At 47.2% G+C, this 71,083-nt stretch overlaps 2 protein-coding genes across 2 annotated transcripts in view; one reads left to right on the forward strand and one right to left on the reverse strand.

The window, feature by feature from the left end:
- Hmgb1 (high mobility group box 1) overlaps positions 1-2,239 on the forward strand; it is a gene marked incomplete at its 5' end in the record, with an annotated part of 4,133 nt that extends 1,894 nt beyond the window's left edge. The window contains 1 exon segment of the mRNA XM_005387745.2: positions 625-2,239. Within this exon segment, the coding sequence (XP_005387802.1) occupies positions 625-801 (177 nt within the window). The 3' untranslated portion in view covers positions 802-2,239.
- A 33,306-nt stretch (positions 2,240-35,545) lies between these two features.
- On the reverse strand, positions 35,546-42,551 carry LOC102016506 (translation initiation factor IF-2-like). The gene is made up of 5 exons (XM_005387901.2): positions 42,501-42,551; positions 39,686-39,838; positions 38,719-39,144; positions 38,278-38,657; positions 35,546-36,790 (listed from the first exon to the last, which is right to left on the reverse strand). The coding sequence occupies exons 1-5, from the start codon at positions 42,549-42,551 to the stop codon at positions 36,709-36,711; spliced, it is 1,092 nt and encodes a 363-aa protein (XP_005387958.1). The 3' UTR covers positions 35,546-36,708.
- Between the last annotated feature and the right edge of the window lie 28,532 nt (positions 42,552-71,083).

Raw genomic sequence — 71,083 nt, forward strand, 5'->3', positions numbered from 1 at the left:
GAAATAATTTATTTTAAAATGGTCAGGCATACGGTATAAAAATAAGCCGAGCAAAGCATACGAGTACTTTTCATAACTATTCCCTGAAGCATTTAGATTCCATTCCCAAAATCTCTAGCCTCACTGTTTTAAGTTTGCCCAAACAGTAAGTTCATAAGATGAAGGAAAGCTGTAAGTCCTATTATTGAAATAGAGATATTAACTACTTAAATTTTAGCTTGGTTAGTCATTCTGATAAGTACCCATTTTTAAATATTTCTTCCCCTTCCTGCAAGTTTATTGGCAAGTTGCCTGTCTTTTAAGACAGTTTTCTACCATGGATCAGAGTCTGACAATATAAACCTGTAGAATGTTTCTTGCGTTCAGAAGGTGGCAGTGTCTACCCTTTAATCAAAGTTTCTGTATTGTCGTTTTAGTGAAATAGTTAGATGTGGTATGTAATTGCACCTCAGCGGGGCACACAGCATTGCAAATACTAGCCCATGGCATTTCATGAGTCAGGGGTTGCTCCTAATTATCGCAGTTTTGTGTGCCTTTTTTCCAAGTTCTGGTTGCTCGTGAAGGTGCGTTTTGCTGTGTTCCCTTCCTTGACTGTTGCTGCCGTTTTCTCTCCCCCTTTGAAAGGACATCGCTGCCTACCGAGCTAAAGGAAAACCTGATGCCGCGAAAAAGGGAGTCGTCAAGGCTGAGAAGAGCAAGAAAAAGAAGGAAGAGGAGGAGGATGAGGAAGATGAAGAGGATGAGGAGGAGGAAGAAGACGAAGAGGATGAAGAGGAAGAGGAAGATGATGATGATGAATAAGTTGGTTCTAGCGCAGTTTTTTTTTCTTGTCTATAAAGCATTTAACCCCCCTGTACACAACTCACTCCTTTTGAAGAAAAAAATTGAAATGTAAGGCTGTGTAAGATTTGTTTTTAAACTGTACAGTGTCTTTTTTTTGTATAGTTAACACACTACCGAATGTGTCTTTAGATAGCCCTGTCCTGGTGGTATTTTCAATAGCCACTAACCTTGCCTGGTACAGTATGGGGGTTGTAAATTGGCATGGAAATTTAAAGCAGGTTCTTGTTGGTGCACAGCACAAATTAGTTATCTATGGGGACGGTAGTTTTTCATCTTCAGTTGTCTCTGATGCAGCTTCTACGAAATAATTGTTGTTCTGTTAACTGAATACCACTCTGTAATTGCAAAAAAAGTTGCAGCTGTTTTGTTGACATTCTGAATGCTTCTAAGTAAATACAATTTTTTTTATTAGTATTGTTGTCCTTTTCATAGGTCTGAAATTTTTCTTGAAGGGAAGCTAGTCTTTTGCTTTTGCCCATTTTGGATCACGTGAATTATTAGTGTTTATCTTTTCATATAGTTAGTGGATGCAAAGCTTCTGTCTACACACCCTGCATATCGTGATGGGGGTAATAAAAGTCAAATTGAGAACATTTTCATCCATCAAACTTCAAAATCTCACTCGGTTGATAGCGAGTTTCACATAGCCCTTAGGAAAGAGTAACCAGTTCTGTTCATAGCATGGGATTATTAGAATCAAGCAATCTGGAAGTCTGTCCTTGAAGGACTAATAGAAAAAATATGTTCTGATCTTTACATGAGGACTTTTTAACTCCCATTACCGTGTAATGGCAGTTATATTGTGCAGTTCCCACATTAGAGGAGGCCCGAGAATGTATTCCCAAAAGCGTGAGTTTAACATACAAGACTCAGATTTTTTTGTTGACATTATTTACCGTGAAGGCAGTGAAAGTGCTGGCTATATCTGCCTTTACCCGTTTATCAAAGTACGGACTGCTCAGGAAACTTGACTCCGGTAAAAGTATTTTTAATTAATTGGGTCAACTTTTAAAATTACGCCACAAATTAGAAAAGGTTAGATCGTCTATATTGGGGTTTCCCCTTTAGACATGAGCAAAAAATAAGAGCGTCACATCTTGGTATGAATTACCCAGTTTGAGTTTTTCTTTACAAAACTCAGAGTCACGTTTATCTGCTTAGCAGTTTAGGGAAAATTTGGCAGTTTTACGGGCTTTGAGATTATCACTCTTAAAGTGCCAGTGTTTTAAAATAGGGTTCTTGTAATTCTACACGCTTTTGTGATGGAGTGCTGTTTTGTTATATAATTTTGACTTGGATTCTTTCCATTTGCATTTGTTTATGTAATTTCAGGAGGAATACTGAACATCTGAGTCCTGGATGATACTAATAAACTAATAATTGCAGAGGTTTTAAATATCAGTTAAATGGCTTTCACTTAAGAATTTTAAGATTTTGTTCAATCGCTTCCAATAATACAGTACCTCTTAGCAACGCCTTTTAAATAAGTATAAGAGCTGACAAAGTTTTTCCCTTTAAAAATACTCCATGCTTATAAATAGGTTAATGGGCTGATAAAAACAGGTTTTGTCAAAAACATTCCAAGTGTGTGCAGAGGATGCTATATATATAATTGAAAAGACTAGTTTTGCTTTCAGGATGTTATAAATTTTTAAGGTAAGACACATGTAAGTGATCTGTAAGTAATCCCAGCCCTTGGGAGGCTGAGGCAGGGGAGCTACCATGGTTCAAGGCCAGCCTGAACTGCATAGTGAGACAGTCTTCAAAAAAAAAAAACCGAAGACATATAAGTGAAAATAGGGGATTGGTGATCATAAATGAAAGATCTGGGGTTTATTTTTCTTTGTCTTTTTGAGATGTTCTTGAACTTAGTTTGTAACCTAGGCTAGTCTTTTTTTTTTTTTTTTTTTTTGTCTTTTTGAGACAGGGCCTTGCTCTGCAGTTCAGGCTAGCCCAGGCTGGTCTCGAACTTGCAGTGATCCTCCTGCCTCAGCCTCCCGACTGTTGGGATTGTAGGTGTGTGCCACCACACCCGGCAGAGATCTGTTTTCTAAACCAAATGAGAACCTCAACTGAATGGCTGCAGTTTCAAAAATTACCAGATTTTTAGTGAGGGAAATGAAAAATCATTTGTTCATCTAAATGGATGAATTTACAATCAGAAGCACCTTGTCAAACATATTGCTAAGTCTAAACCAGTTAAAAATGAATTCTGCCTCAAGGAAACTTCTTTATAACTTAAGTGGGTGTGTCATGGCAACTCTGTAAGATGTTGATAATGGGAACAATTGCTTTGGGTTAATTGTATAACTGGCTTCAGATCCTGGCAGAACTGGACAAAAATCCTTTCAGATCTGAAAACTGATGAGTTCTGTGTAGTATCCAGACAGTGTCCCCTGGAACTTGGATACTTCTGAGGCCAAAATTCAAGTCAGGCAGTAATGCAGATAATTTAGTGTAAAACTGTTAAAAAAGTTGAAATAATTTTCTGTTTTTTAGGTTTATTGGTACTTTTTAGGTCAACAGTGATCCCATTCATTATAGGGAATTGTACCTGTACATGGTATAATTGATTCTTTTTTTCCCCCCACTCGCCTACTCTGAAGTGACTTAAATTATTTTATTTTGCAGTACTGTGGGTCAAACGCAGTTTTTTTTATAAGTTTCAGACAGGGCCTTGCCAAGTTTCCCAGGCTGGGCTTGAATTTGTGATCCTTCTGCTTCGGCCCCCCAATTGCTGGAAATACAGGCACGTATCACCACAACTGGCTGAAAATGACTGTTCTAATGCCTAGAGAGGGTTACAACGCTGTAGTTTTGAGGGTTCTTGCTTGGGTAAACCAACTTTCAGTATTAGGTTCTTTGTTTTTAAAACCATGCCATGCAGTTAATCCCATCCTGATTTGCTGTGTAAAGGTTGGAAACCTGCTGATTAGTTGCTGTAATTCTGATCGTCCATCAAAATGTTGGCGGTGTGTGTTGTGTGTGCCACACGTTAAGGATTGAAAGGCAAAGGTAGAAAAGTACCTGTGTGATAGCCATGCAGCAGATCATCTCAGCACCGAGGCAATCAACAGTTGCTGGTGTTTTGGCAGTAGCAATGTTAAAAACTACCAGAGAGGCAAGGTAATGATTTTTGAATGAAAAATGTGGCCATGACATTGTTATGCATCACAGGGCTTATGACAGAAGCTTAAATCTGGGTCTGCTTGGTACAGTGGACCTGGACATGCTTTTTTTTGCAGTATGGTATTACTGCAAATTTGCATACATCAAACCCAGCTTAAATATTAAGCCCTAAGTGTGAACCACTAGCAAGTAATCTTTTTGGTGACTGTGATAATAGATTTATACTTGAAATACTCTAATACTAGATGAAAGCCAAAAAGGGGTTTGGATTGCTAGCCAACAAGATGCAAGGTAGTTCATATTTTTGTCCTCTTCCAATAGCAAAGCAGTGCTAACATTTGCCACAGCTTGGGAAATTCCCTGGGTCTCGGCCAACTTGCTCCCTGGAGTAATGAGGCAAAATGTTGGTCTAGGAATGCTGCTGTTTGGTGATCCGCAGTGGCAGAGAAATACATAACCGCACAGCACAGACTGGCACGGGAATAACTTGATATGCTCCACTTCCGGGAGGTTTCAGTCTAAAATAGATGCTCTCTGCCAGAAGGAAGCGGATTCGCTGGAGCCTTTGCGTACGTGCACTGGTTTGGACCTTCTGTAGCTGAGTTTATGGGCATCCACCGAAGAGAAAGTGATACAGATCTGGAGTGATAGGAGGAGAAACTGGTGAGTGAACCCTGAAGTTCAGTGCTGGGGAATCAGTGAAGGTTTGGTCATGGATGTACCTCAGTGGTAGGGCTGGTGCTTAGCATACCTGAGGTCCTGGACTGACCTCAGCACACCAAAAAAAGTGAAAAGTAGCCTAGTGAGATCCTTACCAATTTCATGATGGATTTCTTTCTCTAACTGGGTGATATAGTCATAAATAGCATTCAGTGTGATGCTTTGTAATTCATTCATTCCCTTTTCCTTCTGCTTTTTATGGTTTTTTTTTTTTTTTTCCTTTGGCTTCTTGAGACAGGGTCTTGCTCTGCAGTTCTGGCTGGCCTTGAGCTCACTTTGTAGCCCAGGCTGGTCTCAAACTCGCAACAGTAATCCTGCACCTGGCCTAAAAGATCCAGGTAGCCAACATAATAGATACATATATATTTTTTGGTAACGGGAATCAAACACAAGATCTTGCGCTTGCCAGGCAGATGCTTGTGCTGCTGAGCTATAGCGCAGGCCCTTTTTTAAAAATCTTTTTGAGACAGGGTCTTGCTATATAGTTCAGGTTGGCCTTGAGCTCGCTTTCTAGCCCAGGCTGGTCTCAAACTGCCTCAGCCTCCTGAGTGCTGGGATTGTAGGCGTGCGCCACCAGGCCCAGCGTTCTTGCTATTTCTAACAATACCTCTGAATATATCTGCATGTTGCTCTCAGGCACATGCAGGTCTTTAGGATAAAACCTTGAAAGTCAAAAGATACTTGCATTTCATGTTCTGGAAGTTTCTGGTCATTTTTCTGTCTGGGGAGGACCTTTTCTAGCAAAGATTATGTGTCACTCTGACAAGCTGTAGCCACATTCTGAAAAACGAGATTTGGTGACAAGGTGTAGGCAAAACATGAGAAATCACAAGCTGTGTGTGTGTGTGTGTGTGTGTGTGTGTACACATGCATGCCAAAGTCTAGGAGGTACTTTATTTGGAAAGCTGAACTGGACCCTGAGCTGTGGCCCTAAACATGGTGAAGTTCACCAGTGCCTCAGATCTTTGCTGGGCACAGTACTTTAGGGTAAAAAATACTCCATGTGTGTTTATGGGCATGATTGTATTTATAGGTTTAAAGAGGAATTAGGCGTACTTCCTTAGAATTACATAGAAGCTCTCATTAGAAGCTTTACCATATTTTTGTTTATTGGGTTTCATTAGAGATCATCCTGTGAAGTGTTCCGAGTATACCTAGGTAAGAGAATAAAGTAGCCTGTGAGATGTGAGAGACTGCCCCTGAAGACGAAGAAAAGATGGGTATTTCCCACACCGGAAACCAGGACCGTTCAAAGAGTCAGGATTTGGGGGCCCCCAGAGCAGACTTCAGTTCTGCCCCTCAGACCTGCCCGCTCTCCCGACGCCATCCCTGTTCTTGAAATTCAGGGGCGCCTGGGCTTGCTTTCCCACTTGACTACTCAGCCTACTTGGAGCTGGGGTTTACTGAGCAGTATTCGGGCTCAGGAGCAGCAAGACCAACTGATAGGCTCTTCTCACAAGCCGAGCAGGAGTTCCAAGCACATTGGAGGTCAGCAGCAGGATAATGCGTGACCCCAGGCTGGCGTCCTAGCACGCGTGTTAGAGGGAAGACTGGGGGGCCGTTGCGTGCTAATCTGCCCCTTTCTACAAAGCAGCAGAGAACCATCACAGGCGGAAGGTTGCTACCGGACAAAGCGCATATCGAAATAATGTGGCAGAGTCCGGCTCTTAAGGTGCAAAAGAATACGAGCCTTTCCCTCCCTCTCGGTCTTCCTCCTTGCCCTCCCTCCGCACCCCGTTCTGGACGACAGCGGGCACTGGGCGTCTCCGGGGCGCCGGCGCCTCCTGTGTGTCTTAAAACTGCAGCGTGGGCTTCCAGAAGATCACGAAGAAAGGGGGACAGTATAGGACGTGACTGGCTGCTTTTAGGATGAATGAAATTTACATTCATTGATACAAAAAAAGCAAGAGAACAAAATGGTACATTTCTAGCCATCAGAAATGTGTCCTTCCGGCTTATTTACATACATATATTTTATATGTACCTATATGGGCATATTTACATATGTGTATGTTTTTGCAATATAGGTTAGAATTACATATGAAATTAATTTTTTCCCCCTTTTTGCCATGCTGGGGATTGAATCTGAGGTCTTGCACTTGTTAGGCAAGGACTCTACCAGTGAGCTACATCCTCAGCCCCTAACCATTTTATTGTGAGCAATTCAGTGGCATTTACTACATTTACAAAGTTCTGAAACCTCCACCTCTAGTTCCAAAGTATTTATCACACACCCCCAGACAAAAAAAAAGCCCTGTACCTATTCCTTGATCTAGTCTGGAAATTTCATGTAAACAATTTTACCTATAATAAGTAATGTTTGCAACCACCTTCTTTCATTTAGCAACTTTTCATAGTTCCACTATATTGTAGAGGACTCCTTTCCTTAAGCCTGAATAATATTCCATTTTATGTATGTAGCATGCTTCCTTTATCCATTCATCCACTGATGAACGCAGGTTATTCCCACCTTTTGGCTGTTGTGAATAGTACTACGATGTATGTGTATTCGTCTGAGTCTCTGCTTCCAGTTCTTTGGGTGTAATTAAGAATGGACCTCCTGGATCATGTTAATTCTTTGTTTAGCTTCTTGAGGAACCATCAAACTGTTTTTTGTTTGTTTTGAGACCTTGGCTCACTATGTAGTTCAGGCTGCACTTGAACTTGCTGTGTAGCCCAAGCTGGCCTCAAACTCACAGCGATCTGCCTGCCTCAGCACTCCTGAGTACTGGGCCATCAAACTGTTTCTGACGCAGCTTTATTACTTTATGTTCCCACGAGTAATGTACAAGGGTTCCAGCTACTTGACTACCTTACCAATTTTCCTTTTTTCTTTTTAGAGACAGGGTCTTGCTATGTATTTCCAGCCAGCCTTGAACTCACTCTGTAGCCCAGACTGGCCTTGAATTTGTAGCAGTCCTCCTGCCTCTCCCTCCCAAGTGCTAGGATTACAGGCGTGTGCCAACGCACCTGACTTATCTTCCAGTTTTTTAATGTAGCCATCCCAGTGTGTGTAAGGTGCATCTGGTGGAGGTTTTGATTTATATTTCCCTAATGACCACTGACATGAGCACAGTATCTTTTCATGCGTTTGTTGGCTGTTTGTAAAGTTTCTTTGAAGAACTAATTCCAGTCCACCCACATTTGCGCTGGGTTGCTTGTCTGTTCAGTGTGCACGTGTGTGTATGGGTATGTGTGTGTATCCATATAAGTGTGCCGAAATTTTTTTTTACCAAAAAGGCAGTATAATTATTTGTTTTACAAAAGTGGCAATATGTTTACAAACACTGTTTTTGCAAACTGCCTTTCTGCTTCACACTCAATCTTTTTTATTTCTTCTCAATGCTGGGGATAAAACCCATGGCCTCAGGTGTACTGGCCAAATGCTCTACCATTGAGCCACACCCCCAGCCTCACGGTGCACACTGAACGCCGGTTTATGTCATTATATTGTACTGACTCATTTTTAAACTCTTCGTGATATCACATTAAATAAACGTAGATGCCGGGTGTGGTGGCGCATGCCTGTAATCCCAGCACTTAGGAGGCTGAGGCAGGAGGATTGTTGCGAGTTTGAGGCCAGCCTGGGCTACAAAATGAGCTTGAGGCCAACCTGAACTGTATAGGCAGACCCTGTCTTAAAAAGGCAAAAAGAAAAAGAAGTAGAACACCACATATTACTTACTCAGTCCTGTATTATTAGACATTTGAGTAGTTTTTAATTTTTTTTAGTTATAAGTAAAGCAAGGATTAGTATACTTTCCTCATACCCAAACCTTTGTATCCAAGACCATTCTCCTTGGATGTAAAAATCTTCCTCAAAGTGAAAATGGTGAATCAAAAGAGTCAAATTTGGTGAGTTTTACCAAACTACCTACAGAGGGTTTTTGCCCAAGTATTTTAACTTTTTGGAAATCCATTTAGACAACTTTACAGGGTAGAATCACGGGTTCTAAGATCGTATAAAGGTTCACACCAGCAGCAGTGGAAGAAGTCTTCAAAAGCAAGCAGATAAAAAGCCTGAAAACCTGGGAAATTCATTGGGCTGAAATATCCATTCCCCTTTATACTTCTGCTCCTTTCCTACTTTTCAAGTTGAAGATTAACAGAAAGCTTTTCTATTCCAATAATTGCTGGACTGAAAACGGAGAATGAAGATCAGTCGGGAATTGGTCCCTTGGAATGGATGGAAAACTTTGAAAATCCTGCAAAGCATTCGAGCTTTCTTGCTTTTCATCTCATTATGTCATCATTCTTTACAATAACCTACATATTTCTGAAACTTACTAACCAGTCATTATATCAGAATTTTTTTTTTTTTGCTTTAAGCATGAGGTTTAAGAGTAAAAAGAAAATCCACGATTTGGGAAAAAATTTTAGCCAACTGTCTGTCAGACAAAGGACTTCATTCTGGAACATATAAAGAATTTTTAAAAATCAGGCTGCCTAAATTCAAAGACCCAATCCAGAAATGAGCATCTGAGATGAATACACACTTCTCAGATGAAGAAATACAAATGGCAAATAAATATATGAAAAAATGTTCGTCAATGTTTATTCAAAAAGTACAGATTAAAATAATATTGAGATTCCCTCTCACTCCCAAAAGAATAGCTATCACCAAGAAACCACCCAGTTATAAAATGTGGGAGAGGCTGTGGGAAGAAAGGAGCCCTTCTCCACTGCTGGTGGGAGTGTAGACTGGTGGAACCACTGTGGAAATCAGTGTGGAGAGTCCTCAAATAACTAGGTTTAGAGGTCCCATTTAACCCAGCTATTCCCCTGCTGGGTATTTTTCAGAGCAACTGCAAACATCATACCACAGTGATACATGTGCACCCGTGTTTATAGCAGCACAATATATCATAGCTAAATCGTGGAAACAAGTCCAATGCCCAACAACTGAGGAATGGGTGAAAAAGATGTATTTTTATACAATGGAGTATTAACTATAAAGAAAGATAAACTTTTATAGGTAAATGGATGTAACTAGAGACCATACTCATAAGTGAAATAAATCAGACTTTGCATGTTTAAACAACATATTGTCTCCTTCGTGTAAGAAATTGAAAGAGTAAATAAAATGCAAAAGGTACAGTAAATATTCTGAAAGGGAAAGAAACTGCTTAAAAGGAAAGAACAACTGGGACAAGGGAAAGGAGGAAAGAAGTGAAAAAATATATATATATATATGCACAAGATAGCTAACATAATTGCACTACTAATTTTTATTGGTTTACTGAAAGGAACAATTAATGCTTAATTTTTTTGAACAATTTTGCATGCCTATATCTGAACAACTACTTTGAAGATAACAATATGCAATGTAACATCATCCACTGTTGAATTCCTATCATCTTGTTTTGAAATTCTGTATCATTTTGATTTTTTTATTGTTTATTCTCTTTAAAACAAAAAAAAATGTGGTTTAAATAAGATTAAACCAGGAGTGGTAGCACATGCCTGGAATCCCAGTACTCGGGTGACTGAGGCAGGAAGATTGTTGGGAGTTCAAGACCAGCCCAGAATACAAAGTGAGCTCAAGGCCAGCCTGAATTGTATAGTGAGACCCTGTCTCAAAAAGACAAAAAAATAGAAAAAAAAAGAAAAAGTAGCCAGGCGTAGTGACAGATGTCTGTAATCCCAGCACTTGGGAGGCTGAGGCAGGAGGATTTCCACAAGTCTGAGGCCAACCTGGGCTACAGAATGAGCTCAAGGCTGGCCTAAACTACATAGCAAGACCCTATCTAAAAAAACACACAAAAAAATTAGATCAAGATATGTTATTATATAATCAATATCAGTACAACTCATAAAACTTGAAGTTTTTAAAAAATTAATTTTGAAAAAATTATAGTGAAGATTCAACTGAGTGGAGCATTCCTGTAATCCCAGCACTCGGGAGGCTGAGGCAGGAGGATCGTTGTGAGTTTGAGGCCATCCTGGGCTACAAAGTGAGCTCAAGGCCAGCCTGAACTGCATAGTGAGATTCTGTCTCAAAAAGACCAAAAAAAAAAAAGATTCAACTGAGAGCCAGGCGTGGCAGCACACACCTATAGTCCCAGTGCTCAGGGCGCTGAGGAAGGAGGATCACCAGGAGTTCAAGGCCCGCCTGGGCTGCATAGTCAGACCCTGTCTCAAAAAGCGAAACAAAACCAACTAAACAAAAAAATGACCATGAAAGGGAAATTTAGCAGCCTGGGCCACGTAGTGAGCTCAAGGCCAGCCTGAACTACACAGAGAAACCCTGTCTCAAAAAACCAAAACCAAAACAAAACAAAAATATTGATCTGGGGACAAAAACCAAATACAATTTTTTTTCTTGCTTGTTATCTTTTCCTCTGTTGTCATTTTTAAGCCACATCTACTTTTTTTTTTTTTTTTTACATCTGTAAGGCCAAGCAGTCTTACTGTGCTCTTATTAATGAAAATGCTTAAAACACCATTTTAAAAATCACAAAAATAGTTCCACATTGTTTGATTATGAATATCCTTTCTTAGAAGAAGATTATGGGCTGTGGTTATAATTCAGCAGTTGGCCAGCATAAGCAAAGTCCTAGGTTTGATCCCCAGTAGAAAAAGAAAGGGAGGGGTGTAATTAAGAAGCCACTGGATTGAACAGAAATTAATTAACCTCAAAATATGTCATGATTAGCTTTACTCTACAATCAAGTAAAGTGTTTATGGAAAGGATAAAAAACAAAGACAGAGCCAGGCCTGGTGGTGCACGCTTGTAATCCCAGCACTCAGGAGGCTGAGGCAGGAGGATTGTTGCAAGTTCAATATCAGCCTGGGCTACAAAGTGAGCTCAAGGCCAGCCTGAACTATATGGCAAAACCTTGTCTAAAAAAAAAAAAATGAATAAGTGAATCCCGAAGCTCCTGTCCGAGAGTGATATCGTACTTCCGTTTTATTTCAGTTCCTAGAGCAAGAGAAAGGCCGTGATCAATACCCTTAGTTGATCGGAAACTTGGTGTTGAGTTTGGCTGCGTACTCCAGTCACACTGCGGCAAGTCCGTGGGCAAAATTTGGCCGGGAAGGGCGGCAGGAGGCCTAGGCGGCCAGCTGCGGGGGTGGGGGATGCTCCCGGGTAACTGCTTCTTGGGGAACGATTTTTGCGACTTCACGTTTCCCTGATTGCCAGGACCTCCTGAGCACGCACTCCTCTGCCGCTTGCCAGCGAAAGGCTCCTGCTGGAGCTCTGCTCCAGGGAAAGGCAGCGGCTGCTTAATCGCACGGTAACAGACTTAGAAAGACTGGCTTCTCCTAATTTGCATAGATCCAGAGGCGTTTCTGAACCGTATTCTTCAACCCAGCTGCTCTGGAATGTGGGTATCCACAGTTTCTTGTCTCTGCAATCCAGAAAGGAAGGCTGTTGGGTGAGCGACGGAAATTATCAGATGGTAATCGTCTTCTTATCATCCACTCTGGATTCTTCCCTAGATTTTGGCTCAGAACGAAATAAAACTCCTCTGGCAGCATTTCAGAGAGTTAAGGGGAGAAAGTTGGAAGAAGATTGTTAAAGAAAAACTAGAGAGATACAGTCATGATAGAGCTGATCAAAATTATTATGTATAAAGCAATATAGGAAAAATGCCACCTGGTATGAAGGAAGCTTTAAACTTTTAAAAAGAGATTATTTATATATTTATTTGTTTGTCTTTTTTTTTTTTTTTTTGAGACAGGGTTTCATCATGAAGTTCAGGCTGGCCTTGAGCTCTCTTTGTAGCACAGGCTGGCCTTGAACTCACAGCGATCCTCCTGCCTCAGCCTCCCTGGTGCTGGCATTACAGGTGTGCACCACAAAGCCCTGCTTAAAAAGAGATTTTAAAAGAAACTGTTCATTGAAATATGTCTGCTTGAAACACATGATATAGGGGCTGGGGATTTAGCTCAGCGGCAAAAGCGCCTGCCTGGCAAGCACAAGGTTGTGAGTTTGGTTCCCGGTACTGGAGAAAAACCAAAAAAAAAAAAAAAGAAACACAGGATATTGTACTGTTTGAAGTCTGGCACGGTTCACTGTATGTACATGTCTTCTCACTAATGTGAAATGTGTCTCACGGGACTTCTAAAACACACACACACACCACGGTAAAATCAAAACAATAGTAACAAAGCAACCAGGGGGAGCGAATGCTTAGCTGTCTTTTCCTGGCGAGAGGGGTCAAGGCATGAAAAAACTTCTCAGGTCACCAGTTTGTCTTCTGGGCTTATTTTCACTTTCTTCTGAGATAGGGTCTAGGCTCCGGCCAGATCCTTCCCCCTGCACTGCCCCGGACTCCTCCTGGCCACAGCCAGGGCCAGGCGCCGGTGCCAGCGAGGAAGATGGTAGAGGCTCCTCAGGGCCGTGGCTGCTCTGCCGGTCTGTGGATCCCCTCTGGCCTCATCACCAGGGACAATGCTTGTGACAAGCTTTTCCTCCCCGCTGAATTTTTAGTTCCTAAAACTCCGTAAGCGGCAGAGCTGGACTCCCTGTGCCCGGGGCACATTGCCTTTGCACTTAAAAAAATACCCCATAACCAAAAACCCAGCGGGGCGGGAGTTACGGTGCAATTCAAATAGCACAGCTGTTGACCACTTGTTCTAATAAGTGCCAGTTCTGGAGGGCAGGGACTAAGTAAGGTCCTACCTTCGTTCTCTGTGACACACTACGGGTCCAACATGTGGCCCAACATCTAATGAGGTGTGAGCAATATATAATCTAGACACTGAAGTCAGCGCGCCGTCCTACCCAGCTCGCCTGGAGGGATGTGGTATAACGCTAGCAAGTAATGAGGACATTTTACTATAATTATAGGAGAATAAGTTATGAACTCTGAGACCTTCGCAGAACAAAATCTATGTCCAGTGAATGGAATTGTCGTACTATTTGCATGGTGGACGTCAGTATCAGAAATGACTGCCACTTTTGACGAGTTTGTTCTTTTCAGCTGATTTTCTCCCTGAGTGTAAAATATTTAGGTTTAGAGAATGCTGCCTCCCTCTTTTCTCTCTCTCCTCTTTGCTTCACCTCTTCCCTCCTCCTCCTCCTCTTTTTGTTTGTTTGTTTTTTGTCTCTTTTGAGATAGGGTCTCTGCAGTTCAGGCTGGCCTTGAACTCACTTTGTAGCCCAGGCTGGCCTAGAACTCACAAGGATCCTCCTGCCTCAGCCTCCCGATTGCGGGGATTACAGGCATGCGCCCCCACGCTTGGGTTCCTCCTCTTTTTGGAAGTTTTGGGGATGGCAAGCACTCTCCCACTGATCCACAACCCGCAAATCTTGTGGATCCGGTGACCTGCAAGATTTATAGTGAACGTCTGTCAGTTGCCCTAGCACATAAAGGTAATTTCATTAATGTCGTGAAATCTTTATATACATATGAATTCTTGTTTGCTCTTTGTTTTATTTTTTGTGCTGCTGGGGATGGAACCCAGGACTTGGGGCGTGTGAGATAATGTGTTACTTCTGCGCCACACCTGCACCCTCTGAAAGTCCTACCAAACACCACAGACCACACTGCACCTGTGAGCAAGTGAAATTTGTTGAACTGAACTGAGTCACACATTCTTTTGTTGGTTTGTTGTTCAGTACTGGGGATTGAGCCCAGGGGAGCTCTACTGCTGAGCTAAATATCCTTTCTTTCTTTGCTTGCTTTCTTTCTTTTCTTTCTTTCTTTCTTTCTTTCTTTCTTTCTTTCTTTTTCTTTTTTGTCTTTTTGAGACAGGGTCTCGCCCTGCAGTTCAGGCTGGCCTTGAGCTCACTTTGTACCCCAGGATGGCTTCAAACTCACAAGGATCCTCCTGTCTCAGCCTCCTGAGTGCTGGGATTACAGGCGTGCACCCATTTGCCCAGCATATATCCAATTTTATTTTTTTTTTTCAATTTTTAAATTTTGAGACACAGTCTTGCTCAGTTGCCCAGGTCAGCCTCAGACTCGTACCCCTCCTGCCTCAGCCTCCCAAATAGCTGAAATTACAGGCACGTGCCACCACACCCACCTTCAATTTTTTGTTTTAACCAAGTTTTAGGTGAAAGACTTCTAAATTATGACTCTTATGTGTATACTACTGTAATTTTCTAGTTACCCTATAATTTTATCTTTTTTCCATGACATGAGAGTTCATTAAACAGTGACAAGTGACATATATATGAAAAGAATCCATAAATGACCACTAATATTTTGCTAGAGCCTACATTATTTTATTTGCTTTGTGTTTTGAGACAGGGTCTTATTATATAGGTCAGGCTGACTTTGTGAGCTAATATTTTTTTGGCACCTAGACTCGAACTCAGGACCTAGTGCTTGCCAGGCAGGTACTTGTGCCACTGAGCTATATTTCAGGCCCTAGATCCTACATTATGAGTCGGAAAAGATATAAACCCTGGAAGAATGAGATTCCTTACCTACAAATGAATCCAGTTTCTCTCTGAAGGTGGATGACACCAGCTTCTCCAAAGAGAGCTGAAAAATTCAATTACTTGATGGATTCGCGGGCGGTCTGCTGGTTACTGCGCTCATCCATTTATTTACGGACGAGCCAGGCCCTGCGCAAGGCCCTGGAGACTCAGAGGTAAACAAAACGGATCCACTGTCTCGTCTACAAGTTCCCACGAGTCTGCTTACTGACTCTTAACATCCATCACGTACCTATCACCTATCTATCATCTACCTACCTATCCTCTAGCTAGCTCACTAGCTAGCGGTACTGGAAGTGAACTCTGAGCCTTAACACTGAGCTATATCTCAGGTCTTTTTATTTTTTATTTTGAGAATACATGGGTTTTTTTTTTTTTTGGTACTGGGAATTGAACTCAGGACCTTGCACTTGCGAAGCAGGCACTTGTGCCGCTGAGCTACAGCCCCTGCTTATTTTTTATTTTGAAATAGGGTCTCCCTAAATTACCCAATTGCCCAGGATGCCCTTGAACTCATGTGATCCTCCTGCCTCAGCTCCCCAGCAGCTAAAATTGCTGTGTGCACCACCGCCCCTCCTGAGTTCACATGTTAATGGAGAAGATAGTAAACAAAGACCTCAGAAAAGATTTCAGAGTGGGGTGTGGTGGTGCACGCCTGTAATCCCAGCCCTGGGGAGGCTGAGGCAGGAGCATTGCCATGAGTTAAGGACTACATAAACGAGTTGAAGGCCAGCCTGAATTATATAGCAAGACCCTGTCTCAAACAAAACAAAACAAAACAAAAAAACCCACAGGACTTCAACTGCTCCAAAGGCCCTAGGGATGATAAAGCAGGGGAAGCAGGATATCTGACTGGGGATGTGGTCAGGCAGAGCCTCCAGAGGCCTTAGGGAAGACATACCAGGAGGAAGTCGATTCATTTTTGAGACGGGCATCTCACTATGCAGTTCAGGCTGACCTTGAACTTTGTTGCCCAGTCTGGCCTTGAATTTACAGCGATAGCGACCCTCCTGCCTCAGCCTCTCAAGAGCTGGAATTACAGGCGTAGACCACCACACCTGGCCTGTTTTTTGTTATGTTGAGACAGGGTCTCCCTATGTAGTCCAGGCTGACCTTGAATTCACAGCAATCCTCCTGCCTCAGCCTCCCAAGTGCTGGGATTATAGGAGTACACCACCACCACACCTGGCCTCTTTTCAACACTGTTAGCAGTGCCACTTGCTCACTCTGTTTCTGAACGTGGCTGGCTCCTGTTCCATGACCCTCTGGGCAGCCCAGCTGTCGGCCGTTCAGACCCTGCAGTCAGTGTCTCGTGATGCCCCAGGTCCTCTTGCTGCCCCAGAACAAGCTGCCCTTATCCGGTTCCCAGCAGGCTCTCTGCACCCCTGGGCTGTGGAGCTCTGTCGCACCCTCCAGGGAGCAGGTGCTGGAGCGGCTCTCAGGATGTGGAGGGCCACAAAAAGCGCAACAGTGGCAGCTGGTGTGGGCGCCTGCGCTCCTCGCAGCCCTGGGAAGCCAGCCGGTCCTCCTACCAAGGCCGAGCGCTGCTGGGATAGATGGAGGGCAGTGAGGAGGAAGGAGTGTGTCCAGAGATTTCTCTACTCCTCCGAGACTGTGGTGGCTTGGTGACCTTTTCCGTACAAACGGGGACACTGAGGCAAAGGGCTGACAGGACAGAGAAGAGTGGGTTAGGGGGAACCAGGGACCAGCGCCAGTCCTCTGCGTCCAAGGGGCTGGCTGTGGCTGTCTTTTCCAGGAGTTGCTTCACACCTTTTTTCCCTTCCTGCGTCTTCAGCCAATGAGAGGACTCACATTCTCCTAGACCGCACTCCTAACTGGCAGGGCAGAAGTACAGCTGTCCCTCCCTCAGGACCCCTGCAGGTACCCGAACCCAGGGCTGCTCCAGTCCCTTAGAGGAAGCCTGAGATATTCCCAAGCACCTAGCGTATTCTGCCATAGACTTTAAATCATCTCCAGCTGACTTGTAATCCTCAACAAAATGCAAACGTTCTGGAAATGGGTATCACACTGTATTCTTCAGAGAACAGTGAGAAGAGATTAAAAAGTCTGTACATGTTCAGTACAGGCAAACAGTTGTTTTTCTAATATTTTTAATCTATGAGTGAGGAGACAGAGGGCCTGTGGCATTCTTTGTAAATCACTGTGGAAAATGTGTCCCTAAGCTAGGAAGTATAAGTCAGTAGTGGTGTCACAAGCCTGTAATCCCATCACTCAGTTAGCTGAGGCACGACGATTTTGAGTTCAAGTCCAGCCCGGACTAATAGTGAGGCCTTACCTCAAAATATCAAATAAATAATAAATAAACACTATCTGAAGAGAAACCAGAGTTCAGAAAGGATGTGTAAACAGACACTAAACCTCGCCTGGACAGGGACAAGGCCCAGGCCGTCCAGCCGCAGGCCGCTTTCCTGGGAAGAAGGGCAGTGACCCTGGAGTGGAGCCTCAGCATGCAGGGCCGTACCTGCTGTGGGGCAGGAGCGGGCCTGCCTGAGCCAGAGTGGATTCTTGGCCTTTCTGTGCAGATTTGCTTCCTGGGGGCCTTGGCTAGGTGGCTGCCACTTTCCTGGGGGTGACAGGAAAGTGCTTGAGGACAGGCCGGCCGAAGGGAAACTCTGAGTGGCTCTGACCAGCTCTAAGCAGCCTCTTGGGTCCTGGAGGAGCTGCTAGGGCCTTCCTCCGTGTTTATGAGGAGAGGGGAGAGGAGGCACAACTGAGAAATGACCGCCGGGCCGTCACCACACACAGGAAGTGCCAATGACCACGATATTCTGTTGTATCTGCCTCTTTCCCTCTTCTTTTTTGTTCTGTGACCGAAAAATGTTCATGTGTGTCATTTAAATGCTAAGAATTCAGCTGGTCTTCAGTAACACGGTTATTGACGGGACCTACCTCACAAATACAGCACACAAAACTTTTAACTGAATTCGTGCAAGTCAACAGGTTGGCCCCGGAGATTTTGTGAAATAATACAATTTGCAGTGAGTGGGAAGCACAATTACCTTCTTACCCCTTTTCCACTATTTTTTGTTGTTGTTGTTGTTGCTGTTGTTTTTTTGTGTTTTGAGACAAGGTCTCACTATGCAGTTTAAGCTGGCCGCAAGCTCACTTTGTAACCCAGGCTGGTCTCAAACCCACAATGATCCTCCTGCCTCAGCCTCCCGAGTACTGGGATTACAGGCATTCGCCACTATGCCCAGCTTTCCCACTAAATTTTAAACATGCTTCCAAATGTGTATATATATATATATACACACATATCTCCAGGTGGGTGTTATGATTCAGGCTTTTTGTTCTTGTTGTCTAAGAGTAATTCCGTTGGCCATAAACCCTCCAGACAGAAAGAGATCTTAGTGTGGAGTTTTAAACCCTCTGCCCAGGATATCCATAAAGCCAGGCCTCCCCGTGTCTCTAGGGCCATCAGAAATTGCTTTCATGTGTTCTTTGTTTTTGTTTTTGTTTTTTTATCTGGTACCTGGAATCGAACTCACGACCTTGCGCTTGCCAGGCAGGCACTGTGCCGCTGAGCTAAATCCCCAGCCCCCTCATGTGTTCTTTGGAGAAGCCTTGGCATCCAGCAACAGTGAATTAAACAGTGCCCCCGAGAGATAAGATAATGAAGTCCACAGACCTGAAGAGACACTGAATTGCAAGTCATTGTTTATAAAAATAATCCAAGAACGGGCTTTGTGGTCACAGTCCCGTCCTGTTCACCTGGACACATGCTCGCTGGGTGCCCTTGAGCACATCCTCAACCTCTGCAGCTCCAGCTCTCCCATTAGTAAACCGGGTACCCCAATCGTGACTCCTGAAAGCTTTACCAGCACCCGTGAGGAGTTAGTAAGAGAAGCCTTCAGGAGCCAGGCATGGCGGCACACACCTGTAATTGCAGCACTCGGGAGACTGAGGCAGGAGGATCGCTGCAAGTTCGAGACCAGCCTGGGCTACAAAGTGAGCCAAGGCCAGCCTGCACTGCATAGTGAGACCCTGTCTCAAAAAGACACACACAAAAATTATGAGCTTATACTGAATGTATATGACTTCCGTGTCCTCGTAAAGTAGAACTGTCTCTGAGTTTGGAGACGTCTGCTGTTGGCGGTGTCCTAGCCCAAAGGGCATATCAACTTTTCAGAGTTTAGATCAAATAAGGCAATGTTGTAGACTGAGCTAAGAATCCGACTCACTTTCCTGTTGGCCACTCAAACCAGCCAGTCTATTTTTTCTCTGTAAGTTTTGACTGACTTGATCAATTTACTCAGTAAAAAGTTTGATTCCTTAAAATTATACGGCTACAGCCTCAATTACACTGAATTTATGGAGCAGGCATGTATGGAGCAGGGTGTAGGTATTTTGAAACTTTTAGACGCTACATTACTGTAGAAACACAGATTATTTAATAATATCCCATACCATTATTAAGGAACCATATACTAAATTAAAATGCTGAGGATTTTAGACGAATTTGAGTCATTCACCTAGTAAAAATTTGATTCCTCAATTTCATAGGCCAAAGGGACTAAGAAGTTTTGGAACAAGCTAGTTTTGCTTTGGTTTATTTATTTATTTTTTGCCTTTTTGAGACAGGGTCTCGATATGCAGCTCAGGCTGGCCTTGAGCTCACTTTGTAGCCCAGGCTGGTCTCAAACTCGCAACAATTCTCCTGCCTCAGCCGCCCGAGTGCTGGGATTACAGGCGTGTGTTACCACGCCTGGCAATTTATTTATTTATTTATTTTTGTCTTTTTGGGACAGGGTCCCACTATGCAGTTTAGGCTGGCCTCAAGCTCACTTTGTAGCCCAGGCTGGCCTCGAACTTGCAGCGATCCTCCTGCCACAGCCTCCCAAGTGCTGGGATTACAAGTGTGCGCCACCATGCCCAGCAACAAGCTGGTATTTAAGCATGATTTACAATATGTACTTTGACAAGACTTGAGAGTACACGTATCATTCCCTCCTGCAGATTTGCTCACAAACTGGATGCTAGATTAGAACGCTGCTGCCGGAAGAGATGGAGGCTGCCTCGTGCCTGTGGTTTCATCCCAGGGATCTCTGAAGGCATGTAGGCTGTTACTGGATCTGAACACCACTGTGTATCACTAACCTCTCTAAAACATTAATGAGCACCGTGGTCTACTTAGCGCTGCGGGCCATACTGCATTTGGTGAATCACGGGTGATGTAGCACTCTCCGAAGCTATCCACCTCCTGTCCACGTTTTCTGTCACCGGCATGAAATGCTAGATTAGTGAAAGCCCCTATCTTAGAACAAGAAGCCCCTTCTTCTCTAGATGTTCAGTATCTGACCATCATCCCGGGCCATCGTAATCTACTCTCACTAGCCGGGCAGGCAAACCTTTCTGTACTGAATCCGTAGATAGACAAAATTAAACAAGCCATAAAAGCATAAAGCAGTAAGTACGTTGAAAATCAGGCAATTGTATGTGTCTGGGCTACTTTCCTCACTGCAGAATAAGTTATTTATTAGGGTATATATTTATAAGGAACAAAGAAATTACATTAGAAGCCAGGGGTGGTGGCACACACCTGTAATCCCAGCACTCGGGAGGCTGAGGCAGGAGGATCTCTGTGAGTTCGAGACGAGCCGGGGCTTCAAAGTGAGCCCAAGTCTAGCCTGAACTGCAAAGCGAGACCCTGTCTCAAAAAGACAAATAATAATAATAATAATAACAGTAGAAAGTAGAGGGTATAAGAAAAGTAATTTAAACATTTCCACCTGAGAGTGTCATGAAAAAAGGAGTTTTGACTAAAGATTGGATTCAAAAACTAAATCAGCTCATGGTAACTCAAAAGATAGGAAGAGAATCAATATTAAATGCCTGCTGTGTGCTGGATCCTTTCTGTGCATAATTTCCTTTACTTCTTACAATAACCCCTCAGATAGAATCAGTCCTGTCTTACAGACAGGTTAACGGAGATTCAGAGACATGAAGTAACCTGCCCGAAGCTGCACAGCGTCAGGTCGCAAACGTGGGACTTGCACCTGTTAATCTGCCTCTACTGCCATGTTCTACCTGTTTCATCTCAGGGTTGTCATCGGTCCTGATTTGCCCAAGACTGAAGGATTTCCCTCACATCAGATTTTCTGTTTTATTTACATATGTATAAATCTATCTACTTATTTGTAGTACTGGGGATTGAAGGCATGGCCTGCACATTGAGCTACATCCCCCACCCTTTTTAAATTTTGAGACAAAGTCTTACTCGGTCGACGAGTTTCTCAGTGGAATTTGCAATCCTCCTGCCTCAGCCTCCTGGAATGCTGGGATTACAGATGTGTGCTCCCACGCCTGGCTGAGCCTTCAGTTTTAAAATCATGGCAATCAGGGGAAATTGGGAGGAGCTGGTCACTCTGCTTGGTGAGCAGAGGCGATGTAGCTTGGATCTAGAATGTCCTCCGGAGACTGACCTGTCAAGGACTTGGTTCCAGCCCATGGTGGTTTTGGTGGGGTTCAGTGGCAGAAAGTTGGTGACTGGGAGTGTGCTCCAGGAGGGGACGCTGAGATCCAGCCCCTCTTAGCTTTCTGTTTTGACTCTCATCGACCATGAAGCAAGCAGCTTCCCCCCACCCCCATGCTCCCTGCTCTGCTGCCTCACCACAGTCCCAAAGACAACGCAACCAAGCAACCATGGACTGAGACCTTGAAGCCATGAGCCAACATAAACCTTTCCTTTCTAAACATTTAATGTTTTTTCTTTTTTTTTTTTACGGTGCTGGGGATCAAACCTGGGCCTCAGTTCTGCTAGGCAAGCATTCTACCACTGACTCACACCCAGTCCTGACCTTTCTTCCTTCTAACTGATTATTCCAGGTGTTTTGTCACAGCAATGGAAAGGTGACTGACATGCATTGTCAGTGTTTCCTAAGCCCGATTTCAAGCCATGCGTCTGCCCCTGCTGGAAAGAACACATGGGAATCTCAGCTCTCTCTTATTTCACAGAGCATATCCTGCCTTAGTAATTCCCGCTGGAGAACGCAGTGGCACTTCCAGCCAAATCACTATATCCTCAGCTCATGTAGGTCAAGATCAGCACATTTTTTCCATAAAGGGCCATTTTCAGTTTTCAATTTGTGCGCCATGGATCTCTGGCACAAGTACCTCACCCTGTCATTGCAGTGAGAATCAGCCACAGAAAACACAAAGTTAAATGGGTGTGGCTGGGTTCCAAAAAAATTTAGTTACCAAAACTGGAGGCAGATCGTTTGGCAAACTCTGATGTAGGTTATTCATAAAGAATCCTTTGCATAGATAATACTTTTTTTCTTTTGTCTTTTTGAGACAGGGTCTCGCTATGCAGTTCAGGCTGGCCTTGAGTTCACTTTATAGCCCAAGCTGGTCTCAAACTCGCAACGATCCTCCTGCCTCAGCCTCCCGAGTGCTGGGATTACAGGCATGCACCACCACACCCGGGTAGATAATACTTTTTTTTTTGGTACTGGGACTCAAACTCAGGACTTTGCGCTTGCCAGGCAGGTGCTTATGCTGCTGAGCTACATCCCCAGCCCCGATAATACATTTTTAAAGAACTATTTCTGGAAGTTACTTTAACTGGGGGCAGGGCCAATGGGCAGTTAGGAGCCCTCTTTTGAATTAACCTATTCGTCAATCATCCATTCCTACTATTTTAGGCCTATGGAATTTGGGACTATGGAATTTGACTTTCCTAATCCAACTCCCACATCACGCCGTGTGTGGGTGTGTGAAGGCACAGTATGTGATTTCTCACTACAAACTTGTTTCCTCTGTTTTGTCTATTGGGAGCTATTAGACGTAGTCATCTGTCCATTGTTCTTTTTGGCCACTTGTTTTAGTTCCAAAGTATTTAAAAAATAATTCTCACTGCACTTTGCATAAACTTGTTAAGAATATTTATCTGCGTCCAGATAGCATTTTCCTTTAATGCGGGCTGGAAAGAGGTGGCGTAGTTTTTCTGCCCTGAAAAGCAAATACCATTTGTTCACTAGAACAGACGCAGGCATCCTGTCGCCTCTCCCGTGTGCTGCCTTCCTTCCCTCGCTGGGTACTTCCGGGTGGTCACTCCTCAGCATGGAGGGGCGGGAGGGGCCGCACAGGGCCTTGTGCCCCAGTCACAGGGAGGGCCCACGGAGAGGTGTGCAAGGGAACATGTCCTCAAATGCAAAAGCAGCCGTGGGCTTGCTAGGGCTTGGGTTTGAAGTATCCCCTGAAACTTCCTGTGGGAGGACTTGGTTGGCTGTTGATGGTCTTCGCGGAAGTGACAAGGTCACGAGGGCTCCAACTTCCCCAAGTGGATGGATCCTTTGAGGAGACCGCAGCTTGAGGGCGCAATGGGAGCTGATGGGAACAGGCTGTGCCCAGTGGAAGGAAGTAGGTCGCGAGGAGGTGACCTTGGGGGCTTTACCTAGTCCCAGCCCCTCCTCTCTGGCTCCTTCCTCCGCGTGTTTTCTTCCCAGCTGCTATGAGGGTGCACAGAGTTTAAGTGACTTAGTAGCTGCCGTAGGTTCTCAAGCAGGAAATCCAGGAAATGGTGTTGTGGGCAGCACGTTCTACCGTGTCCTGGGCGCTGGAGCTCGGAGACTCCGGGGCAGGAGCTGGGTCAGAGCATCAAAGGCAAAATACACGGTAAGGGGCAGGGCCCGGGAAAACTCACAGGAACGGGAGGACGAAGTAGCGTCGCTTCTTCCAGGTCACTTGCGAGGAGGTGGCGCACCTTTGGGGAAATGACTTTCCCTCTGGGCTTCTTGGACAGGCGGCTTCTCTGGGAAGGCAGGTGGGAGACTGGGGCTCTCTGCAGACTTTATGGAGGTTCCTTATAGTGGCGACAGCAGGGCCAGGCAAGGAGGTACCTTTCCTGACATCTGCTTACGAAATGATCTCTGCCCACACTCCGGCATATTGGGCTGCAGAGCAACATACTAGACTGCCTTCCTCCCTCCCTCCGTCCTTCTCTTCCTCCCTCCCTTCCTCCTTTCTTCCTCCCTCTTTTTCTCCCTCCCCCCTCCTTCCCTCTTTCTCTCCCCATCTTTTTTGTAGTACTGAACCCAGGGCCTGAAAATTTTAGGCAAGTGCCTCCCCCACCTTTTTTTCTACTTTTAATCTTTATTAGTACATGTTTGCAGTACATAATTATTATATTCATCATGTTGACAAATTTTTGACACAGGGTTTCATTAAATTGCCCAGGCTGGCCTTGAACTTGTGACCTTCCTGCCTCACGCTGTCAAGTAGCTGGGGTTACAGGTGTGTGCCCTGTGAGCAGCCTCCTGGCTCTTCTGATGTACTCTGGCCATACATGCACAAGCTCCCTGATGATCTCTATTCTGATACTTCACAACTGATTCAAGACTCCTAAATCAGGATTGCGGAGTTGCCGGGCGTGGTGGTGCACACCTGTAATCCCAGCACTTGGGAGGCTGAGGCAGGAGGATCGTTGCGAGTTCGAGGCCAGCCTGGGCTACAAAGTGAGCTCAAGGCCAGCATGAACTGCATAGAGAGGCCCTGTTGCAAAAAGACAAAAAAAAAAGATTGCTCAGTTAACCTGTAAAGGGCTTGAGCTGCCCGGCCTGCCCTGGCCAGCTCCTAGCAAGGGTTTTTATGTCTGAGGGTGTGGCTCGGTCCCGGCTGGGCTTTGCGCATAATGTACTTACAGCTGAACTGTTGATTGATACGCCTGCACTTGACTTGTAAGAACTGACTTGAACTGCTTGTGACCCTAGGAGAAAATCCTTCCAAGAAGTTATCACAATGACAAAGAACAAAACACACTGCGATATTTAGATCGAGCCTGCTTTAATCAAGACACTACGATGGTCTCATGATACAATCAGGATCAGCTCCATTTCCCAACTGTTTATCAGTTTAATCCATTGACTGCAATTTCCCAACCTTGCACTTGTAAGAAAGACATTAATGTTGAAGATTATAATGATATCCAGAAGGAGAGAATACTGTAATAAACAATTTAGCTTCTTTATGCTTCATCCTAAATTACTTATGAAACAGCAACAAATACTACTGGTGATACTGGGAAGGTGACACCTACTTCTTATTTAACAATGGAGTTGTGAAGCCAAGAGGAAGGGACACACACAGGGGAAGCTGGAGGTAGAAACTCGTGTTCAGAGAGGATTCTGGTGTCTGGAGAAGCTGTGTGTTTGGTTTGGCTGAAGAATATCCAAAGAAAATGATATTTGTTGTAGCCAACGTAAACAACTTCTAATTTCTGTTTTCCGTGCGCAGGCATATGAGTAAAACATAGCACGTTTTATATTGGAACATTTCGGGAAAATACGTAGCACTGTAATCATCGCAATGTAAAACACACCCCTTGTGCTACTAGTGGTTCATCAGCAGGGAGCTCCATGTGAGCCCAGAAGAGGGAAAGTCCTGGTGTAAGAAATTTCATTACTCCTATGTGTTTGGTGCAGTTCACACCAAAAGACCTGCACCGGAACTGTCTCAGGGAGGTGAACATTTATGTTATAACCAGAGCACATGGTCCAGGCGTCATCATAACTTATTAAAAAGAACCTTCATGGCCAAGAACATTTTTCTTGACCTTATTGAGACTTCCTTTCGGATTTCACTAGAGATGGAAATACCTCCCCTTCGCCATCCATGCCAAGATTTTTCCTCTCTAGGCAGAAGAGGTGAGTTCTTTGTGGAGGCAGGATCTCTAACTCCGGAGAAAAACGGGACCAAATGCATGCACTTCCAGGAGGCCTTCGCCATGCATTCAGATAAACTGAGCAGACTTTTTACGAATTCTCATGTCCCTATTTTGAGAAGTCTGCTTTATACATTAAGACTAGGAAATAGAAGAAATCAATAAAAATAAGAAATCACGGATAATGTAAATAAAGCTTCCAACTTGGTACAGATTATGTACTCAATAAATATTATAAATGTCACAGCACTCGGGAGGCTGAGGCAGGAGGATCACCGCAAGTTCAAGGCCAGCCTAGGATACGTAGTGAGATTCTGTCTCCAGAAAAAAAAAAGGTGATTTTAATTTTATTATGTGGAAATACTAATATTTAATGACAAGTGCTATGTATACACATATTTATGTGTGTGCACATATTTATGTATATGATAGGTATGTATAGAGATTCAGATGTGTCGTGTGCATGTACCAGCTCTCAATGGTATAACCATTATATACTGCAAACATGTACTAATAAAATATAAAAATTTGGGCCGGGTGTGGTGGCACATGCCTATAATCCCAGCACTTGGGAGGCTGAGGCAGGAGGATCGTTGTGAGTGCAAGACCAGCCTGGGCTACAAAGTGAGCTAAAGGCCAGCCTGAATTGCACAGGGAGACCTTGTCTCAAAACACACACACACACACACACACACACACACACACACACACACAAACTGCCCCCAAATTAAAAAATAGAATAGATAAAAAATTTTTAAAAAATGTTCAATTTTCCTAATTGCCAAAAATTATCTTTGCTTATAAATTAATCATGGTGTTTGTCTGCTCTCCTGCTTGGAGAGTTGGAAGGGCAAGCACTAGCTGAGGAGCAAAACGGCTCATTTATTTTCATTGATTATTAACCTCAAGCCTCTCCGACAGTGTTCTAATCTTGGCATTGAAGCAACTTTGGCCATTGACGAAACACCTCAAAACGGGGAGTTAGAATCCAGGGACCTGCGGTACAGTGCCACCTCCATCTCAGAAGGCTGGGATGGCAGAGCTGGAAGAGCTTCGGCAGCCCCGACACGACGCCCTCATTTCCCCAGTGAGATGAAGGAGAGGGCGCTGAGCTGTGCTGGCGCCCGCAGGGGTCATTCCCAGGGACTTTGCCCCTGTGTCCAGGCTCGGTCCAAGCCCGTTATCTGTAGGGCTTTTCCTCCTCCAAAAGCCAGTTCCATCTGATCACGTGGGCCTGGTCTCATGCATACCATGGCCTTGGCAGCCTCTCACATACGCAGAACAAGAGGTTATGATTCTGAGACTGAGTGGGCCGCAGCAAATGTCACACCTTAACCTCACCTTTTCACCCGGTGTGGTGGTGCATGCCTGTAATCCCAGCACTTGGGAGGCTGAGGCAGGAGGATCACCCCAAGTTCGAGGAGAACCATGGGCTACATAGTAAGTTGGAGGCCAGCCTGAACTGCATAGTGAGGCCCTGTCTCAAATCAAACCAAACCAAACCTCACCCTTTCTACTGTGCTGTTGTGGCTATCCAAAAACATGAGTGCTCAGTAATGTCACATCATTTTAAAATTAAAAGGTTCATAGTTTTACTTTGATTATCCAAGAAATGAATGAATGAATGAACGAATGAATTTATGTTTGTGGTGCTGGGGATTGAACTCAAGTCCTGCACGATAGCCAAGTGCTCTACCACTGAACTATACCCCCAGCCTTTTGAGGGGTGTTTTTATTTTTTTTGTTTGTTTGTTTTTCCGGTACGAGTAATCGAACTCACAAACTTGCGCTTGCCAGGCAGGTGCTGTGCTGCTGAGCTAAATCCCCAGCCCCTTGAGGGGTGTTTTTTTGTTTTTGCTTTTTGTTTGTTTGTTCGCTCTCTCTCTTTTTTTTTTTTTTCTGAGACAGGGTCTCACTACGTAGTTCAGGCTGACCTCGAACTCACAACGATCCTCTTGCCTCAGCCTCCCGAGTGCTGGGATTACAGGCGTGTGCCACCACTCCCAGTTTGAGGGATGTTTTAAAATGAAGTATTTAGGTCATGGGAATGCTCTTTTACATGCAGCATGTTGAATGAGAATTGGTTATTGATGAATTTTTTAAAAAATCATTTGAATAAGATTTTGAGGTTTTAAAAAAAAAATTAAATTAAAAAAAAAGAAAAAGATTTTGAGGTTTAGAGCAGATAGTCCAGTTTTGCAAATTAGCCTAAAGCCACAGTTGCAGAAACTAAAGGAGGCCAGGCGTGGTGGCGCATGCCTCTAATCCCAACCCTCGGAGGATGAGGCAGGAGGATCATTGCGAGTTCAAGGCTAGCCTCGGCTACAAAGTGAACTCAAGTCCAGCCTGAACTGCATAGTGAGACCCTGTCTCAATAAGACAACAAAACAAAACAAAAAACCAGGACTAGGCATAATGTTTCATACATCATAGGCACTAAGGAAGTTTTTTGGCCAAATTAATGAAAGACTAAGCGCTGCAGTTCGGATTCCAAAGTCCCTGGTGGTAAGGGCTAGTTTTCAGCTTGGTGCTCTGAGGAGGTGCTGTGGGACGTGTAAGAGGTGAGGCCTAGTGGGAGACCTCAGGCAACTGGTGGGGGGCCCAGCTCTCTCCCACCTCTCGTTGGTGTCCTGGCCGTGAGGGGAAAGGTTCTGTCATGTGCTCCTACTCTGATGTGCTGCTTTGCCACAGGCCCAACTACCAGACAGCCCTCCAAAACCGTGAGCCACAATAAACCTTTCCTCCTTTTTTTCCCCCTTTTTCTTGGTGTTAAAGATTGAATTTAGGGCCTTACATACGCACAGTCTACCAACGAGCCACATCCCTAACTCTACCTTTGTCTTCTCGAGCTGATTATTTTAGGTATCTTCTCAAGTAACGGGAAGCTGACAAACACACTAAGTAAATTAGGTGTTTGATTTTCCAAGCTTTCCTAGGAATAGAATCTCAATATGAGGACAGACATTTGTGTTTGCTAAGGTTGCCTCAGAATTGATGGCCTGGTGAATCCAAAAGCCCAACTAACCAAAACAACTTTTTAGCCGGGTGTGGTGGCACACGCCTGTAATCCCAGCACTTGGGAGGCTGAGGCAGGAGGAACCTTGTGAGTTCGGGGCCAGCCTGGGCTACAAAGTGAGCTCAAGGCCAGCCTGAACTGCATATAGAGACCCTGTCTCAAAAAGACAAAAAAAAAAAAGCAAACCAACTTTTTCAAACTTTTCTTCTCTTTGGGTAGCCACCACAACGCATGTTCCCATGTATGAAGGGGTATCTTTTGAACTTTAGTGGGTGATTTAGGGCTGAATCTTGGTCCCTCACTAATTCCTTCAGAGCTGTGCTGTTCAGGAATATGGGCCCATTTCTCCTGGTTACTGCTACGAGCGCCAGTTTGCTAGCTACCTGTCTCACCTCACCCCGCTTGGACAGATCTGTAACAAAGACCGTTTCCAAATAGCTTTAGTGGAGTTGTGTGCTGTATGTGTTTCCCTCCAAGAAAAAATGAGCACCTATGTTTGCTTGCTGTAATTTTAGACAATTTCCTACCTCTTATTAGGACCTTGCCCTGTGACTCAATATGCCCATAGGCAGTAGGACATGTAAACCCCGAATATGCCGATGAAGAAGCAGCTGCTGAGGGCAACCACGCACTGTGAAAGAAGTGTTGTACACATAGATTGTGAACAGGAGAAAGTGTTCTGGTCCCCACATGTGCATGTCAAGAGATCACAGGGAGGCATGATATATGTATGTTTTAAGAAAGGGATGCTGGACATGGTGGCATGCACCTGTAATCCCAGCACTCAGGAGGCTGAGGCAGGAGGATCGTTATGAGTTTGAGACCAGCCTGGGCTACAAAGTGAGCTCAAGGCTGGCTTGAACTGCATAGCCAGATCCTGTCTCAAAAAAAAAAAAAAAAGAAAGGGCCGACAACTAGGAATGAACAAAAAGCAGTCAAGCCAGCGTGGTGGTGCACGCCTGTAATCCCAGCACTCGGGAGGCTGAGGCAGGAGGATCGTGTGGAGTTCGAGACCAGCCTGGACTACAAAGTGAGATCAGGGCCAGCCTGAACTGCATAGTGAGACCCTATCTCAAAAAGACAAAGCAAACCCATAAACCAAAACCAAAACAAAAAACTAGGAATGAACAAAAAGTAATCAAGAAACCTTCTACAACCTGATAATTATGCTAGCAGCCAAAGCAGCCTGTAGGAACACTTGGTGCTGCCCTCGACTGCAGAGAGGCAAAGCCACATCAGCAGGCTTGCGTCTGCGATTTGAACCCTCGAATCTCTTCACGGAGGCATCCGCAATAAAACATTTTTATGCTGGCCACGTTTTCTTCTCTGCAGACGTCAGAAAAGAACGCTGCCTTGCAAGTCTAAAAAGGACACTCGACTTCCTTTCTTAAAATCTTCCACGCTGTTGCTCCACCTTTGGTTCTGAATCACAGAGAAATGGATATTTTTGTCCCTGAGCCAAGAAGACTGTGTACCGTGTGTCTCTCACACAGCAGCCGTAATTCACAAAAGAGAAGAGATTTATACCTGATTTTTCCTGCAGCATTTAAAAAACTTGCACTGGGCTTTTGCAACATTAGTTTTTTCCATCCCCAAGGAGCCATCCTGAGTTAGTGGAAGGAAAAACATTAACTGCCCATCAGCCTGGGGAGAGGTCAAGGGACACATTCAGAATCACATGGTGACTCAGAATACCTGCAGGGGCAGTTTCTCAATGGGCTTGGAGGTTAGCTATTTAAACAGCAGGAGGTATTTGTTCCTCTGGAAGCCCCTGGCTGTTCTGAAGTGGCTGACATCCATGTTAAGGGGGAGTATCACTTCATTTTCACTCGCTACCCCCGTCACAGCAGTAAAAATAAAAATATAAGCTGGGCGTGGTGGCGCACGCCTGTAATCCCAGCACTCAGGAGGCTGAGGCAGGAGGATCGTTTCGAGTTCAAGGCCAGCCTGGGCTACAAAATGAGCTCAAGGCCAGCCTGAACTGCATAGCGAGACCTTGTCTCAAAAATAAAAATAAAAATAAAAATAAAAATAAAAATAAAAATATATCCAAAAAAAGCTTGCAGAAAATTCCTCTCATGACATCCAGAGTTGGCTATGGTTCATTCGGAAAAGGGTGTCTGGGAGTCCCCTCGAGCGTCTGAAGTTGATTTTAAGGAGCAGGGCTGTGACTTCATGGCCATCCTCCTCCCTGCCACAAGAGTGTCTCTCGTGAAACAAGACGGTCCCGAGGCACCAAGACCAACACCCAGCCTGACTCGATATTTTCATGTTCCTGATTAACGCGACTTTCCATATGTCTTTTCCAATCTTTGCTCAAATGTTTGTACCGCTGAAAAGCGTTAGGCAATGAAGGAAAGACGGCAGGCCACCTAATACCCTCTGCCACAGTGAAGCAGTTCTAACCCTAGCCCAGGGTACACGTTCAAGCCGCTTTAGGTGGTTCCTCAACTCATGGGAACTCTTGGTTCTAAGAGAAAAGCTTCCCCTTCTTATCTTCGGCTGTGTTAAAACTTTGTATTTTCTCTGAATCAGTAAAATGATCTTAGAAGTTGGTGAAAACCTCCTCAGGTTCTTCTACTGCTGTTCTTCTCCTTGCCCTGACTTTCTCACCGGCCTAATGAGCAGCTCTGCTTTCTCTCACTCTCCTGGTCTCTTCCTAGTTCCTCTTCAGCCAGCTGGAGGGTCCCTCTCTGAGCCTGCTGTTGTTCCTGATTTTGTTCTCTGGGTACATTAGAAATCTGCCTTCATCCGCAGCTCTGTCTGCCCTTTAAAACAAAAACCAAACAGCCCCCAGCCAGCCCGTGTCATTTATGTCTTCCGTATTAGTACACATGTGTAGGTTTCCGCAGCTGCCTTATAGAGTGAACGAAATTCTAAAACAGCGGTAAGTCTCGTCATCAAAATTGACCATTAGCTGGTGCACGCCTGTAATCCCAGCAGTCGGGAGGCTGAGGCAGCAGGATCGCCATGAGTTCAAGGCCAGCCTGGGTTATATAATGAGTTCAGGGCCACACTGAAGTATATAGTGAGACTGTGTCTCAATAAAAAAACAAAAACAAAAACAACTGATCATTAAGTTTTGAGGTACCTAATAATGTAATGAAATCTGTCTTAAGCAAACACTGGCCTTGGTGAGGATGGAAAGAAAATCCCTAGAACTCTTGGCGACCTGGTGATTTACCATCGCTCACCAGAATGTGTGGGTTTCCTCTGACTGATAATAACCTTGAGAGCTGTTTCCACTTGAAATGAAACACAGAATTTGGGGCTGAGAGGCCTGGGGGTGTAGCTTAGTGCTTAGTATTTGCCTAGTGTGTGTGAAGGCCTGGACTGAACTGCATAGCGAACTTAATTTATTCCTGCACCCCAGTGCAGCAAAAAATAAATTTAAAAAAGAGCAAAAACTTTCTTTACAGATTGAAGGAAGCCACCCTGGTAACACTGTAGATTTCATTTTGTGGTGCCAAAAGATCAAAAGTCAGGCCCCGTGAATGCTAAACAAGTACTGTATCACTGGGCTACAGTCACAGCCTATTTGTGTAAGTTTTAGATATGAAAAATTACAGATACTGGTTTGAGTTATTAGAACACACAGACAAATGGGGTTTTTGACTCCTTTCTTAATAAAATTTCTTGTTCAAAAAAAAACAGGTTAAAACACAAACTTTAACAGCTCAATTTCTGAAATAATTTCATCAAAGCAGGAAAATGAACAAATCTATATGTATATGCACAACAGGAGAGATTTTATTACCAATTACTACAGTGGGAAAGTGCAATAACCCCAAGTGCTTGCAAGATCTTACTGGACAGCAAGGTGTGGTGGCGCACGCCTGTAATCCCAGCACTCAGGAGGCTGAGGCAGGAGGATTATTGCGAGTTTGAGGCCAGCCTGGGCTACAAAGTGAGCTCAAGGCCAGCCTGAACTGCCTAGTGAGACCCTGTCTCAAAAAGACACACACACACACACACATAAAGATCTTACTGGAGCAATGTGGGGAGGGGAGTGAAAATGTCTGTTAGGAGGAGTACCCAGGGAAATCCAGCAAAAACTAGAATCTGACCAAGTATGGTGGTGGACACCTATGATCCTAGTACTTGGGAGGCTGAGGCAGGAGGATTACTGTGAGTCTGAGGTCAGCCTGGACTACATAGCAAGACCATGTCTCAAAACAAAAACAAAAAGCACAACAACTAGAATTGCTGATACTGTTATTTGTCTGTGAAAGTTACCTTTCTTTTTGTTCCCTTTTACCAATGCCATATGCGCCTCTCCGGGCAGCTCATCTTTCATTGTATCTGCCTCCAGCCTAAAAAGAAGACACCCCCCTTATGTTGTGCATTCAGGTTACAGCAGTGCCTCTGTTCACGAAGGCATTTGTTTGTGAACAATTTGGTTCACAAACGGAAGCGCTTGGCAAAAATTTTGTTTTTGTTAGCAAACTCTGCATTGCGTGATGGACATGACCGCGGCCATCTTTCCTGCACAAACACGAAGGTGGTCATCTTTTCTAGACTCGCGGAATAAATGAAGTTCGTGAACCAAGGCACCACCGTATTTTGATCTCTAAATGTCAGCTCAGTGGGTGTGTAGGGAAGGCATCAGCTAAAGGAAAAGTGGGTTTCCCACAAGTCCTCTTCAACTAATTTCTTTGTTGTTGTTTTTTTTTGTGTGTGGTACCAGGAATCGATCTCACAACCCTGCGGTTGCCAGGCAGGTGCTGTGCCACTGAGCTATGTCTCTGGCCCTCTTCAACGAATTTCAGTGGTTTTATTATATAGGCCCAGGTTCAGATTTTTACCCTCAGCCCACCTTCTTTCTTCATCTTTAGAAAGAGAAAGGTATAGCCAGGAAAGGAGAATGTAATTTCTGAATTCTTATCCTGTCAAGGTAGCCAGATTGTACAGTATTAAAGCTCCAGCTGGCTAGATAGACAGCTTGATCTAGTAATTGTCACACCCGGGTGTTGTACATGCGCAGACTCCAGTGAAGTCCTGATGCAGCAGTCTGGACTTGTGCTGCTGGCGAGAGAGACCATCCATAACCCAACACATTTAACTCTAGCTGCGTATTCACGTGCTGCCTCGTCGGAAGACCCAAACCAAACCGTTCGTCTTACATTCCATAACATAAAGTACAATCGTAAAGTACAATCAATATTTAATTTTTCTCAAAGAATTTATATTAATCCAGTTCAAATTCTAGCAGGAAGTCATTTAGACTTGGGTATCTTTTTTTTTTTTTTTTTTTTTTTCCAGTACCGGGAATCAAATTCACGACCTTGCACTTGCCAGGCAGGCGCTGTGCCGCTGAGCTAAATCCCCAGCCCCTAGACTTGGGAAATAATAGATCACATTGTAAGCCAAAGATCACAGAGGTCAAGTACATACATGCAAAAAGATAGACATAATACATCTTACGCAATTTTCACAAAGAGCTCTCACTCTAGAGAATAAATAGAAATTATACTTTTTCTTTTTTTTTCCACTGGGGATTGAACCTAGGGGCTTGTACACACTAGGCAAACACCACCACTGGGCTACATCTCTAGTGTTTTTTATTTTGAGACAGGGTCTTCCTAACTTGCCCAGGCTGGCCTCGAACTTGTGACTCTCCTACATCACTATTCTGAGTAGCTGGGATTACAGGTGTGAACCATTGGGCTCTGCTGAAAATTATACTTCTTCACTTGAATTTTCTACTTTGTGGAATATTTGGTACATGGACACTCCCCGCTCATTTTTATGATGAAATACAACTTCTGTTTCTCCAGAGCTAGTATTCGGCCCAGAAAAAATCCAATCAGCTCAATAAGGATACAGCAAAACTTATTTTTTAAAATCACAGAAAGATAGCATTATATCTTACTGATAAATTATTCACCAAACTACTCAAAATAACTTATAGAATAGGAATTCAAAGTAGTCAGAGTTATTTTTCTGTGTGGCATACTGGTTCAGAAACTTCAAAAGAAAGTCAATATTATAATAATAAAACAAACAAGGCAACAGAGTCCAGCCAACCTCAACAGAAAGATTCCAAGCACGGAATATACGTGTTATCTTTTTAAAAGTCAGTCTACTGTGGCAGCTTCTGGCTTTTGGAAAAGAACGCCTGATCTTGGTTAAAGCCTGGAAAAGACATGGATGCTGGATTCAAAGTACAGTACAAGTGGGCTGAGGGAGGCTCAGTGGCAGAGCCCTTGTCTGGCCTGTGTGCGTGTGGTGCCATGACCACGCACGCATGCACGTACGCACGCATGCACGTACGCACGCATGCACGTACGCACGTACGCACGCATGCACGTACGCAGTACGCACGTACGCACGCACAAAAGAGCCTACATGGTGAGCTCTGTAGCTACAGATAAAGTCACCACCAGGACAAGGCCTGTGCAGACCACAGTTAGGAAACAAGTCCATTTGGCAGAGGAATGGAGTGGCTGTCACAGAGCAAACAAGATTGCAGCAGATGTCAGGGCACAGACAACAACTGAACTGACAAAAATTCCACGCTGTTTATATAGCCTGAGTCCCCATCCAAGGACCCACAAGGCAGCAGGGATTTTTAATTTTGTCCCCTGCTGTGTCCCCAATTTCTTTTTTCTTTCTTTTTTTTTTTTGTCTTTTTGAGACAGGGTCTCACTATGCAGTTCAGGCTGGCCTTGAGCTCACTTTGTAGCCCAGGCTGGGCTCGAACTCGTAACGATCCTCCTGCCTTGGCCTCCCGAGTGTTGGGATTACAGGCGTGCGCCACCATGCCTGGCATGTGTCCCCAGTTTATAAAACTGTGCCTGGCTCTTATAAGATGTTTCATGATGGTTGAACATAAACTAATTCCTGAGGACAAGTTTGTCCAAGGAAATTAAATTCTAAAAATATCTGATGAGCACCTAAACTATTGGCCTAAGTGTTCAGGAGTGACGCAGAAGTGATTGCTATACCAGGCTCTGTAGGATTATATGAAAATGCACACTGGGGGAGGGTGGACGATGGTACTGCGGAGCGCCTTTGGGAAGAAGATGGTATTAGGCATGGTAGTAAATGATTGGTGGTGGGAAGCGAACGTGAATCCCAGGGCCCTGGGCTTTGTGTTCGATTTCCTGAGCCCCCTGAAGCCAGAAACCACTTCACCGAGCTCTGAGTGCCAGTGTTCATTCTGCATAAGTTCAGTAGGGGCTCAATAAATGCCCGTGAATTGATGAGGAGACAGCTGGGATCCAGAGAGGGCATTAGACGGAGCTGCAGGGTCAGCACGCTGGCCAGGACCAGCCGGGGAGTCGCCCTGGACTTCCTCCCTGGTTCTCTACCGCATTCCCTCGAATGGCCACACAGGGCCGGTCCAGGGTAGGCTCTCCTTGCATGGTCTGAGAACTCTTGCTCCAGAATTAAATGTGAAATGCCTGTTCCCTGGGGCCCACTTGGATCCTCCTGAATCAAAATCCTGGGTGAGGGACCCAGAAACTGGTACTGTAAGCAGATATCCCAGGAAATTTCCTGTATGTCAAAGTCCGGACTCTGCTGCTACAGAAAAGATCTAAGAATGCTCAAGCACTCACATTGGAACTGAAATCTCAGCGCGGGAAACTCCTGTTCCGGGTGGTTACTCTGTCAGGTACTGCTCCAGGCGCTTTTACAAAGACTTAATCTTCAGTGGCACGCTGGTGACCACCTTGGGTTTAAGGAAGTGGGCACAGAGATGGTAAGTAAGGTGCCGAGCATTGCACAGCAAGTAATGAGCAGGGAATCAAATTTCTGAGTTTTATTCCTGAGACCACACATGCTAGCACTACCACATCCCACTGCATCTCAGGAAAATGCAGAATAGAGGGAACCAAGACATTGCCTAGTGCTTGTCTTCAGGAAATGTACACAGCCAGCTTCTGATTGGTTGACTTTGCCCAAATGCATTTCTGGAAATCAAGATTTGAGAGTTTCGTGTACCTTATGTGCATGAAGTGTAGGTGGTAGCATGGCTTGGTCCCGTTTGACTTTAATAGTCCTAGGAAAGAGAGAGTGCTGAGTGAAGCAGTCGGTCTGGACTAGGACTAGGAACTGCATCTGCACGGGACAGACAAGTATCTTAACAGGTCAAAGGGCAGGGGTGTGTAGACCGCAGGGAAGTGCAGAATGACACCCCATATCCAACCCTGCTGTGCAGATTAGCCCACAGTCCCACCCAGGGCAGCCAGGTCTTCTCATATTTCAGAGAAGCCAGTCCAGCTTTTCACGAGAAACCTCCCAATTCTGAAATAGACACAACTAATTCAAAAGTTTAAGATACACGGCATCAGGCCCAACAGATAGGACTCAACTTCAGGCCTCTGGGGCTCCTGCATGCAACCTCTGACGAGGAATATCCAAATCCCAGGCAGTCACTGGGCGTGGGGGTTCATGCCTGTAATCCCAGCACTGGGGAGGCTGAGGCAGGAGGATCTTGCGAGTTTGAGACCAGCCTGGGCTACAAAGTGAGCTCAAGGCCAGCCTGAACTACATAGTAAGACCTTGTCTCAAAAAAAACAGAAACAAACAAACAAACAAACCCAAAAAAACAAAAAACAAATCCCAGGGAGTTAAAGTATATAAGGTAACAGGGACAGAGGGTAGGGAAATGGTTTCCATTTGTCTATGCACCCTGCTGACAGGAAGGGACAGCCTTCTGACTACTGCTGGTGTAATTTACTAAACCGTGCATCACATTTTCTTTTGATTTTATATAAGTGTGGCAGACGTGTGGCCTCAGGGCCCGATTTTTGTAAATTCGATTTTGTCTATTATATTACCTTACCATTGTAAATATGCCTTGTTCTGGTTCTGGAGTGACCAGCTCACTTTAAATTTGTGACGTCCTAGCCTTTAACTGATTTTAAAGGAAAACGAAGCAAACTGTCTCTAGGAACCAGCCTTGTTTTAGCAGACACCCTGCTCGCATCTGCTTCATAACTGCGCTGAGGAATTCTGAGTTGAACTTCTCTGCTTTAGAGCAGATATTACCCGCGTCTGTCTGCCTCTCTAACAAGAACTGAGGACACACACACACACACACACACACACACACACACACACGCAGCAGATGCTGTGTGATTTACAACCTGTGACATAACGCTAAACATGCTAAAACAAGACATGTAGAACAAGCAATTGAGCTTTCGCCACCGCTGTTCGTTTTATCAAGTTGCTTTATGCAGGACAGTGACTGTGGGGTAACCAGCGAGGGTTTTGAATAGTTCCACGGTGTAATGGTACTCCAGAAGAAGACACGGCTTCACTCTTTAGGACTGTGATTGTTTTAGGGACTATTTTAACAATTTTATAGATAGATTATATGTAGATATATATTTAGGTATCTGTTTTTTTCTCTCAACGCGCACACGATCATTTCCACGCCACCAACCCCGCGACGTTAGCCGACCAGAGCGGGCTGGGGGGCCGCGCCCCGAGGTCCCCAGCAGAGCCGCGCCCGCGGGACGGCGGCCCGGTCGCACTTACACGGATGACCCGCAGAGTCCCGGCTCAAGACACAACAAGAAAGCGTCCCGGAAGCGAAGCCCGCGGTTGCTAATCTCATTTATTTCCTCGGCTACGTGTTTAAACTGTAACTTTCCACTGTAAACACAAAGAGCACCCAGGGCGCGGCGGATTCGGGAGAAGAACGCCTCCCTCTCCCGGAAGTGTGCGGGAGCCGGGTTCCCGGAGCTGCGCGGCCGAGCGCGTCGCGGGCAGGCAGGGCGCGCGATACCCGCACGCCGGGGCTGCGGGAGGGAGGGCGCGGAGCGACCGCCGCTCGGCTCCCCGCGCGCCTCGGCCGCACCTTCCCGGGGCCGCGCAGCGATCAGAGGCCCGTCCGCCCCGTCCCTCGCCCCGCCCACCTCCCCATCGCCCCGCCCACCCTCCGTCGCCCTCGCCCACTTCCTCCGTCGCCCCGCCTACCTCCCCCGTCGCCCCGCCTACCCCCTCCGTCGCCCCGCCCCCGCCTCCTGCCCGGCCTCTCCTCCCCCTCTTCTCGGCCGGGCTCTCGCCCGCCCCGCCCCCTCCGCCAGTCCCTAGGGCCGCGGGCGGCTCCCGGGCTTCGCCGCTCCGCAGCTTCGGGCAGAAGGCGGTTCCGAGACGCTGGTCCGAAATTCGGACGGGAGAGGCGACCGGCTCCGGGCTCGGCGTTTCCCCGCGGACCTTCAGCGCGGACGGAGAGGCGGCGAGACGTGTTATTGCGGACGGGGAAACCAAGGCGCGGAGGGCCAGAGAGGCGAGGGAACGGGAGGGCGGGCTTGCGCAGGCAAGCAGGCGGAGAGAAGGAAGTTCCCTTGGAGCAGAAATCTTGATCGCTGGTTGGGGCAGTGGATTGTAAAGAACAGGTAGCTTTGATAAAGGGAAATACACGTGGCCTGCCCGGTACGTTGGTGCACGCCTGTCATTTTAGCACCCTGGGAGGCTGAGACAGGAGGAACACAAGTGGGCAACTTATTGAGACCCTCTCGCAAAAGAATGCTTTTGAAGGCTGGGGACATAGCTCAGTGGTATGGTGCTTTCTTGGCATGCATAAGACTCTGGGTTCAGTCCCCTGCACCGTACACAAAAAATAAGGTGACCCTTACAACCCAGGTCCAGGGAAAGCCACTTGCTGGTCACCCCAGCCAGGGTGCGTAGAGAGGAGATGTGTTTGCGGCCCCTTGCGCAGAGCACGCAGTCCCTACCTAGTGTGTGTGTGTTTGGGGCAGGCCCAGCTACAGCAAGCACGCAAGAAATAGTTTCGGTGTTGGGGAAAGAGCACTGCCAACTTCGATGTATTCAACCCTTCTGGCAATGAGGTGGCTGCTTCACTCCTGTTTTAGTCATGAGCAGAGGGAGCTCTGGACTTGGCAGTGACCACACGGTCCTTCTGCCTCACTGAGTCTCAAACCTCTAATTCTAAATTTCTAGCTATGATGCAATTTAGCGGCGGGGAGCTTAGGGCAGCGTGAGTCAGCTTCAACATGCATTGAACCGGCACCGTGTTTAGAAGACAAGTAGGCCGATTTGCAGTAGACAAGGACGTGCTTAGGTCCTTCCAGACCTGTATTTCACAATGGACGTAATCAGTGCATTTTTACCCCTCAGGGTTTTACTGTAGCCTTTCATTAGCAGGAGTCTCAGAATGCCTGCACCCTCTCTAAAGTGTGTACTTGAGTAGCTATTATCTCTGGCTAACCCAAGTCTTGTGGCTTATTAGGGAAATTCCCTGGGCCGGAGGCTAGGATCCCTGCAGTATCCAACTGGATTTGAAAAATCCCCCATGTTCCATTCTGCTACAAAGGAAATGTACAGTAGTAAGGAGGGGTGGCATAGTAAACTGGAAGGGTCAGGCAGGTGCAGTGGCACACACCTGTAATCCCAGCACTTAGACTGGGACAGGAGGATCACACATTGGAGCCTAGCCTAGGCAAGACCTGGTCTCCAAACACACACGCACATGTGTGTGCTAGAAGATCTAATGCAGTTCTTACAATATACCCAGAAGTTTCTGCTGCACTGTGAAGAACAGGGATTTCTGGCGCCACTGATCTTACAAGGTATTTACCCTGGAGACAAGGAGATGGATACGTACGAGGTGATGGTTTGTGGTTTTTTTTTTTTGTTTTTCTCCGGTACCAGGAACCGAACTCACGACCTTGCGCTTGCCAGGCAGGCGCTTTTGCCGCTGAGCTAAATCCCCAGCCCCTTCAGTGGCCATTTTTACTACTTAATATCTACACACTCATAAGTCACCAGAACACCTCATCCTGCCCCCGGAATGAGATGAAGAGTTGACAGTCCCAGCCTGCTAAGAAAGTCCGTAAGCAGCCTAGTCTCAAGTCTAATGTCTACATGTGTTCCAACAGACTGCAGAGAGAATTGATGTTTGAGAAGCACCGTGGTAGAATAATACCTCAGGGTGCTATGGGACGCTTCATTTATTTCTAAACCTTGTGCAGCTGCCATGTGCATAAATACACCCACACAAATGCTGGGAAGGTCTCCTCATGGTTCGCTCTGCTCCGTTTCTTCAGGTTAGGAACTGAAGCCACCAGTGTGGGGCTTACACCCCATGAAGCCTGACATCTGTTTTGGGGGCGTGGATGGGAGGATGCCTATAGTTCCTTAGGCTTACAGCCAACTTCCCATTAATGCAGGGGGCCTCTGGGCCAAGGAGAAGCGGCCTCAGTACTTCCTAGCTAAGTTACTGCTACAACAGATGCAGGCCACCTTCTCCCTCGCGTGGCTAGTGAGCCCTAGTCTCTTTGGGTTTGGTTTTGGTTTTTTGAGACTGTGTAGCTCGGACTGATCATCTTGCCTCAGCCTGCCAAGTGCCGTGATTCCACGTGTGTGCCGCCATGCCCCGCTCCTCCTTAGGCTTTTGTGATCAGAGTCTAGGCCAGTGGTGGCGAACCTGTGCCACGTGTGCCACGGTGGGCACGTGGAGCCCTCTCAGCACGCAGGCCAAGTCACACCAGCAGATGAACACTGAGGTTTAATTGCACTGTTAGCACTGGGCAACAAATAGGTGGGTTTTGCGTTGCAGTCTGGGCACTGGGTCTCTGAAGGGTTCGCCTTCTCTGTCCAGATGGTGGAAGTGGGGAGAGGCTGCCTCTAAGGAAGTCTTCTTTTCCTGGAGCTACTGTCAGGCTTCCCCTTTGCTGGAAAGTGTCTCGGTCAGCTTTCTGTTACTGTGACAAAACACCTGAGTACAACAAAAATGGAGTAGCTCGCAATTTTAGAAGCTGGGGCCATGGGGCACAGTTTCAGGGTCCTGGCAGGTCTTGGTGCTGCACCATAATGTGGCAGATGACAGCGTGGTGGAGCAGGTGCAGAGGAGGCACAGGGGCAGTGCGGTCCCCCACTCTCTAGGTAATGGACTTGCTCCTCTGGCCCCCTGTTGCTCTGTTCATGGGGCTGCAGGCCTGGTGACCCCATCACTTCTCTTTAGGCTCCACCTCCCAGCACCTCTGTATGGGAGATCAAGCTTCTAACATGAATTTGGGGGACATGGTGAAAGCACAGAGCCCCGGACGGTGGTCAGGGACTCCCCTCCTTCCTGCTCGGCTCCGGCTCGCTGGAGAGAAGAGGCTCAGGTGACTGTAGAGGAGGCAGAGCTTGTGCAGGGCCCAGAGCCACCCCTCACCTTCCTAAGTTCAGGCGGAGCCCCAGGTGGTCCCCACCTGGCCTAGCTCTTCCCTGTTGGGGGGTGCTGCCGCACTGCTTCTCCCCCAGGCTTGTCTAGCGCTGCAACACCCTTTTCTGGTGACAGCCACTCTGCTGGGTACCATCCTCATGTCATCCCTAGGGAATCCAGAGGTGCAGGCTTGCACGTTCCAGTGAGCGACATAGGTGCTTGTGGTTTGAACTTGAAATCGCATAGAACAGTGCCGCAGCCCAGGTCTGGCTCGAGGACCGGAGAGCGCCAGGCCTGGCTGTAGCACAGCTCTGATGGAGAGACTTTGAGTTCTCAACGCCTCTTAAATCACCCCGGAGGGCGTGAGCCACTTACTTCCCTATGCACAGGCTGCCTCAGGCTCCCGAAGGAAGATGAATGGTGCGTAATAAAATCAAGATGAAGCTCTGTGTAAATCCTTCCCGCTCACAAAGCTTGTAGGAAGTGGAAGATGAAAGGATATTAAGGACCGGCTCGTTCTCCCTCCTCATTTTGCTGCTGTAAAAACTGAGGCCCAGGGAGAGGGATGAGGAAGCTGCCAGCGCACCGCTGCCCGGGGGTGGGCACTGTGTCCTTTCTCTGTGTCCGTGGCCACCATACCTCCGTCTTCTGACCTCTTAAGGAGAATTCAGTCCTCCAAATATCTTCACCTCCTGAGATGTAGATTGTTTCCAGCTGTTCAAACGTGGGACTTTTACTTTTTTTTTTTTTTTTTTTGGTCTTTTTGAGACAGGTTCTCACTATGCAGTTCAGGTTGGCCTTGAGCTCACTTTATAGCTCAGGCTGGTCTCGAACTCACAACGATCCTCCTGCCTCAGCCTCCCAAGCGCTGGGATTACAGGCGTGCACCACCACGCCCAGCATGGGACTTTTAAAAGTGGGTTGCTCCGTCAATTACTGAGGCTCGCTGCCCAGGAGTGCTGTTGGAGGGGGAAGAATAGGCAGGTAGGGGAGGCACAGTCACCAGTCCCCGCCCTGGTAGCTGGGGCTCTGCCCTTCCGTTTCCAGGGTGTGTGATGTGGGCTGATACCCAGGGAATGGACTGCTAACTGCAGTCAACTGCGTAGTTGCTGTCTGCAGGGGAAAGCTGTAGGAAGGACCACTTCCTCCTCCAGATGGACTTGGTTGGAAAGAGGTTGTGTCAAGTATAATCAGATAGAATATAATAGTATAATATTCCATAATTGGGCCCCTTAACAGCCATCCAAACCAGTTCAGGATTGTTGGAATCTGAACATTGAAATGGAGTCAGGATGAGGCAAATACAATAAAGTCTTTGCTCTAAGAAGGTCAGAACTCAGTTTCTAGGATGGTGTTTCCCGAAGCTTCAAGATGTCAGCAGATATACGCAGGAGGCAGGAGGGGAAGGGGTGGGAAGAAACTTCGGTGGAAATGTGTCTTATGGGTACCACGTGTGAAAGTAAACAGACCCCATGAATGATTTCCCAAAATACACAAGAGAGGCCTCAGCTGTTATTAAAGAAACATTACATCAGGGGCTGGGGATTTAGCTCAGCGGCAAAAGCGCCTGCCTGGCAAGCGCAAGGTCGTGAGTTCGGTTCCTGGTACCCGAGAAAAACCAAAAAAAAAAAAAGAAGAAACATTACATCAGAATAAAAGAGGGGATGGTCCTGCTCTTCTTGGTTTAATTAGGCCTCCCCTGGAATACTAGGGACAATTCTGGGTTGCTTTTTATTTTTTTTAACAGAGACTTTGACCAGCCAGAATATGAAGAAAAGACAGAAACTAAGATAGACAGGGTCTTGAATGTATGCCGTGGACCTGTTTTCCACTCTGCAAAATGTGATCCTCAGCCTTTGTGTTGGACAGCTTCCTGTCACTGTGATAAAATACCCAACATAGACAACTCGAAGACAGAAAGATTTATCTTGGCTCCTGGTTTTGGATGTTTCAGTCCATGGTACGTGGGTCTATTGCTTCAGGCCTGTGGAGGAGCAGAACCATCACGGCAGAAGGGTGTAGCCGAGGAAAGGACATGGGGGCACAGGGTATGGCAGTCAGGAGGCAGGGTGAGAGAGCCAGAGGAGGAGGGGCTGGGACTGGACATAGTCCTGGAGGCCACACCCCACAAGCCACTTCTTTCAACTAGTCCCGCCTCCTGTCTTCATCACCTCCCAATAATGCCATCAGATTGTGATGTCACTGATGACTTAGTCCACTGATGAAATTGGAGGCTTTGTGATCCAATCACCTTCCAAAAGCCCATCAGCACTCAAGCCTGCAACACAACGAACCTCTTGGATCCTAAGCAAAGCAGCCTTTAAACCGGGATGGAAATTTTTAACAATTAGAATCAACTAGTAGTCTGACACCATATCAGGACAAAATAAGGTCACGCAGCCCACCACGTAGCTCGTCTGTTAGGTCACGCAGCCTTGGCTGACTGCATCCGGCTGCAAACCAGAGAAAACCTGACGCAGCTCAGTTCAACGGCACCCAGCAGCACAGCCTGTACTTTTAGTCCCGAACATACCCTGTTTGCTGACTTGTTTCAAGGACTTTCTGCTCAGCAACGAAGGATAACGGATGCTGCCCAATAAAAATTCACCACGCTTTTAAGCCTTTGTACTTCCTGCTTGCAAAACCTATGTAAACTAAGCCCAAAGCCGGCTCTGGGCTGATGCTTTGGGAGTGATTTCCCATCAGCCTGCTGCTGGCGTAAGAAAGTTGGTTGCCTTCCAACTCCTTGGTGCAGAGCGTTTTCCACCGTGAGGTACCGGCTCCACAACAAAACCACGTGGCTCCCGGCTGCCTCTCCAGTCTCCCTCTCTGCCTCTCTTCCCTCATGGGCTCCGTTTCAGCCACACTGGCCTTGACATTCCTTAGACTTCAAGCGTTTATCCCTGCCGCCTTTGCTCTTCCTGCTCCCATTGCACGGTGCAGCTTGTGCACCGAGACGGGGCTTTGTCTGAGCGCCTCCTCCTCAGTGGGGTGCTCTTCCCTCCCACCCTAAAATCGCTCCCCTTTCACAGCCAGTCTACCCTTTATTTCCACCATGGTGCTTATTTATCACTCGGTGTGAGTGGACTTAGCAGTTTGTCTTCTGTCTGCACCCATAGAATATAAGGCCCAGAGAGCTTTGTTTGGGTCCTTCTTTCATCCTTGAGACGCCTTACGAATTCCATGAGCAGATTTTTTATTTTGTTTTGTTGCAGTATAGTGGGTTGGACCAAATGAGCACTGAGCTACATCCCCGGCGCTTTTTATTTTTTAATTTTGAGACAGGGTCTCACTAATTTGCCAAGGCTAGCCTTGAACCAGGTAGAGTCCTCAAGGTCACACTCCATGATCCATTCCCTTCAACTAATCCTTACTTCCTGTTTCCATCACCTCCAATGAAGATCCTCTTGCCTCAGCCTCCCAAACAGCTAGGAATACAGCCGTGTACCACCAGGCCTAGCTCAATGAGCAATTTTTGGTCTCAGTGAGTAAAATGTGGCCATATGGCAAAGTTACCAAAGAAAAGCTTCTGAGAGTGAGGAGTAGGGGCTCTGAAGAGGAGGGAGCCTTGAGAATCTGACAATACTGCTTAGAGTTGGGAAGAGTAAGCCACTTGGGGAGTGTCTGCCGCCAGGTGTGTATCCTCCGATGTGGGAAAGACCGGAATGTGTTTGTATTTTACTTATTTATTTATTAGTGCTTGGGCATGAACTCAGAGCCTTGCACATGCTAGGTTAGTGCTGGGCCACTGAGCCACTCCCCTATCCCTGGGTTTGAATTGGACGATCCTTTAGACTTTTTTTTTGGTACCGGGAATCAAACTCAGGACCTCGCCTTGCAAGGCGGGTGCTTGTGCCGCTGAGCTATATCCCCAGCCCAAGACTTTTTCTTATTGTAGAATTTTATGAATTTTCATAGGCCAGGCTGCCTTTTTCTTGCTAAAACAATTTTTAAAAAATTTTTGGTCTACTAATATAGTTTTTCTATGTGAATACACCTCCAAAGTTTTCAATGTGACAGTGGGGCCCAACTGTTCAAAAGCATGCCCGTTTTCTGAAACATAGTCTGGAATCTGTAAGATTGAGATGAGAAAGATTTTGGTTTCATGGAAACTATGTGCCATTCTCTGAGTGCATCTGAGGAATGATGGAAATCTACCTGATTTTTCTTTTTTCCATATCCGACGTGCTTACCACCCTCAGAAATAACTGCTGATGTTGCTTTCTGAGCATCTTTTTAGATAATACGTGGCGTCCATCCCAAGGAGAATGACTTAGCACTCGACAGCTGAGAAAGGAAATGAAGGCTCCTGTTGTAAGGACGGCAGCATTCTAGGCAGTCAGTCAGGACTCTATGTGTATGGACAGACAGACAACATAGTGAACAAGACTCTGGTATGCTTTTCCTGCGAGGGAGACAGAAGCTTTCTGTTTTTGAAGAGAACAATATCCAGGAGTGGTCGCGCACACCTGTAATCCCAGCACTCAGGAAGCTGAGGCAGGAGGATCGTTTCGAGTTTGAGGCCAGCCTGAGAAACAAAGTGAGCTGAAGGCCAGCCTGAACTGCACAGTGAGACCCTGTCTCAAAAAGAAAAAAAAAAAAAAAGACAAGAGTAGATGGGTAGTATTAGCACAGAATCCAGAGGACACTGAACACAGATGTCTGTGTGGTTTTATGAATTTAAAGAAAACAAATTACAGTGTTTATAGCAGAGTCTGTATTTCTTAGTTGGAGAAAAGGGACGCAATGTGAGCGCAGAGCAAGCCCAGGCAGCTTCCAGCTCTGTCTCCAGCACGGCCTTCGCCTGTCCTCACACAGCTACGAGCGTGTCTTCAGAATCTGGGCCTCTTTCCCTGGTTATGTGCTGAGATTTTTTTTTTTTTTGGAGACATGCAGTTCAGGCTGGCCTTGAACTCACTTTGTAGGCCAGGCTGGTCTAGAATTCGCAGTGATCCTCCTGCCTCAGCCTCTCCAGTGCTGGGCTTATAAGCGTGCGCCACCACGCCTGTCTTCCCTCGGAGGTTGGAAGTGCAGGGTCACTGTTCTGTTAACCTAGTAAGCAAGCCAGGAAGGGCTTTCTGGCAATTCTGACTTTTAAAAACGTATATCACAAAACAAATACAACAAAAAAAGCCAAATAGAATTTCACCATTTCAAGAGCAAATGATGAGGAGCTGGGCATGGTGACACATGGCTGTAATCCCAGCACTCTGGGAGGCTGAGGCAGGAAGAGCACAACTTTGAGTCCAGCCTAGGCAACTTGGGGACTTAGTGAGACCCTGTCTCAAAATAAAAAATAAAAAAAGGGCTGGGGATATAACTCAGAGAAAAGGCCTGGTGTTCAATCCCCAGAATCAAAAAACCAAACCAAAACAAACCAACCAACCAGCCAAGAACCCAAAGAACAAAACAAAATACCAAAAATGAAACAAAGAAAAAAACACCACCCCAAAACAATTTTTCAGAGTCCAATAGAAAAACAAAAACTAGGCTACATAAGCATAGATACAGGAGTGAACCTCTCTGTCCTAATTTTGGCAGATTCGAGAACATAGTTTCACGAGAGATAGAAGTAGGTCTGTGCTTGATACCACCTCCGAGGAGCTCTTCAGGAAATGCATTTGTCTCGGTTCAGGGAATGCAAAGCAGACCAGAGATCAGGAGCTGGGTGCTTCTGTTATTTGTCTCAGACTTGCGGACAGCTGATGTCCTTTCTGTGCTGCTCTCCATAGCTCAGGCTGAGCCTTGGGTCTGTGCTAGACTCCGGAGCTGGTAGCGGCTCTGTCCTGGCTATTCTTGAGTCCATCACCACTGCTAGCTTCTGTGTGAACCTGTTTTCTTGTCCTGACAATGTCGTTCAGGACAGGGATGCATTTTAGTAGTGCCTACTACTACGGGCCTGTCCTGAGGTCTGCCCTCAGTAAAGATTCTTTGAACATGCTATTAAGTGAAGTGAAAAGACCCAAGGAAAAGCAAGTTTGCATCAACTTGCTTGGAACAAGAGGCAAACCCACGTCTTGGATTTTCCAGGCCTGGACCCCAGAAGTCATTTCTTCGGTGGTCTGGGTGGCCAGGGCAGGGTCTGAGTCCTTGCTCACCACCGAATCTCCCCCACAGACAGAGCCACCCACGACCTGGTAAATAATCAGTACCCATTTGTTAAGAGAGGAAAGTGGCCCGGTGTGATGACACAGGCCCGTAAAACCAGCTGCTGGGGAGGAAGGAAAGTCTGAGGCCAGCCGGGGCGGCTTAGGGTTAGCGAGCGCTGTCTAGAAAAGGCAGCAAGCAAAGAAGGCACAGCAGGCACGGGGCTGGGACGCGGGGGTGGCTCAGAGGTGCGGCCCAGCCGGGCAGGCACGGGGCCCTGGGTTCCATCCCCGGTGCCGTGAGATAAACTAATTTCGTTTGCAAAATAAAGTGACTGTCACTGGCCGGACTTCTGTTGCTGCCACTCCCCCGATCGCTCGAGGCGCCTGTTTCCAAACGGGACCTGTCAGGAAGCTTCCCTACGCGAGAGACAGAAAGACGGCCGCGCCAGGGCCCCTCTCCTGCCGGGAAGCGCGGAGGGAAGGGAAGGGCGGGAGCCGGGCTGAGCCTCCCCGCGTCGCGGGCCCGCGATCCCGGGCCACAGGAGCGGCAGGCGCGGGGACGGGGACGCGGCCGCCGGGTCCCCCCTCCCGCTCCTGTGTCCCGCGCCTCCATTTGCTGCGCTCACGTTAGCTTCCGAAGCCGCCGAGGAGACGCCTGCCGGTGGCCCTTGGCACTGCGGCCGCCCGCAGCGCCCCGCGCCGCTCCCCGCAGGCAGCCGGGCTCGGCTCCACACCCGGGTCGCTGTCCGATCTCTACTTTCAATCAGACCCAGGTTCACTCACAGGGGCGCCCCGCGTACCCGCCCTGGCTCTCGGCGGCAGAGCCAGCCCCGCCCCCACGCCCGGCTGGGGCACTTTCCTTCGCAACCCTCGGTCCTTGGAAGAGACGCCAAGCCCCTTCGGGTGCCTTTGCACTCCCTTAGCGGCCAGATTCACCCATCCTCTGCTTCCGGGAGGCCCTCTCTGCGCTTGTGCCGGTGTGCCTGCGTGGGAGGGCGCGTGGGGTGGGCACCGGAGGACTGTGCTAGAAGTCACAGTGACAGAAGCGAGCGCCGTGCAGAAAGAAGGCGCTGAGAACTTACTGCGAGTTGGACCACGGAAGACACCGTCTGACCTCACGGTTATAATCACTGACTTTCATTGCTAGCAAGTACTAGGAGAAAGAGCATTTTTTAGTGGTACTGGGAATTGAACCAAAAACCTTTGCATTCAGCTACACCCCAACCCCGCACCCTCTTGAGACAGTCTTGCTAAGTCATTAAATTGGCCAGGCTGGGCTTCAAGTTGTGACCCTCCTTCCTCAGTCTCCCAGAGGGCTGAAATTACAGACGCCAGGCCACCAGGCCTGGCCAGAAGGAAGAACTCTGATGGCTGGGGAGGTAAAAAGTCTTCTCGAGGTTGCTGGCTTGGAGCGGGACCCTTCAGAAGAGGGAGATTTGTGTTCTTGGAAGGCAGGGGCATGGGCATGGCGTCTGGTTGGAGAGAACAGTGGTTGCTGAGGTTCCAGGGAGATGTGGCAGGCGGGGTGGGCAGGCTGGTACCGGTGTAGCTGCAGGGAACCGTCCCGGCTGCTTCTCTAAATCCAGGAAGCGCGTGGTGGGAATTAACTTGGGGGATACTTAGAGTTTCATGAGCAAAGTCAGCCCTACCTGGGCACTTGTATCTTTTCCATTGGTCTTGTCCCTTCCGCCCTCCCTCCTTCTCTCTTTCTCCAGGACTGGGGACTGAACACAGGGCTTTCACACTGAACTATATCCCCAGCCCTTTTTATTTTTAGAGGCAGCGTCTTGATAAATCACTAAATTGCTCAGGCTTGCCTCTGAACTTTCAGTCTTCCTGCTCCAGCCTCCCAGAGTGCTGAGATTACAGATGTGGGCCAGCACCCTGGGATTCTTCCATGAATCCGTAAGCAGCCCTCCTGGAAATTCTGATGTCCTCTAAGGGTCTGACAAGCCCTGGATTAGGCAGCGGAACCTGGTGGCTGGCTGGCTGGCACTCCAGGAGCAAGCTGGGCCGTGCAGATAAACACAGGGTAGTAAGGGTGTGTTTCAGACAGGCATGGGATGTGAGAAGGGACAGCAGCTCATGAGGGAGAGAGTCCTAAGTGCTCTTTTGAGCATGCTGAGTGTCAGAGGACACCATTTATGATTAAAGATCTTCACTGGCTTTGTTTTCAGTTCTACAGTTGAGTCTCGTGTGATAGCAGGCAGGACATCCATGGAGAACTTCTTCGAGGCCACTAGGAGTCAGAGCTGGAAAGGGACCATCTGGGAGGGCAACAGTTCATGGCAGCAGAAGACAGCAAGAACAGTAAGAGAGAGGAGGAAGAACAAACCTCTTTCCCTGCCTTACATCATATGTAAACTACCCACCCTAGGATGGGTGTAACACCCCCTTAAGCCAGCATTAGACCACGAGCCAATCACAAACTAGATTCGGCCACCTCTGAAAAGCCAGCCCCCCATAGTCACATGAGGCTTTGGGGGGACAGCCAGACACAGACCATAACACATGGCAAAGACAGAATCCCAAAACTGTTTGGAGGGGACAGATACTACCGAAATATGTATATGTAACCTCAGTCCAATCATGAAACAACATCGAACAAACTGACACGGAAGAACAAAGTAGCTGATCAATAGCCTCTAAGGGGGTTAAGTAAGTCCAAAGATGGAAGGTCAGTCACAGACTGCAGGAGACAAGACAGCTAAACGCAGTGTGGGATGGAGGGTAGGACCCTGGAAACGAAAAGCAACAATGGAGAAAATCTGTGTCTTTAGTTCGGTTGATTCCCCTGTACCCTTGTTAATGTCTTAGTTATAACTATTGTGCTGTGATTGCAGAAGATGTTAGCACTGGGGAAACCTGGATGAGGTATACATGGAAATTCCCTTGCTATCATTACCACTTTCCTGTAGGTCTAAAATTAGTTGTAAATAAAACGTTTAAAAGGTCTGTCATGTGTACAGCAAGGGGTTCATGATGTGAGACACGCTTCAGATGGTAGGTTGCGGGGAAGCGCTATGCGGCTACCACCCTTGGATGTGGAAGGCGTCAAGAGTCACAGGCTGAGCCAACTCGGCAGGGAGGGGCTCCCTGAGTCCTGGTCTCTCTAGGTTTTGTGAGTTTCATGGGAGAATGAAAGGCCTCAGGTAGCATTTCGGGTCAGAGTCGGTTGCGCTTAGCTTTATCACAGTAGGTCCAGGCCAGTAGATCCAGGCCTCCGTTCCGCTGTTTGACAGAGGCTGTGGATTCCCAGAAGGGAGACAAACCCTGGTCCAGGAAGTCTGACAGGTGCCCCGTGCGCATGTCAAAGGCATCACAGCGCTACCCTGTTATAATCTAACCCAGCCAATTTGAGGCACATGAGGTGCCAGGGAGAGATCCTCTGGAGAGAAGGCAGCGGGGAGGGAGCTGATTTCATCTCTAAGTCACACTTTCTCTGACTCATAAAAGCCATAGGAAGAAACTATTTCACCAGGAATCCTTTAAGCAACCCAGAAGAATGAAAGGGCTAGTGATGCGGCTTCTTCTGCCATCTACACCCCGGCCTCACAAGCGGATGGAGCTAAACAGTGCTTCCCAACTGGGGGTGACTTTGCCCCAACTCCCCAGGAGACCCTGGCAATGTCTGGAGACTTTTTCAGTTGTTGTACTGGAAGGCAGGTGTGTGTGCGTGCGTGTGTGCGTGCGTGTGTGCGTGCGTGTGTGCGTGCGTGCATGCATGAGTGCGTGGCCTCAGGTGGGTGGGGCTAAACATCCTGCACAGGATCACCCCCTCCCCTCCCCTCCCCCCTAGATGTCACTTATGCCAAGCTGAGGAGCCCTGAGGTAAAGGAGATGAAAATCTGTTTATGGTCCAGAAAGCTGCCTGGGTGCTTTTCACAAAAGAGGGGGTAGTCACCTTCATTTCTTGGCTTGACTTCAAGTGGATAATTATAACCTGCCTACCTAAAATTTACACTTTAATTTTCAGCGGGTATCGTCTCCCTTCATGCTTAAACAAGCTGAGTGTAGCTGTATTCTGGAGAGCAGGGTAATATGCCACGGCTGGACTGTTTCCAGGTCAACCTCGGTTCAACAACTGGTCTGCAAAGGGATTTGAAACCATCAGGGATAAAAAGCACTAAAACTAGGAGCTGGGGACATTATTCTCATTATTAATTATTAGTACTATTACAGTGCTTATTCAGCCACTCAAGATTCCCACGGGATTCCTAAGGGTACTAAGGTCAAAATCAGATTCCTGGTCTTCAGTGTGAGCAGACACTGCCTGGAATTAATCTGTTAGCCATTAAAAGCAGGGCGCGCTCTCCGTGCAGGTCCCCGCAGCTCCAGCGCCTGGGAAAAGCTTGGCACGGGCAGTGCTGAGCTTCAAAGCAAATCTCCAATCTTCTATTTGTACTCGCTGTTCCTTTATTTAGAACGGAGTAGCACATACTTGTCTGCTGCTTCAAGGCAAGAGCAAATTCTGAAGGTATTAAATAGAGTCTCTCGTCAAGCAAACCGGAGTCTGGACTAAGTTAAGGACAAGGCCCCATCCCTCCTTTCCCTTGCATTTTAAAGGTTATAATAATTTACAGCGGCAAAATTGAAAATCAGAAGCCAGGCTGGGCACTCACTGACAAACTGAATGGTGATCATTTTAGAAGCCACACAAATCAATCTTTGAAACTCGATTTGGCCTCCCCCCACCCCCTTTCTTTTTTTAAGCAGCATTTAAATGTTAAACAAGCTTCGACAGCCAAAGACATGCAGCAGGCATACGAGGAATAGGTTTAAAACTTTTTTTCTTTTTCTGGCTGGTTGGTTAATTTTCCCAAGATATCTGTCTTTAGAAAGATAGTGTCAGCTTCATCTTTAATAACCTGAAGTTTTGGCAAAGTGTGACTGGTGGGATTTTGATCCTTGCTGTTTCTTTTTGACGCATCTTTATTTTTTATTATTTTTTTTTTTTGGTTTTTCTCCGGTACCGGGAACCGAACTCACGACCTTGCACTTGCCAGGCAGGCGCTTTTGCCGCTGAGCTAAATCCCCAGCCCCCTTGATGCATCTTTAAATAGGTTTGGAACGCAGACTGTCCGGGCCTGATTCATCTGGCACGATATTCCACACTGTGTCCAGGTACAAGTGCTGCTTCTCCGCCAGGGGGAAGATGCCGCTGACTTCATTTCATTTTTGACTGGCTGGCTTCCGCACACCTTCTCACCTAGGCCCTCAGAAACACACACTGGGAAGCTGCTGCTGGAGTGAGAGGCAGAAATTTCAGCCAAGGGGAAGAGTGTGTCTTGCAAAGCATGTCCTGGGCAGAGCCTGAAACCCTAGCTCCCCTGGGACACTCACAATAACGACAGCACACACCGCTCCTCAGTAGGTTCCCGTCTGAGTTCCAAGTTTGTCTACACAACAACTCACCTCCGCTTTGCTGTTGCTTCTTGAGGAAAGTGCTCATGTTGCCTGTTTTATAGCTGAGGAAACCGAGGCTCCGAGAGGTCAGGTACTTTGCCCAAAGTGGTGGAGCTGAAAAACACTGCTGGAATTTGAAACAAGCCATCTGTCACTAGAGCCTTTGCTCTTGACTTTTTCCCAAGAAATGTGACCTTAAAAAAAATTAATCATAAACTGGTACGGTGGTGCATACCTGTAATCTCAGCACTCTGGGAGGCTGAAGCAGGAGGATTGCAAGTTCCAACCCAGCCTGGGTAACTTGGTGACTTATTAAGACTGTCTCAAAAAAAAAAAAAAAATCAACAGGCCTGGAGATGCGGAGACGTAGCTAAGTGCAAAGACCCTAGGTTCCATCCCCAATAACCCTAAATTATATTTGTGTGGAAATCACATAGTGTTCATTTTAGATGCTTCAAGCTATTTCCATTTCCGTTACCTTTCTCAGTCAGGGCCATGATGCGACCCAGGCTCCTGGGATGCATCTTCACACAGGCTGCTTTGGAAATGGCTGGGTGCCGTGCAGTGTGGATAAAGCCCTGCTGGAGCCAGTTCGGTGCCCCCGGCGATCAGTTTATTTTCCTTCTGCCCAAGTTGATTTTTTTTTTTTTTTTTTTTTTGGTACTGAGAATTGAACTCAGGACCCTGCGCTTGTCAGGCAGGTGCTGATGTCACTCAGCTATATCCCCAGCCCGAAGGTGAATTTGGACAGAGAGGCGTTCCAAGGTTTTTTGCTTTTTCTACACTTCCTGTGAAGGTGATGCAGCGGATATCCTTTCGAAGTTCCGTCACGCAGCCAGGACTGCATCGCACATGGCGCGTCACGCCTGCCTGTGCGCGGCAAGCTAAGCGCCGCGCAGTAATGGCACGTTTATCTTGGAAGGCAGACTCTAGAGATGAGTTCCTTCCTTGAATGGGAAAAATATTTATCACCTCCTCACCTGGGACTCCGACCTCAGGTGCCTGAAGGCACCAGAGGTAAATTTGAAGAGTAAAGAGGAGCGAGAGCCTTTTCCACCGACCTCGAGGAAGCTGGCCAGGGGCAGCACAGCCATCCGCGGTTTCACAGGACTTTAGTATTAGCGCGTCCCCGACCGCTCCCCCTCGCGCTGCCCCGCGGGGTGGGGGTAAGGATGGCCAATCACTGCCTTCACTGGTGTCCGCGGGCACAAGCACAGCCTTTTTGCATGACATCAGAACGAAGCACTTTGCTAACACTGACAATTTCGAGGCTACAGGACACACAGCAACTCGTCGGCGCGGCCTGGGCGGCCCTTTGGAATCGGTTCCCAGTCCCCGTCCTAGCCGTGCACCTGCCATTGCCTCCCCGCGGCTCACAGGGGGTAGCTGGGTGACAGGCGTGCCGCAGCCACGTTCTGGAAGCCCAAGGAGAGCTCTCCTGCTTTTGCTAGCCTACAGCTTGGAGCTGTAGTGGTCTCAGGATGAGGATCCCCTCCACACTCCCGTGACACTCTGGGCTTACCCGAAGCCTGCCACATTACCTTGTCTTATCTTTCTCACTAAATTATCTCTGTCGTTTTGTTTTGTTCTTTTTTCTTTTTGAGACAGGGTCTCACTATGCAGTTCAGGCTGGCCTTGAACTCACTTTGTAGCTGAAGCTGGTATTAAACTCGCAACCATCCTCCTGCCTCAGCCTCCCAAGTGCTGGGATTACAGGCGTGCGCCACTACGCCCGGCTTCTCTGTAGTTTTTAACCTAGACGGTCCGCTAAGCCTCACATCCTCACAGGCGGGACCTTGGATCGGATGAAGTGGGTGTGCGACCGACTTGAGTCAGGAGGCGGGGTCTCGTCGGAGGAGGCGGTCGCTGAGGCGTGGTCTGGAGTGGTTTGTCTTCCTCCCTGGCCCCTTTCTCGATCTCTTCTCAGTTTCCCTCCTGGCCAGTCCCTTCCCCCATGGCTTTTCTGCCCTGGGGCCTGCAGACTCTGGACTGAAACTTCTGCCCATTCTGAGGCAAAATAACCCTCCCCCGCTTTCAGCTGCAGGTGTCGGGTACTGCATCTGGGCGACGAGGAGAGTGACTAAGTCTGCTATGCTCACTCATTCTGTTGATGATAGATCAACATATCTGTGGAGTGAATGAATACAGCTTTTGGGCTGAGGAGTCTACTCGAAACGCAGTTAGAATATTGGCGAATACTGAAGGGCTGGGGTGAGCTGAGCCGGAAATGCCCTGAGCTTGTGTCTGAGGCCAGCTGTCCTGTCTTGAGCCAGTTCGCCTTCAGATCCTTCCGTTCTCCATTTTTCAATGCTGTGGGCATCTCTTCCAGCCCTGGCGGTGTCCAAAAAGTCCCGGTAGGTGAAAACACTGGTTTCGCTTGGCCATGGTGGTATCGAAGAAAGCAACCCAAGAAGCTACTAATCTCCTCCACGGCAGGAGCGACGTTAGTTCTTGCCTGTGGCACCGTCAGTAGAGCTAGGCCACTTTGCGGGCTGCTTCTTCCGCCAGTTTGCACACAGCCGCCCCTGGGCCCCAGCGATGCTGTCAGCCTACCTTTTGCAGGAGTGTAGGGTGCTCTTATCCTCCGGAAGCCTCGGGAAGGAGATGAATCAGGGCACAGTCAAGAGAATGACAGTGATTTGAGCTTCGATCCTCATGCTGCCGGTTCCAGCCCACCCTGGGTGGCACAGACCATGGCTGTGCTAGTGAGATCGGCTCCTCTGCGCAGCTCTGTATATGAGCAGAGGAGACGGCCTCCCTCCTGTGCGAGCTCCTGCCCTCAAGCCTGTCCCCTGAGGGGCTTGCAGGCTGACCACCTGTTAACTCTCTCTCTCTCTCTCTCTTTTTTGGTCTTTTCAAGACAGGGTCTCACTATGCAGTTCAGGCTGGCCTTGAGCTAGCTCACTTTGTAGCCCAGGCTGGCCTCAAACTCACAGTGATCCTCCTGCCTCAGCCTCCTGAGTGCTGGGATTATAGGTGTGCGCCACCACGCCCGGCCTCTGTTAACCTCTCTTAACACATCAGCACTCAGTTTGTGGAAGGACAGGTCCATCTTGATCGTGGAAGAAGGACCCCACGGTCTGTATTGCAGGAATGAATGGAAGTCCCTGGGCAGCATGAGGATCGAAGCTCAAATCACTGTCGTTCTCTTGACTGTGCCCTGATTCATCTCCTTCCCGAGGCTTCTCCCCGGGCCCTGGCTGTGGAATTTTATCCTTTAGTTTTGGGGGGAGATTATTCATTTCCTTCTGGGTTGTAGTCAAGTGTAAATACCTTAAACTGACATCAAAGGCCATAGAGGTAGCAGGTGCGGTATGTGTGCCTGTAATCCCAGCTTCGGAGGAGGCTGGCCTGGGAAGTCCAGCCCCGTCCCAGCCCACCCCGGGTCACCGAACAATATAATGAGACCCTGTGTCAAAATAAACAGCTTCGAATTGCCTGAGTTCAATCCCCAGTATAAGACAAACCAAAACTAAGCAAGTCCTGGACGGCTGTGTTCAGCAAGGGGCAGCCCTCCCATGACCTCACTGTCCCTGGCCCCGCAGGAGCTCCTCTCTCACCGTCACTCTCCCAACACACTTCCTTTCACGCCTCTGTGTGTCATTTGCTGCCAGCTGCCTTGACTTAGGGTTGTGTGACTGTGTCACACTGCCTCCCACGACTGGGTGATTTGAATTTCTGAGGGATCTCCTTTTCATTTTCTCCTCCTCATAGCCCCCAACTAAGTATTTTATACTTAAATGCCCAATGTGTATTTGCAAATTGAATGGACTGCAACAACCAGGACTTAAATAAGTTGAAAAAGCCAGGCGTGGTGGCGCATGCCTGCAATCCCAGCACTCGGGAGGCTGAGGCAGAAGGATCATTGAGAGTTCGAGACCAGCCTGGGCTACAAAGTGAGCTCAAGGCCAGCCAGAACTGCATAGCGAGACCCTGTCTTGAAAAGACAAAAAAAAAAAAAACAAAAAAAGTTGAATAAGCCACTACCCTGTGTATCCAAAAAGTGACGGGTACCTGGGTAAGTTCCGTAGTTAAGGTATACTGGCGTGTTCATAGTGGACCCGTGAAAGGGGTGACACACGGCCTGGAATTTTCCAGGCAGCCTTGGATTGAAATATTTTTATGTTACCTTCCTGAGTATGTGTGCACATATTACACCAGAAGTTCCTAAGCTGAGACTTGCTTTAGAATTGCTATAGCTATAGGACTTTCAGGAGAACCATAATGACAGTAATAATGAAAGCAGTAATCAAACTCTTGTCACATACTAAGCGTGGAGCTAAGTAACCACACTTCTGTGTAGCATGACGGCCAGTGAGGCAGACGGGTAGAGAGGTTAGGTAGCATCTTTATGGAAGGCGTTGCCATCCATATATTTTTTCTAACAGCTTTCCAGCCTTCCTGAGACTCTACTGCGCAATTAGCATGGGTGAGACCCGGTGAAGACAGACTCTGGGACCGCTGTGCTGGAATGTCACAGCGGAGGGTCTCCCAACTTTCAGATCTATGGATGGGTCAGCGCGTTACTCCCGGTGGTTGACAGCTGTTCTATGGAGAACGATCCGAGGTCATCCTAACCACCAGTGTAACTTCTTCCAGGGAGGCCTATGGCTTTTTAAATGAGAATTTTCCTTCTTTTCTAGCAGCTCAGGGGCTCCTGTTTACTTAGAGTTGTTCAGTGCACGCCATATAGTCTTTATGGCTCCTCCTAATGTGTGCTGTTCCATTGTATGCTAAGACCTGACGTCAAAGCAGGGACCATTTGAGACTTGCTGTTTACCGTTTCTCCTCTCGCTCTTCCTGGGTCTTCCTCGCTCGTATCCCACCAACCCCAGTTCCTGTCGCTTTCTCCTTTAGGAACTTCCCAGGACCTCCTGCAAAGTCTATTAATAGATGAGAAAAACTTACAAGTGCAGGGAAAAAAAGGAGGGAGGAAAGAGAGGGAGAAGGAAGTAGAAGGAGAGGGAAAAGAAGTAGAAAGTAGCTGGGCGTGGTGGTGCACACCTAAAATCCCAGAACTCGGGAGGCTGAGGCAGGAGGATCATTGGGAGTTCGAGGCCAGCCTGGGCTACAAAGTGAGCTAGCTCAAGGCCAGCCTGAAATGCATAGCGAGACCCTGTCTCAAAAACACACACACAAAAAAAAAAAAAAGAAGAAAGGAGGACAAGAAGGAGAAGGAGGAGGAGGAGGGGAAAAAAGAAGAGAAGGAAAAGGAGAAGAGGGGAAGGGAGAGGAAGTGGGTAGAGGAGAGAAGAAAGAAAAAGTCATCTCAGATTTACAACCTGTTTCCACAGGAGGCTGTCACTTCTGACACTTACAGGCTGTTACTTCTCTTGTTAGAAAATCAATAAATGGTCAAAGGGCTGGCTGAGCATGCGAATGGGCCGATGAAGGGGCGGTCCTCGCTTCTCCGTGCTGTGGGTATCACAGACCCCAGGCTAAGGGAGAAGAGAGTTGGTGTCACACTGTACAGGGCCTCCCTGTTTTATTAAAAAAAGCAAAAACAAAAACAAAAACCAAGAAACAAACAAATAAACCAAAACAAAAAAACAAAATTCTGAAACAACACGATAGGGGGTTTTAAAACATTGCATATTGTTACCTTTAAATTCGTTACTCAGAGTATGAGATATCAGCATTTAACTGTCCGAACAATATTAGCACAGACCTATCTTTTCAATGAGCTGAGAGAAATTAGTAGTATAACTATTTTAACTATCTTTTGTGTGTATATATATATCTTTTTTTCCTTTTGTTCCCTTCCTTCTTTTTTCCATTCCCTCAAACCAGTTTCTCTTCCCTTTGGAAGTTTCTTCCCATTTTACAATATCTATCCTACATTTTGGATCTTATTTACTTTTTCATCTTCTCACACTAAGAAGACAATATGATGTTTACACATTTGCATCTGGTTTATTTCACTTATGAGTATTGCCTCAAGTTGCATCCATTTACCTATAAAAGTCTCCAGTTTATCCTTATTTATGGCTGAGTAGTACTCCATTATATAAAAAGACCACATTATTTTTATCCATTCTTTGGTTGATGGGCATTTGGGTTGTTTCCAAGATTTAGCTATTACAAATTGTGCTGCTATTAAAGACCCAATCAAAAAATGAGCATTAGAGATAAATACACACTTCTCGGATGAAGAAATATGAACAGCAAATAAATATTTGAAAAAATGTTCAACATCATTGGTCATCTGAGAGATGCAAATTAAAACACTGAGATTCCATCTCACCCTGGAAAGAATGGCTATTATCAAGAAATCAACCAATAACAAAGGCTGGTGGGGCTGTGGGGAGAAAGGAACTTTTCTCCACTGTTGGTGGGAGTGTAGACTGGTACAAGCACTGTGGAAATCAGTGTGGAGCTTCCTCAAAAAACTAGGATTTGAGGTCCCATTCAACCCAGCTGTTCCCCTCCTGGGTATCTTCCCACAAGAGCTAAAAACATCCTATCACAGCAATATGTGTGCCCCCATGTTTATAGCAGTACACGGCCTCTCTTTACATTGTCTCCTAGGATATCACATGAGATATGATTGATCAGTAATTTTCAGAGAGCCTATAGTTACACAGGTTACAATTTCTAGGGCCAAGATTATTTGAGATTATCCAAATCTCCAAAGATGTACCAGTAACACTGTGATATGCCTTTAGTTTTTTTTATATTGGGGTAAAGTATATGCAACATAAACTTTACCATTTTCATAAATAGATACATATACATACCTATATACACACAGACACACAGAAACACACATACAGCAGTAGTGTCTTGTCCATGAGGATCCCATAAAATTCCACAGCCTGGAATTTTCCAGATAGTCTTGGAAAAACCATGATCATCCCAAGAGACAAATGTGTGTATGTATGTATGTATGTATGTATGTATGTATGTATGGATAGATGGGTATATACATTGTGGGTTTTTTCCCAGTGCTGGGGGTTGAACCCAGGGTCTGGGTTGTGGTAGGCAAGTGCTCTACCACTGAGCTACATCCCTAACCCTCTTTATTTTGTTCTGAGACAGTCTTGTTCAGTTGCTCGGGTTGGCCCTGAAATTGTGATTCTCCAATGTCAGCCTCCTGAGTGGCTGGCATGACAGGTTTGTGCATTGCAGACGGCTCATTCTAATATTCTTCAGTGGATTGTTTAGAAGCATTAACTACACCACTGTACCACCACTGCCTCGTCCATATCCAGGTCGTTTTCATCTTCCCAAACTGAAACTCCATCCCTGTTTCACACAAATTTCCTTCCCATCCCCCTCTCACCTTGAGACACCACCATTCCACTTTTTTTTGGTATCAGGACTCGAACTCAGGACTTTGCACTTGCCAGGCAGGAGCTTGTGCAGGCCCTGAGTTATATCCCCAGCCCCACTACTTTCTGTCTCTATGAATTTGCCTACTCGAGATAACTCACAGCGATATAATATTTGTCTTTTTGTGACCGGCTTAGGTCACCTAGCACAGTGTCTTCAAGGTTCATCTGTGCTGTGTCTGTGTCAGAATTTCCTTCTGTAGAGAGGCTGGACAATATTTTATTATATATACAAATCATGTGTTGTCTATTTTCATCTGTTGATAGACGTTTGGACTGCTTTCACCTCTTGGGTATTGTGTATAATGCTGCTACTAACCCAAGTGTACAAGTATCTGAGACCCAGCCCGGCATGATGGTGCTTGGAAGGCTGAGGCAGGAGGATCTCAGAGTTTCAGTCCAGCTTGGGCTATAGAGAGAGCTCAAGGTCAACCTGCACTACACAGTGAGACCCCATCTCAAAAAACAACAAACCAAATACTTGAGACTTTGCTTTAACTTCTCTTGGTTACACAAAAAACATGGTGAAGGTTTAAACTTAAAAGTTTATTAGAGCAAAATACACATTGCCATACATCTCATCAAAATCCTCCCCTCCCTGTGAAACACACTCATCCCGTCATTCTTGCCGCTTTCCACAGAAGTTCTAGAAGCTCTCTTTTCTGAGTGTTGCCAAAGTGGCACTGTCATGGCTGCCTCGATGTCCTGAATGGATTCAAAACTTTCGCTGGTCATTTTGACTTTGAGGAAGCGGCAGAAGTTGCCAGCCCCAGTGACTAAGACGAATGCCAACACACCATCGTGTTTGTGAGAGCCTGCCTTGCTGCTGCAAACCAGCCGCTTTCACTGTGTTTTCTAGCACGTCTCTTGAAGGACACTCAGAGAAGGGGATTCCAGAACTTCTGCAGAGGGCATCAGGAACGATGGGTGAGTGGCAGGAGCCAGGGCTGGAGGTATTTTGAGGGTGATTAAGGGCAATGTATCTTTTACAGTAATAACTGCTTTTACTTAAATACCCACCATGTATTTTGATCACCCCCTGTACACCCCACTGGGGATACAAAAGTCAGCTACCGTTTTCCAGTGGCCATGGTTGCCTCTGTCACAGAGGTGCAATCTCAGCTGTGCACTTGTTTTCCTACTTTTAATTGGCCCGTACTCACTCTGCAGGGCATGTTTCTTTTCCTGCCTTTAAGAAATAAAAACCTTGCTAGCTGGCTTTTGTGCTTGTTTTGTCCAATTCTTTGCTCAGCACAAGAAGAACCTACAAAGAATCTCTCGCAGGAGTTCCCAGAACCTGGTAACAGAACTTCCTTCCACATTGTCTTCCACGGCTCCTGTAGTATTCTGACTTTTTTTTATCACTGGGGACTGAACCTAGGGCCTTCACACTGATTGAGCTGCGTCCTTAGGCCCCTTCCCCCGTTTTTTTTTTTTGTTTTTTTTTTTTAATTCTGAGATGGAGTCTTGCTAAATTGCTGAGTGTCCCAGGCTGGGCTAAAACTTGTGATCCTCCTGCCTCAGCCTCCCAGAGTGCTGGGATTAGAAGCATATGTCACAATGGCCAGGTACTTCTGACATTCCTGATGAGGCGGGTCTCTGGTAGTGGTGAGCTTGGAGGGCACATGAATTTCATTCTTAGGTTTCCCTAGGACTTCCTGGAACATTACTAAATTCTGGCCTTAGGTTCCTCATGTACAGAGTGAAGGTGGCAGGTAATGTGTTTCTCAGGAAGCAAGGGACACTGAGAAGTGTTTTGGGGTCTTGCTGAGGGGATAAATTGGGTCCAAATGTACCCTCATTCTGAGCTCCCGAGGTCAGAGCCTGTGCTGCTCCCCAACCCGCATGCGCAGCCCCTCCTGTGGCTGTGGCTATATTGGGGTGACTAAGGTCTGATACTGCTCCTGCTTGTCACTTTGGGCATCAAAGACCTTTTTTTTTTTTTTTGTCTTTTTGAGACAGGGTCTCCCTGTGCAGTTCAGGCTGGCCTTGAGCTCACTTTGTAGCCCAGGTTGGTCTCGAACTCAAAACGATCCTCCTGCCTCAGCCTCCCAAGTGCTGGGATTATAGGCATGCGCCACCATGCCCGGCATCAAAGACCTTCTTGAGTGAGTGCTGCTTGGATAAAAGACCTCCTAGTGGGCAGAAGCGTCTCCCGTGTTTGTGTTTTACCCTCCCCATCCCCCTTGGTCTTTGCTGTGCATACAGGTCTATAGCTTCTGCACGTCTGTCACTGTCCAATCAGATTTCACTAAGAACTCCGCAGGCGGCAGCAGAGTCCCTTCCTTCCTTCTTCCCTTCTCTGACCCCGGCCAACTCTCGCTCAGGATGTTGGAAGCTCTGCTGCCTCAGAGCATGCTCCCGATCCCCGCTTCTTTCTGGGATCCCCAGCGGGCCCCACGGAAGCAGAGTGTTCCCCAACCACCCGGGGATGCAGACAGTCGAGGCGTCCTGTCTCTGGAAGGCTGCCATCGGCCCCTTGGCATTTCGAGCAGGCTGGTTTTCCAGGAGTTCTCAGAGGCTGCCTGGAGAAAGCGAGGTAGGGGCGGCGTTGTCACTCCGCTGAACTCCCGATGTGTTGAGCGCAGTTCCCCAAGGGACCGCTCTACGGTAATGCCAGGGTTCCTGCAGTGTCTGTGGCAGCAGGACAGGACGACCTCGGTATGAGGGTGCTTGCCCACGCAGGGTCAGTAACGGGGAGCAGGGGGTGGGGACAAGAACCCCCCAGTGCTGACTTAGAGGGCCTCTGAGATACAATGTCACAGTTGTACCTGCCACCAAAGATGCCACTCTTTCCCACACATCGGCGCAAGCTGGTTTAGTTCTTCTGGCGTGGAAAGAAGGTCCTTGGTCACTGCTCTAAGCGCGGTAAAGCAGTTTCCTGCTGCGAGGCTTCCTGTCTGCCAGCCGGGCCCTGGCTGGGCCTCTCCGAGGTGACTCCGCGCGTTCCTGTGAGGGCAGGGCTCTGGCTGCCGGGCTTTCTCACCCCTCCACCCTGGGCTCCTTCCCCAGCACCCAGCAAGTGGACACTCGCTCAGTGTTTAGGGCGTGAATGAGTCAGTCCGCCGCGATCTTTCTGGCCGGTGCTGGAGACCTGGCTTGACTCCCCTTTGGAGGACCGGAGCGCAGGGCCTCGTAGGAAAGCAGCTGTTTCTGAGACAGCCCTGTGCGGCTCAGGCAGGCAGGCTTCTGTCCTGCCTCAGCCTTGGGCTAGAGATAATCACTGTTATTGTTTCTCCCGCACTCTTGCCTCGCTCTCCTCCTGAGTCATCACTGAAGTCTCCCCTCAGAGGCAGGGGAAAGCCACGTATCACAGGCTTTCATCAGCACCGGGGAGAGCAGTATTAAAATGTGCACAGTGGAGAGGAGCATTCTCGGGGTGGGGAGGAGCCCTCTCAGGGAAGTCTGCTGCCTACAGCCTAACTTACAAAGGGACTTCCAGCTCTCCATTTATAGAGACATTGACCTCTTGGGTGGTGGCACGTGCCTGTAAACCTAGCACTTGGGAGGCTGAGGCAGGAGGATCAAAACTTTGAGGCCAGCCTGGGTTAGTTGAGAGACTGTCTCAAAAAAAAAAACAACAAACAAGAGAGGGAGAGAGAAACAGAGATACACACTAATCTCTGTTCTTTCCTTTACAACGTGCACTGAGAATAAAAACCCAACTATCATGGCCTTAGAAATCTAAGGGGGAAAATCAGAATAGTGTGCCATTTACAGTTTAAAATGTTAGCCGGGGCTATAGCTGAGCGGCACAAGCGCCTGCCTGGCAAGCGCAAGGTCCTGAGTTCAATTCCCGGTACCAAAACAAAACAAAACAAAACAAAACCCCACAAAAATGATACTGCCGGGTGTGGTGGTGCATGCCTGTAACCCCAGCACTTGGAGGGCTGGGGATATAGTTCAGTGGTACAAGCGCCTACCTGGCAAGCACAGGGTCCTGAGTTTGATTCCCGGTACAAAAAAAAAAAAAAAAAAAAAAAAAAAAATCACGTCCAGCACTTGGGAGGCTGAGGCAGGAGGATTGTTGAGAGTTGGAGACCAGCCTGGGCTACAAAGTGAGCTCAAGTCCAGGCCTGAACCGCATAGCGACCCTGTCTCAAAAAGAGGAAAACACAACAAAACAGTTTGAAATGTTATTTTTAGTGTACTTTAAAAAAACAAGTAACGAGCATGTTTTGAAGACTTTTCCAGGAGAGAGAGGCGAAACAGTCAAAGGTAAAAATCAGTCCTGAATTTTTATTTGAAAATGAGCTCAGATCCTCGGTTTTCTTCATTTCTGTGTCTCACACTGGTTCTGTCCTTTTGTTCCAAGAGGGTTTATTCGGCTTGGAGAAATCAGGCCCCGTCTTTCCTCAGGCTCATCACACATTTTCCAAGGGGAACAGGGACTCTCCTTTTGGAAAACAGAAAACCATTTTCCTCACACGTTCCTTAGGAAACAGCCCGGAGCTGCTGGGCGCGGAGGCTCAGAGACTTCCCCGCGTTGTGTAACCGCCCCGGATCACGTTGCACTGGGGACATCCGCAGGCTTTTCTCGCAATAATAAGCTTGATCTTCTTATTCAAACACAAGTAACACCCCCAGCCGGCTCCGGGTCACGTGTCCCGGTCACATGGCGTCCAGACTGCGAGAGCGGCTGGCAATCATTAACTATTGCTCACTCCCAGGGGAAGGTGCGCCAGGCTGCAGCGGGCGCGGGCAGAGGAAAAGGCCTCTTAACTAACTGCTCGCTCCTTTTGCTGTGCTTCCGGATCTCTGCAAGCTCCCCGGGCGCGGCCGCCCGCCCCCAGGCTGGAGCGCAGGCCGCCTCCTCCGGGACGGGGAGCCCAGGGGTGGGAACCTGGCGCTGGGTAGCGCCGGCCGGGTCGGACCTCCGGCCAGCGGTGGTGGAAAACCAACTTTCATCTTCTTAGGAAGTTATCGCTTCCGGGCCCAGGGTGTTCTGTAGGCGGGGTGGGTGAGGAGGGACCCTGAACTTGCGGGGTGCTTGCACAAGGGGGGTCCTTTAGCACCAGAAACTGCGAGGTCCCTGCGGCCCAAAGATGTCTTTGTTCAGGCCTTTAAATTTAGAGAGAGGTTCTCTCACTTTCCCTAACTGGGATAGTGTTACTTTGTGCTCTCAAAAACTGTGAAGATCAAGTTTATTTTATTACTTTATTTTATTTTGAGATTGGGTCTTGCTATGTAGTTCAGGCTGGCCTTGAACTCACTATGTAGCCCAGGCTGGACTTAAACCCTTGGCAATCCTTCTGCCTCAGCCTCCTGCGTGGTAGGATTACAGGCCTGGGCCACTATTTCTAGTTAAGGTGCTTTTTATCCTGCATTTTGGGCCATATTTTTTGGCAGTGGTGGGGCGTGAACCTAGATTCTCACACGTGCTAAGAAAGTGTTCTTCCATTGAGCTGCCTCCCCGGCTGTGACCCGGATTCTCTGCGTCTCACTCCCTGAGAGAATGTTCATCTTGGGTGGTAGTTATTTCAAGTGTGTCTACCTACAAAGTGTTGTTTTGTTTTCTTTTGTTTTGGTGCTGGGGATTCAACGCAGGGCCTTCATACTGAGCTACATCCCCAGCCCTTTCTGATTTTTTTATTTTGAGACAGGTTTTTGCTAAATTGCTAAATTGCCCAGACTGGACTCAAACTTTCGGTCCTCCTACCTCAGCCTCCCAGAGTACTGAGATTATAGGCCTGTGACACCATGCCTGGCTACAACTGTACAGGTCTGAGGGGTTAACATGCTGCCCTAGGCTGGTGCGGACCTGTGCCTATTCCACACTGCTGCTCCCTTGACCCGCAGTGCCCCAGGTGTGTAACGTGGCTGGAGGGCTCACAGGGTGTCAGGATGCCTGGCGTGCAGCCTTCACAGCTTTGTGCTATTTGAGTTGGCACTGCCAAAGGAGGGATTAGTTCTGGAAACTCTGCCTCCTCCAGAGCTGCCAGCAGTAGCTTCACTGTAGCAGAGTGACTACGTCAATTTACGGTCATCAATGCAGACACTCGGTAGCCGTAACTACCAGACTCCTCGGCTGCATCCCTAAAATGCCCAGCGCCATTCCAAAGCCACCTAAAAGGAGGGGAAAATGTGGCCCAAGGGAAGTCAAAGTAGAAAGAAGCGGCAAACCTAAGCAATCAACTCTCTTACCATGGCACAATTTCTAGTAAGAGCAAAGGATCGAGGGGAGTTGATGCAGGCGGGGTGGGGGTGGCCAGCCTCAGAGCAGGCTGCTGCAGAGAGGCAGGAAGTTTGATTTTCATTAGCTTATAGAGAATCTGTTTTGGAAGAAGTGTGTCTCAGAGAGTCATTTTCAAAGGCTGGGGTGTAGTTCAGCAGTAGAGCCCACAGTGTCCGCAAAGGCTTAGGTCTGACCATAGCAGGAAAAAAAAAGTCTTTCCTGGGGGTCTAGAAAATTCAAAACGCTGTTTGAGGCACGCTTATGTGAGCATCTGCTATGGAATAATTTGTCAGTGTAAATTCTACCTAAAATCCTCTGCTGGGATCGCAGGATGCCACCCCAGGAAGGCTCCTGGCGGTGTTTCCTGCCGGTACAAGGCAAGAGCAGTTCAAAGCTGGAACTCAAAACAGGTGCATCTGACTCCCCCAGCCGGACCTGCGCCTTTCTGGCCCCACTCTGAGCGGCGGCTTTGTGCAAAGCGAATGCAGCACGTGTCCTGTTTTAGTTTTGAGAGTGGGGCCCACTTTGTTTGCAGTGGCATCCGGCGCTAGCTCCCTTTCTTCGCTTCCTCCCTGCTTGCAGGGGATGATCTCATTGCCTGCTAAAATAATCAGGGAGTGGAGCCGGGAAGGCAGGATTCCCGGAGAAGCTTTACAGTGGCGCTCCTCCCCCGTCCAATGGTAGTGGACTTTCCTGGCTTTATCTGCCAGTGTCCCTTCCGGCCCTGTCCAGGACCGCTCTTTATTCTTGCCTATGCGTGCCTGCTGCTGGGGGCTGTGAAATAAGCCACTTGGCTTTCTCTCCCAGCACAGCAGAAAGACTCACCTTGTGGAGTCTCCTGCTCCACTTGTCAGGAAAGTGTTTCGAATGTGGAAAGTCTTACCAGCAGCGCTGCTTGTGGGGGCAAGGAGACTGTCAGCCCAGACAATCTGCAAGTGCACTAATTAGCCGGATGGAAAAAGCGCAGATGCAAGCAGCAACGTCTCTCCTCCCAGACAGGTAGCACATCCGATAGCATTTCCTGACTGCTGTCTCCGAGAGCTCTGTGCCAGGCCAGCTGTGGGCGAGGGCTAACAAGCAGGACTGATTTCCTTAGTTCAGGGGTTTTCAACTTCCATAGCGCTGGTGTTCTGGGCTGGGCTGGACTGGCCGGTGGGGGATTTGATTTTTCTTTTTTTTTTTTGGTTCTTTTGTCTCACTGGGTAGTCAGGCTGGGCTTGAACTCATGGCAATCCTCCTGCCTCAGCCTCCTGTGTTTGTCACCACTCCCAGAACTTCCCACGTTTTGTAGGATGTTTAGCAGTAGCCCTGGCTGCTACTCAGTAATCTGCCTTGTCCCCCTTCACCTATGTGATGATCAGAAATATCTTCAGGGCTGGGGATGTAGCTCAGTGATGGAGCACTTGCCTGGCATATTCAGTCCCCAGCATAAAAGGAAGAAGCCTTTTTGGGCAGGGCCAAATGGCCCGGGGAGGGGTGTGTCCCAAACTGCTCCTGGTTGACAAGCATTGCTTGAACCTGTCTTGTAGAGGGATTTGCTCGAAGATGTGTTGATTTTTTCTTTTTTTTGAGACAAGGTGGTTCCGGCTGACCTTGAAGTTGCTATGTAGCCCAGGGTGGCCTTGAACTCACAGTGATCCACTTCCTTCAGACTTCTCTGTGCTGAGATTACAGGCATGCGCCAGCATGTCCCAGCCAGTTCTGTTGATCCTTAAAGTAGAGAGGCAGGAATCAGTGTGGCTTTGGCAGGACCTGAAAGTGTGAGCGTTCTAAGCAGACCCAAGGCTCAGTGCCAGGGTGCCAGCCCTCTGGGACGGGAGTACTATGAGGGAAAAGGTAGCTTTGATCTCAGAAGTGTACTCATTTCTCTCAGCCAGCGTTAACTGAATGCTGAAAATTTAGCTTGGCAGTTGAACATTGCACAGATACCCAAGTTTGAATCCACTCTGGCCCCCAGCTGTGTAACCCTGGACAAGTGACTTCGCCTGGTCGTGCCGTTTCCTTATTTGGAATACGGCATAATAATCCCCGTGTAATAGAGGTGTTCTGAGGATGAAGTGATAGTACGGGTACCTGACATACACTAATCCATTGCTGGGCCAGTGTAAGCCATTTTTTTTTAATTTCTGGGCAAATGTTTGATTTTTCTCTGAGGACACAGATAAATAGATTTTTGCTCCAACTCTCCAGATACTTGTGTCAGTGTCTTGCTTTGCTGACCTGGAAATATATGCTAAACATCAACTTTAGAATTTCTCCCTTGCTGTTTGTTTTTGAGAGGAGGTCTCGCTAAGTTGCTAAGTTGCTAAGCTGCTTGGGCTGGGTGGTGGTGGTTGTTCTGGTTTTTGTTTTGGCAGTACTGGGGGTTGAACCCAGGGGCTTCCGCATGTTAGGCAGGTGCCACGTCACTGAGCCCTGCCCCAGCACTAGTCCTCGCCTTTTATGCTAAGAACGAAGGCCTTTCCTTGAGAACTCTCATAGCTGTGCTCTCTCGAGACACTTCTGCCCACCCCCAACAACTGGGGCTCTTAGCCAGGAGCCCTTGGGCCAAAGTGTGCTCCCTGTGTGTGTACCCAGTGCTGAAATGTTTTACAAACATCTTTAACGGCACTCTGTCCATGCAGTGGTTTCCTAAGAGATTCATTTATGACTGAGAGATCATTTTTAAAAAAAGGAAAGAAGTGAAAAAAATATTGAACGTTGCTTGTAATTAACATTGTGTTAACTTGAGAGTCTAGAAGTTTTAAGTGACTTAGCAGAGGGCCAGGGTCCTCACTTGGTAAACATCCTGAGCCCCTGCAAGAGGAGGGCACCAAGGCATAATGAGTACTACACCCGCCCTAGGGCAGGTAGCCTGCTTACCATGTGAGGGAGGAAAAGGGGCTTGCTCCCCAACTTTTGCTCTTGTGGCTTTTGCTGTCTTCTGCCGCCTTGAACTGTTGCTCCTCTGCCATGTGCTACCCTGCCTTGGAGCCAGCCGATTATGGACTGAAACCTCCACAAACTGTGAGCTAAATAAACCTTTCCTTCCTTAATTTTGGGCATTGGGTATTTTATCCCAGCAATGAGAGGAAAGTAACCAAGACACTGCCCTTATTTAGAGACTGAGTCATCCCACATTAGAAAGTTCCTAAAGGACAAAGGCTCAGTGTCGTAGGGAAAAGCTGTTCACCTCTGAAGTCAATCAAAATCAGCCAGAGCTAGGAAAAGGGATGAGCAGGACTAAAAGGACGTCAGCTGCCCTGGCTGGGAGGGCAGCAAGAAGTGAGCTCACTCAGGAGAACACAGGGTAGGTGTTTGCTTGAAGATTCTGGAAACTCTTGGAGGCCGGGGTAACAGATGCTTGCTCTGGGCCACAGATACTGCCTCTGTATAAGGTGCCTTTGGATTTACCGGACTTTAAAGTGCAGCTGAGTGGTGGACATGAAGCTGCTAACGAGATTCTTCCAATCCTGGCAGATATTATCTCTTGCAATGGAATTTTTACTACAGAAAAAAACTGATGTACTGGAGGAAACATGCCTGAGATGCATGCACCAAGAGGAGCAGACCTGGTTTACAGCACTTTCATTTGGTAGAGATAGATCTGAGGGCTGCAAGCTCAAACCCTTCCTAGGCAACTGGAATGACAAACTGCATTTAAGAACGGCTTCCAGGACTTAATCTGCTTCTACGTGAAGGAGTCTCTGGACATGAAGAGTCTTGCTAACACTTGGCAGCTACTTAGTTATTTCCACACCAGTGTGACATGTAAGCTGGGATTGTAAACACGGGTGCGTTTTTAAAATTCCAAGGGCATGGGCAGATGCCATAGTTATAAGCTAAACTATGTTACTCTGCAGTTTGCTGGAGACAATCAGAGTGACTTCTTCAAAGTTCTTGCTCTACACAGTGGAGGCAGACAGGTTAGGAGAGCACAGGAAAGCAGGTTCGACCCCCGTGGCTCCTGACTTCCTCTTCCTCTTCCTTGTTCTCCTGAGGCAAAGCCCACGGCTTTGGGAGTTCTCATCACACCCAGTGGCTGTTGCAGAAAGAGGGATCAGCTCTCAGCAGACCCAGGCACCAAAGTGCAGTTGGCCCTTAGCATTGAGCTCTGGGGCAGTGCCCCTGTGTGAAGTCTACATCCCCACTGAATCAACTTAGAGGTTAGCTATGGCAGGTAGCTTAG

This window comes from Chinchilla lanigera, unplaced genomic scaffold (genome assembly GCF_000276665.1).
Source record: "Chinchilla lanigera isolate Chin_1 unplaced genomic scaffold, ChiLan1.0 scaffold00030, whole genome shotgun sequence".
In the NCBI taxonomy this organism is placed as follows: Eukaryota; Metazoa; Chordata; class Mammalia; order Rodentia; family Chinchillidae; genus Chinchilla; species Chinchilla lanigera.

Bases quoted from the DNA above. Each gene is read 5' to 3' on its own strand.
- LOC102016506 (XM_005387901.2), bottom strand. From the start codon at position 42,551: ATGGTGGCCACGGACACAGAGAAAGGACACAGTGCCCACCCCCGGGCA. The intron at 39,145-39,685 runs GTTTGAGACTCA...CCTTTATCAAAG, and splicing joins CTAGAAATTTAGAATTAGAG to CTACCTGTTCTTTACAATCC. The intron at 36,791-38,277 runs GTAAGTGCGACC...TCTCTTTCCTAG, and splicing joins GGACTCTGCGGGTCATCCGT to GACTATTAAAGTCAAACGGG.